This window comes from Canis lupus, chromosome 38 (assembly GCF_011100685.1).
Source record: "Canis lupus familiaris isolate Mischka breed German Shepherd chromosome 38, alternate assembly UU_Cfam_GSD_1.0, whole genome shotgun sequence".
NCBI lineage: Eukaryota > Metazoa > Chordata > Mammalia > Carnivora > Canidae > Canis > Canis lupus.
In genome coordinates this window covers 21,979,185-22,041,850 of record NC_049259.1, presented here as the reverse complement: position 1 = coordinate 22,041,850, position 62,666 = coordinate 21,979,185, and the positions used below count along the sequence as shown (strand labels likewise).

The 62,666-nt window shown below is 43.3% G+C and overlaps 3 protein-coding genes and 2 long non-coding RNA genes across 7 annotated transcripts in view; 3 read left to right on the top strand and 2 right to left on the bottom strand.

Annotated features, from left to right (window-relative positions):
- Positions 1–2,058: 2,058 nt before the first annotated feature.
- Positions 2,059–7,113, bottom strand: MPZ (myelin protein zero). Its single transcript, XM_038585926.1, has 6 exons — positions 6,957–7,113; positions 4,549–4,715; positions 3,931–4,144; positions 3,590–3,725; positions 3,393–3,453; positions 2,059–3,280 (listed from the first exon to the last, which is right to left on the bottom strand). The coding sequence occupies exons 1-6, from the start codon at positions 7,051–7,053 to the stop codon at positions 3,179–3,181; spliced, it is 777 nt and encodes a 258-aa protein (XP_038441854.1). The 5' UTR covers positions 7,054–7,113; the 3' UTR covers positions 2,059–3,178.
- Positions 7,114–12,100: 4,987 nt separating this feature from the next.
- SDHC (succinate dehydrogenase complex subunit C) lies at positions 12,101–50,282 on the top strand. The gene is made up of 6 exons (XM_038586280.1): positions 12,101–12,206; positions 19,389–19,445; positions 21,017–21,118; positions 29,955–30,016; positions 45,813–45,976; positions 49,440–50,282. The coding sequence occupies exons 1-6, from the start codon at positions 12,187–12,189 to the stop codon at positions 49,542–49,544; spliced, it is 510 nt and encodes a 169-aa protein (XP_038442208.1). The 5' UTR covers positions 12,101–12,186; the 3' UTR covers positions 49,545–50,282.
- LOC119868063 lies at positions 21,125–27,668 on the top strand. Its single transcript, XR_005385811.1, has 2 exons — positions 21,125–21,852; positions 27,314–27,668. It is a non-coding gene; the product is annotated as an uncharacterized LOC119868063 (long non-coding RNA).
- CFAP126 (cilia and flagella associated protein 126) lies at positions 36,272–54,932 on the bottom strand. 3 transcript variants are annotated; one of them, XM_038586278.1, is made up of 5 exons: positions 54,774–54,932; positions 53,260–53,601; positions 52,576–52,752; positions 37,816–37,879; positions 36,272–37,299 (listed from the first exon to the last, which is right to left on the bottom strand). In XM_038586278.1, exons 1-5 carry the CDS (start codon positions 54,798–54,800, stop codon positions 37,130–37,132), a joined length of 780 nt encoding a protein of 259 aa, XP_038442206.1. In that variant the 5' UTR covers positions 54,801–54,932; the 3' UTR covers positions 36,272–37,129. The 3 variants fall into 3 exon arrangements, with proteins under 3 accessions (XP_038442206.1, XP_038442207.1, XP_038442205.1); XM_038586279.1 differs by lacking the exons at positions 36,272–37,299; positions 37,816–37,879 and adding an exon at positions 51,850–52,264 and having other exon boundaries at positions 53,260–53,340; positions 53,539–53,601; positions 54,774–54,870; XM_038586277.1 differs by lacking the exons at positions 36,272–37,299; positions 37,816–37,879 and adding an exon at positions 51,850–52,264 and having other exon boundaries at positions 54,774–54,815.
- Positions 54,933–58,705: 3,773 nt separating this feature from the next.
- Positions 58,706–62,666, top strand: part of LOC119868062 — a 19,670-nt gene continuing 15,709 nt past the window's right edge. The window contains exon 1 of the long non-coding RNA XR_005385810.1: positions 58,706–62,183. This is a non-coding gene — a long non-coding RNA (uncharacterized LOC119868062). The remainder of the gene's footprint in view (positions 62,184–62,666) is intronic.

Below are 62,666 nucleotides of genomic sequence, written 5' to 3'. Positions count from 1 at the left end.
GAGGTTCTGGCTGAGGCAGGGGAAATATAGAATGAGTGGAGGAAGCAGTTCATAAATATCAGTTATGTCCTCCTGACCAATTATGGAAACGAGGACGATAGTGACTTGACTTATTTTTTATTTGCTTGTTTTAGATATTTACTTGTCTAAGTTAACCGTCTAATTCAACTCTTTCTTCTCGTTTTATGTTATCATATAAGTTGTTAGATGTTACCTTTACAATTTAGTCTTTAGGTAACAGAAGATTCAGTGGGACAATGGGTGACTTTGAGGAGTACCTCGCTGGAGGCAAGCACTGTGACTGGTGGCCTGTTTGAGGAATCGTGGAGAGCTCTGTGTGTGGAGGCTGCCTGCAGCCTCCCTACCCCAGCCTCACTCCCACACATAAATATTTGCCCAATTTCTTAGGTGTTTTGAAGCTGGGTAGCAAATTCACACATTAAGACTGGTCAGGCAGGTAAGGAAATGAATAGTGTGACTGTGGGCCTCACCCGGGAGGGGGAAACAACATTCAGCTTAAGATGGTTGTTGCCCTGTGACAATCAAATGCAGCTTTAATTTAAATAAATAGGGACGCGTGGGTGGCTCAGTGGTTGAGTGTCCCCGCATGGAGCTTCTCCCTCTGCTTCTCCCTCTGCCTATGTCTCTGCCTCTCTCTGTCTCTCATGAATAAATACAATCTAAAAAAATATATATATATTTTTTAATAAACAAATACAGGAGCATCTGGGTGGCTCAGTCAGTGAAGCATCCTCCCTAGGCTCAGGTCATGATTCCGGGGTCCAGGGATCAGCTCCCCGCTTAGTGCGGAGTCTGCTTCTCCCTCTCCCTCTGCCCCTCCCCCAACTTGTGAGTGCTCCCACTCTCTCTCTCTCTCAAATGAATGGATGAAATCTTAAAAAAAAAAAAAAAACTTCTGAATGATGTAATTTTGTATTTATTTTTTTCAGGAACCTCCTTACTGTTTTCTGCAAGAGCTGTAACATTTTACATTCCCACCAGCAGTGTACAAAGGTTCTAATTTTTCCACGTCTTCTCCAACACTTGTTTTGTTTTGTTTTTTCGAGAGTAGCCATCCTAATGGGTGTGAAGTGGTATCTCATTGTAGTTTTGACTTGCATTTACCCAGGGGAATCTATTAGCTTTTATATTAGAATGAATTTGGGCTAATTCTTCTTTTTAAAAAAGTGAAAGATACCCCTTGAAATAAATGACAGGACTCTGGTTTTTGGCAAAGCTGGTGTTTAAAATCTTATCTTTAACCTCTGAACAAGGCAAAGAAATGAGTTGTAGGACTCTTGGGGCTTTTTTTTGCCATCAATGACCCTCCCCACCACCCCAGGAAAATGATATGTGTGTACGTCCATCCACAATCACCTAAGTATTTCAAGGATATTAACAGTGTACCTAAATCCGCATACCAACAAACTAGATAATGAGGTATAACAGCACAGCTAAAATAGTGAACCAACTGAAGTTGTGTGTGTGTGTGTCTTTCTAGGGCCGAATGGAATTTATACTAGTTCGTAAAGTGTAATCCTTTCAGCAAGACATAGAAATATCTCTAAAGGACTGATCCTTAATATCTTAGTTGCACATCAATTTATCATTTACAAAGGCTTCCGTATACAGGATCTCATTTGGGTCTCATAAAAATCCTGGGGATTAAGCAGGACAAGTATCATCGGAGTTTATAAATACAGAAACAGGCTTAGCAAAGTCAAATAACTAGCCCTGGGTCACACAGCGAGTGAGTGGCTGACATATTTTCAAAATTCAGATCCTGGTAAAGAGGGAGTCTCTGTTTTAACTCACGTAAATGCGGAGCCTGACACACAGTTTAGCCCAGAGTATAAGCTCGCTGGATTTTTGTTCAATGACTCGTCAGCTATTTCAGAGTTCTTTCCACTACACCACGGAAGTCCATACCATAGAGCCAAAGTCTGAACTGAAACCAGTTGCTGAGGGAGAGGAGTGGGAGAAAGCAGGAGGTTGGGGATGGAAACTGGGGCAGGGATATTCCCAGGAGACTGAGGAAACTGGAGCTGGAGGCAGTACTTCTGGAAATGTCAGTGTTTATTAAACATTTAAGGACATTGGGGGTTTGAGAAGAAATATACAGAATGTAGAAAAATCCTAACAATCCCCTGTGGCTGGGAGTGCAGCCTCTCCCCTCCCCCCCCATTTCCCATTAGTTTTTCCTTTCTGTTTGGTTGCTTAAAAGCCATTTCTTAAGGCTTATTTGTCCCTTCCTTGATCCCCTGACCTGTGAGGATTCTTTGTCTCTCTCTGTCTGTCCTTCCCCATGACCTTGAGTCTCAGTACACTGCTCCAAAGTGGTCAGGGGCATCAATCCTATAGTTGAGGATTGAGGATCAGGGGCCCCTCTGCTTGGGCTGGCTCTCCATCAAGGATTAAATGGGGGGGGGGGATTGCAAAAACCACATGACGTCATTGGTACTCAGTCATGGGGGGAGGACACAGGTACACAAACAACAAAGGATGGATTAAAAAATAAAAAATAACTAACAACCTAAATAAACCCTGAAGGAGAGTCTGATGTGGATGATCTGGGTGTTAGCCGGGAGAACACAGTATGGGGCCGGGCCACCTGATGGAGGGGAGGGACAGGGCGGGTCAGAAAGAAAAGCAGGAGGGACGGGGGACAGGCTGGGCGGTGCAAGGGATGGCGTGGCCAGGTGGCCTGGGGCTGAGGCGCGGGGTATCAAGGTCCCTTTCTTCTCGGTGCCGGAGGGACAGGCACCAAACACACAGTCCTTGGGGCCGGGGAGGGTAGGTAGAGTCAGCCCTGGGCTCCCATAAGGCGGAGCCAAGGGGGGGGGCGAGCAGGAAGCGTCTGGCAATGAACCTTGGAATGAAACTTACATCTCAGGGCGCTGAGGGCAGGGCGGGGCTGGGGCTAAGAAGGGGAGCACCTGCCGGGTGACGGAGCCTAGGTCCCCGGCTCTGGCGGGCCTGGGGGTGGTCACTTGTCTGAGTCCAGACCCATCATGTTCTTGAGGGCGTTCTTGAGGCTGGTTCTGCTGGGGGACTTGACCGCAGGCCGGAGTTCCGAGCTCTGCTCGTCCTTTCGTAGCTCCATCTCAATGACCACCACCTGGGAGCCCTTGCTGGGCTCCGCCCCTGGCCCCCGACCCCCCGCCCGGCCCGCTAACCGCTATTTCTTATCCTTGCGAGACTCCCCCAGCCCCTTGGACTTCTTTTCGCTGGCAGCCTTGGTGCTTCTGCTGTGATCCAGCATGGCATACAGCACTGGCGTCTGCGGGCAGGGGTCACCCATCCGTTAGCCGGCCTGGTGGGCCTGTTCCCCTGCCCCCCCCGGGGGCTGTCCCGGGGCCCCACAGCTTGTCCAGGCCCCAAGTCCCGCTAACCTGGCGGCCGCGCTTGGACGTGTCCTTGCCGGCCTTGTGCAATTTCCCCTTCTCCATGGCACTGCGGGGGAGAAAAGGGGTGGCTGTCGCTATGCCCCTCCCCAGGGCAGAGCCCCCTCCCGAGCCGCTGCAGCGCCCTCTTCCCTTTGGCTCCGCGGGCAGGTGGGGGTGCAGAGAGGGAGCCAGACTCCCCTTACCTGAGCCTCCTCTGCAGGGCTGCCTGTCTGCGCAGCCAGCAGTACCGAATCAGATAGAACAGCAACAGCAGCAGGAGCACCACCCCGATGACACCCCCGATCACGGCTCCCAGTACCACCCCGTACCTAGTTGGCACTAGGAGGGGAGGGAAGAGAAGGACAGGAGTGAGCAGGGTCCTGCACCTTTGGTCCTTAGCCCCATGTTTGCTCCCTGCTGCTGGGGGTGAGCGGCTCCCCGCCTCCCAGAGCCTGAAGGGCAAGATCCAGGCCCACAGCTTCTTCCCCCAGCCCCCCAGGTCTCCCCAGTACCCCCCACCCCATATTCCCAGAGCCCCTCACACCTTTCTCAAAGACGTAGAGTGTGACCTGAGAAGTCTTGCCCACTATGTCTGGTGGGTTTTTGACGTCGCAGGTGAAAGTGCCGTTGTCACTGTAGTCCAGGTTGTGTATGACAATAGAGCCATCCTTCCAGCGAGGGTCCCCTACCCACTGGATGCGCTCTTTGAAGGTTCCCACCTCGTCAATGTAGGGTTGTCCCTTGGCATAGTGGAAGATCTATGAGGAATGAGGGGAAGCTTGTGGGTCTAGCCTCAGGGTAAGGGATCCTGGGCTGGAGAGGGTGGTCGGGGGTGGGGGAGACAGTGTAGACAGGCCCTGGTCAGATTGCCGCTTACCTTGCCCAAGTTAGGGTCATGGATTTCCCCTCCTTTGCCCAAGTTCTCTTTTCTATTGTTCTTCTTTTTTATTTAATTTTGTTTATTTATTCATGAGAGACAGAGAGAGAGAGGCAGAGACACAGGCAGAGGGAGAAGCAGGCTCCCTGCAGGGAGTCCGATGCGGAACTGAGCCCTAGCCAGATGCTCAACCACCAAGTCCCCCAGTGTCCCTCTATTGTTCTTCTAAGCCCTGCTTCGTTATCCAATGCCAGGACCCCCCCCCCCCCGCCCCCCCGTACTCACCGAGATGGCGTCGCGGCCTCCTTCGGGCTGGTAGCGCCAGGTAAAGGAGAGGTCATCCGAGACCCACTCGCTGGACCAGAAGGAGCAGTGCAGGGTCACCCGGGAGCCCACGGCACCGTGGACCTCCCTGTCCGTGTAAACCACGATGGCCTGGGCGGGGGGCAGCACTGCAAGCAGAAAGGGGCCTCAGATGCGCAGGTGTACCCAAGGGGGGCGAGGAGGAGGTGAGACCAGGGGTCAAGGCTGAGTGAAAGCTGGGGCAGCAACGATCGACCCTCAAGCCCAACTCTGTCCGGGCTAACTGAGGCGTTGGGGGGCGCCGCTGTGCTGGAGCAAGCTCTTCAGCACGTCCATTAAAGACAGTGAACAGCAGTAACAGCTCTCTCGAGGACTTCCAGAAGCTGGAGTCTGTCTCTCGGTCTCCCTTTCCCTTTGGGTCAATATTTAACTCTTAAGTTACCCCCTGGGATGCAGGCTTAACATTAAAATTTTTTTTAATTTTAAGTTAAAAAAATAAAAAATAAAATTTATTACAAGTCATATGGTAATACATATTGCATTCTGTTTATAAACCACTCAAACCATAGAGATAAAGCGAGCGTTCCTCTTGACATCTCCCCACCAAGTCCTTTCCTGCAGTCCCTCCCAGAGGTGGCCACTGTTACCAGTGCAGCGTGTAACCTTTTCCTATGTAACAAGTGCAATATGGACTCAACAAACTCAAGAGGTACCTGGGCTTCTGTGAAATAGCTTTGTTTTGTGGAGTTTTCTTTTCTTTTGACATACATTGCATCATATTCTCTGCGGGTTTTTTCACTTAAGGAGATATATACATAGCTCGGGGAGCTACCCATGTGGATTCAGAGAAATCAATCTGATTGTTAACAGCCATATAGTATTTCACAGCATCACAAACTCAAATTTCTTGCAGGAAAAAGAAAAATGAAAATACGAAATAATGTTTTTCGCCAGCTCAGCGGTCCTCACTGCTGAACCCCTGGTTGCCACAGGGCTTGCTATCGGCTGGGAGGCCAGGGTGGAAAGGACCTCGTACCCCTCTCATGGGAAGCTGGGTACAGAGGAAGACCCCCGGGCCCAGAGCTCTGATGAGTCTGCGGGTGAGCCTGCTGTGGTCTGACCCCCGTCACCCTCCTCTTGGCCATTCTGGCCCCGCGCCCCTCCCAAGACTCACCCACACAAGGAAGGCCATTCCAGGGAGATTATGTGTGTGGGCCGGCCCTGGGTGGGGGCAACTGGAGACCCTTTTGTTCTATGGGTGGAGGAGGAAGCAACCAAACAAACAGAGACCCATTGTCCGACCAGTGTTGGGGGCTTTTGCCACCCCTTCACCCCCCTCACCCCTAAACACCCTCCCCACTCCTGCTCCACAGTCTCAAATCTCCCACCTCAATATGCGATATGAGTGACTCGCTTCTCCCTAAAGCACCTAACTTCTCTTCCTTCTGTTCTAATATCAACCACTGCTCTTCAGTTCTGCTCGATGGTTCTATGGGTGGGACAGGTTCTGGGACAGAACTCTCTTCCTTATTCTCCAAGATTCCCTCCCACCATGTCCCTCACCATGACCTTCTTCAACTCCCTATCTTTAACATGTTCTCTGGGTGTCCCAGAATAGTCCAGTACAGCACCCAGAAGAGTATGGGTTCTGGGTTTAGGACTCAAAGAGCTGCCAGCAGAGAACCTTGGATGTTCTGAGCAGTTCTCCTTCTCACCCACAATTTGCCTACTGCTCATCTCTTGTACTAGTTTGCAGGCAGCTTGGAGAAGCAAAGAATCTGTTCAAATAATCATACTTTGACCTTGTCTTGCTCACCGAGCACCTACCATGGGGTAAGGAATGGGGTTAGTCAACTTATGAAGGAAGCCAGCTTTAGATGGACAGGATCTTAGAATGTCTTAGAATCTCCCTTCTACTCCGTTCACCCACATAACAGACAATGGATCCACAGAGAGAAACTGAGGCACAAAGAGACAAAGGATTTGAGGAGTTGGGATCACAAACCCTGGACTCCTTAGATCATGTTTCCTGACTTTTCTACTTAGGGAACTAAGGTTAAGCACCTCACACACTACTAGGGAACGAGTAGGGACCAGAACCCAGGAGTCTGATTCCGTTTCCTACCATGCGACAACACTGCTTCCCACCAGGCCCTCAGCCTGGCTCTGGAGGCATGTTACAGCTTTCCAACCTGGGCCCAGTCAGGCCCACCTCAGGGAAGTTCTCTGATTATTGCCTCCCTCTGAACGATATAGATTTTTTCCTCTGAATAGAGTATCCCCTTCGTGCTCGCTCTTTGGGTACAGCGGGGAGTAAACGAAGGCAGTGAGAAGGCTGCTGAGAGGTGTCTTGAGCCCCAGGGCGTCCAGGCTGGGGTGGCTCCACTTACCCAAAGAAGAGAAGAGCAGCACAGCCAGGACAGGACTGGAGCTGGACGAGGGAGCCCCAGGAGCCATAGCTGGGCCAGGGGCTGGGGCCCGGAGCATCTGCGGGGTTGGCAGAGTGGGGGACAAGGACTGAGCGGGGGTTCTGGAATCTGCTTAAAATCCCCTGGGGCCCCAGGATGAGGGGGCTGTCCTGAGCCAGTAACCAATTGCAGCCTGGCATGTGCCGTTGAGAGGTGGTGGGGAGGGGGGCAGAGCACAGGGAGCAGAAGGGGCATTGTGTCCTCTGGGTGGCGGGGTGGGGGGGACACATACCACCCCATACACAGAGGGCTTTGTGTCTGCTGGCCTCCTCCTGTCCTGGGCTGGAATGCTGGGTGGGGGGGGCGGTGAAGGAGAGGGACAGCAAAGGGCCATAAACACACTTCTCTAAGGGATAGATGGCCAGGGGAACCTGAATCCTAAGGCCACGAGAAGGGATTCCTTGGTAGTTTCCTTCCCAGAGAGTGGCTCCCCTGGAACACCTGGAAATGGGATATCCTTTATTTATTTATTTATTTATTTATTTATTTATTTATTTATTTTATTTATTTGTTTGTTTGTTTGTTTGTTTATATGACTATAGGCTGCATTACAGGCTTCTTCAGATGACCAGGTCACTTGGGAGTCCTTTTTGTTTTTTTTCCTCTCCCTACATCCTGGGTGATTCTTCCCTGATAGAGCTTTACTCCATTGGAAAATATCCAGGCCAAAAAAAAAAAAAAAGAAAGAAAGAAAAAGAAAAATATCCATGCAAGAATCCCAGGGCCTTTCCCTCATCATCAGAGAACGTTTCAATGCCTCATGCTGCAGTTTAAGCCCATTTCAATCTAGAACAAGGTGACAACATCGTATTGAGTGCCAGCCACATGCAAAGTATGGGTATGTGGATAACAGAAAGAGGAATAAAAAATAAGTTTCTCCTTGAAGGAGTTTACAATCTAGTCGGGGGTGTGTGCAGACAGGGGGAGGATCAGAGAACAAACCCACCAATAACCCAATATAATAAACCACGATGTTTGCCGTGGCAGAGAGATGAACGAAGTGCTGAGAGCACCGAGGTGGACACAACCAGATCTGCTTGAATAAGCCCGAGACTTCACAAACATCAGGTTTGCAACAGAGATTAAAAACAAAAATGAACTGGGGTGCCTGGGTGGCTCAGTCGGTTAGGCGTCCGATTCTCAATCTCAGCTCAGGTCTTGATCTCAGGGTTGCGAGTTCAAGCCCCACACTGGGCACCATGCTGGGTGTGGAGCCTACTTAATAAATAGCTAAATAAATAAAATAAATGAAGTTCAGAGGGAGGAAGGTGAAGTTGTGTCTAGAAGGAATGGGTAGTGAAGGTATCCAGGCAGATAGAGCAGCAAAAGCAAAAACAAAGAGGGTAGGAAGATACGTGTGTGTGCGTGTGTGTCCGTGTGTGTGTGTGCAAGTGTGTTGGGGAGGTCTGTGGAGTACTGAGCACATTCAAGGCAGATCTTGTGCTGTGCACTTTGACTTGACTTGGGGGAGCTTGAACGGGGTCATTAAAAACAAATCTGTACAGGAAAGTTGAAGCCAGTTGGAAAAGGGCAGTAAGTGGCAGACGAAGGAGGGAGGTTTAACTGTACATCATAGGGTTACAGGATTTTTGTTCCCTTAGCGGCCTTGGTTCTTGGTCGCCCCACTTCAAAGAATGAAGAGTGGGCCAGATGACGAGCGGGGGGCAGGAAAGCAGAGTTTATTGAGCAGTCGTATAAAGCTCCCGACCAGGGAGGGGGGCCCAAGAGGATTGCCCCCGGAGTTGTCTGGTCTAGGGGTCTTATGAGCTCTTGTGTGGAAGTCTCCCAAGCCATCAGGGTGTGCTGAGTCGGGTCATATGTGACCATATGAGTTGGTCACATATGTGTCTACGTAGTAGGTTAGTGTCTCTGTGCGGATGGTCTTTCTTGGCTGACACCCAGGGGCTTGTGTCTTAACAGCCCCTTGTCTGTGATGTGACCAATGCCTTGTGGTTAACTGCCTTATTTTAGGACATTTTACAGAAGTCAGTGCCTCAAAGGCTGCAAAGCAGAATGCTAGTGTGGTCCTGTCTCAGCTACAAAACAGGATGTCAGTGCTGTTCTATTTCAGCTGTCCTGACTCCATATTTTCTTGTTGGGGACCCTAGCCCTCACCATCTAACTGTCCAACTCAATCCTAATGATAAGAATTTCCTGAAGGTTTTGGGGTGATGTATGGATGGGGTTAGGAATGGGAGTGTCTACATGATCAGAGCTGAGTTTTAAGACAAATCCAGCCCCCCCCCCAAAAAAAAATCATTCAGACCAAGGCTCTCCTGATTGTTGCCTCCTTTGTTTTCCTCCCTGAGATTATCTGAAATGATTTTGTTTTTCACGGACCTCTCATACTCCATTTGAAATGCTTTCCCTTCTTTCTCCCCCTTTCTCTGTTGTCAGGCCTTGGCTAGCTCCTGCTTTTCCCCTCCTGCTTATTTTTTTAAATATTTTATTTATTTATTCATGAGAGAGAGAGAGAGAGAGAGGCAGAGACACAGGCAGAGGGAGAAGCAGGCTCCATGCACCGGGAGCCCGACGTGGGATTCGATCCCGGGTCTCCAGGATCGCGCCCTGGGCCAAAGGCAAGCGCTAAACCGCTGAGCCACTCAGGGATCCCCCCTCCTGCTTATTTTTGAGATAAACCCTGGTGATAAGGGGCTTGACTTAATGTCTTGTTTGAATTTCAGCATGACTAATTTCTATTAATTATGGACCCGAAAGGGTAATTTGAGGAGAGAGGCCACTGTTGTTCTGTCAGTGGGACCACTACAGGTTCATCTGTAAAGCCACAGGCTCCTGGTAACTACCTGTCTTCACCTTACACAGGAGATGGTGGCTTTCTGTGATTAGTATTGGGTTTGGATTGTGGGACTCTAAACACAGGACTTGATCCACCTCTCTAACCCCACCTCCCCAGCTGCAAATAATCATTTTCTGCTTTCACCCACCCACCCCTTTTACCTATACCTCTTTCATGGGATTGCTACTTTCGTTGCTGTGTTTATTTACTCACTAATCCTGCTAAGGCTATACGTTTCTTGAGGACAATTACATGTTTGTATCTTTGAATTCTCTGAAGTACTTTCACATACTCTGGCAAAAAGTTTATATATATATATGAAACAATTTAAAGAGCTAAGTGAAAGAGACATTGTTTAGACCTGTTAATGTGAAGTGCCAGAAGGCCAAAGTAGGATCAATGACTGAAGTTCAACAGCAGAGAACTATTATTTTAGGGATGCCCGGGTGCCTCAGTGGTTGAGCATCTGCCTTTGGCTCAGGTCATGATCCCGGGGTTCTGGGATCGAGTGCTGCGTTGGGCTCCCCACAGGGAGTCTGCTTCTCCCTCTGCCTGTGTAAATAAACTTTTTAAAAAACCTATTATTTTATTGAAGATTTTATTTGTAAATAATCTCTACATCCAATGTGGGCCTCCAACTCATAACACTAAGATCAAGGGTCATATGTTCCACAAAGTGAGTCAGCCAGGTGCCCCAAAACTGTATTCTTTTAAAAAAGATTTTATTTATTTGAGACAGAGTGAATGAGAGAGAGAGAAAGAGAGAGAGAGCACAAGTGGGGACTAGAGTCAGAGGGAGAGGAGGAAGCAGCCTCCATGCTGTGCAGGGAGCCCCATGCAGGTGCTAGATCCCAGCACCTTGAGATCGTAACCTGAGCAGAAGGCAGACGATTAACCCACTGAGCCACCCAAGAGCCCTGAAAACTGTATTTTACCAAAACAACTTTCTAATGATTAATGATTAAATGAAACTTGTGTTTTGAGGTAACCATTACCGAATGTGTTAGAGCAGAGTCTTGAAAACCAGTGGCCATCAATGCTGCAGAGGAGATACCTGCGCTGGATGGAAAACCAGAGCCTCTAATACGGTCTCTTCCAGGGAATCCCTGGGAGGCCCAGCGGTTTAGCGCTTGCGTTGTTCCAGGGCGTGATCTTAGAGTCCCAAAATCGAGACGCACATCGGGCTCCCTGCATGGAGCCTGCTTCTCCCTCTGCCTGCGTCTCTGCCTCTCTCTCTCCTCTGTGTCTTTCATGAATAAATAAATGAAATCTTAAAATAAAAAAAAATAAGGTCTCTTCCAGTCCCAGAGTCTATAAAAGCGCTTTCTTTGTCAAGTACTACAGAAATGCAAAACGTTATTTTCGTTTGATGAAGAAGTAAGTGAATTTGTGCTATTTAAAGCCTCAAAGAAGTGCAGGAGTGCTAAATATAAATGAGATCTGAATATTAACGTCGCGGAATGTTCTATTGCAGAATAGAAGTTGCCCTGGGCTCTGCCCGCAAGAGAGACCCAAGAACTTTTTCACTTTCCTATTCCTTCCGCACTCACTTTTTTTCTTTTTCTTTTTTTCTTTTTTTTTCGCACTCACTTTTAAGTCACAAGGGCTGTGCAATTGATTGCTGTTTGGGTCCCTCAAAAAAAAAAAAAAAGAAATAATATATATATAAAAAAAGAATATATATATATATAAGAGTATATATATTATATATATATATATATATATATAAACCCCCCCCCCCCCCGCGTGTGTGCATAGAAATCAAAGCGAGTTGTCCCCCGGCCCGGCTGCCTCTGGCCGTGGGTGTCACCCACACAGCTTGAGACAAGGCACAAAGGAGCGCTGTGCGCGGCTCGTGGGCGTCCAGCGCCGGCGGCGGCTCCAGCCCAGGGACCGAGGGGCACGGGGCTAGGGCAGGTGCCCCGTTCCCGGGACGGCGGTCTGCGTAGGCCTCGCGCTCCTTCCTCGCACAGCAGAAGCTTCTCATTAAAATGGGACGAAGCCCGTTTCCCCGGTGCCTTGGGCGCCCCCCCCCTCCCCGGGGACGAGCGGCGGCGGAGATGCTGGAGAAGAATCAGGGCGAGTCTGACGTTCAGCAGAGCGAAAACAGAATGAGTTAGGTTCGCAGGTACGCCGCCGACTGCGGAGTCTGGGTCAGCGCCGTTCGTCCCTAACCTCCCGCCGGGACACCGGGCGGGGAAGCCAGACGCACGGGGAACTCCACTCCGAAGAGCCCTGCAAGGCAACAGCTCCGGATCCTTTTAAAGAGCTGGCGCTGTCACGTGACAGAAACCCCGCCCCCCCCCCAGGCGGCGGAGACGTTGGACGTCACTTCCGTCCAGGCCGGAACTCAAGATGGCTGCGCTCTTGTCGAGGTGACTTTAGCCTGGGGCTGGGAGTCGGTGGCCGCGGCCCTCGGGAGGCCCGCAGCGCCCTGACGTCTGGCTGACGGCTGTCCGCCCGAGCCTGGGCAGGGAGAGGGCCCGTGGGCGTGCGTGCCGCGCGCGCCGTGGCACCCTAGGGCCCGTCGCATCCCCCAGGCGCTCCGGTGACGCGGGGTCACCGGCCCGTTACCCGGTCCCTACTCCCTACCGACGGGTCGCGCGGCTGTCGCCCCTTCCACTTCCCCCGCCTCCAGTACTTGATTCTCAGACTGCGCTTGGGCCGCACCCAGAGCCGGGCCCCGGGGCAGTAACAGTTAGGACCTCGAGGTCAGCGGATCATCCCCTACGACCTCGACGTCTTGTCTAGCGATTGGGCCTCGGGGGGAGGCATCTTGGTGCAAACTTCGCGTGTAACTCCTGCAAACACTAGTTGCTGGCAGGGGGTGGGCCCCGGGACCGGCCCCTGGAGGAGGGGGCGGGAGGCTTGGCCCCCTACTGCGCTGCCCCAAAGCAGCCTGGGGAATTCAGTTTTAATTCATCTTTTTATTTGGGGTGGGGCGAGGGGGGAGTGGGTGTCTCAGTTTTTCAGTACGAGGTACCCCAGATTTTCTTCCATTCCGAGCTGTCCTCTTTCTAGGCTTCATTCTGTACTCCGAGCCTTTCTGGACGCAGCGGCTGCAGTGACTTCAGACACTCCTGGTACAAGTGCCAGCACACTGTCGTGCCAGGCCTATTTTTGGAAACTATTTGTTATGGAAAGTTAGTCTTAATGTTGTTGAGATTTAATTCCTGATTTCCCCAAATATCCTCTCATTTCTCTTTCCACTTCAGTGACCCAGTATAAAAATAGAGGGACTTTATTTAGTTTTGCTCGGTGACAAAACAATTCCTCTTGGAGTGGAGATCAGGACTGAGTTACTTTTTTTTTTTTTTTTTTTTTTTAAGATTTTATTTATTTATTCGTGAAAGACACAGAGAGAAAGGCAGAGATACAGGCAGAGGGAGAAGCAGGCTCCATGCAGGGAGCCCGTCATGGGACCCAATTCCAGGACCCCAGAATGACAACCTGGGCTGAAGGCACAGCTAAACCGCTGAGCTGGGCTGCCCAGGACTGGGTTATCTTAATCCATCATTTTTCTCCCTGCCTATTTCCAAATGTATCTCCCCCCCCCCCACCCCACCCCAAGGTGTGCCAACTCCAATCTTACCAGAACTGCGTTCTTTATTCCAGGTAGTTTTACCATAATTGGATGATTTTTGAATTCTTTGGTATGTCATATTTTAGTAGATGTCAGGGACTTTTGGTAGAATTAGCATTCAGCTTGAAATGGTCATATTGGTTCTGAACAGTTCATTTTAAGAGTTTTAGGATTGTTGTTTGGAGGCTGATAATTATCACACTCATTAAGTATGTCCAGACAGTATCATTTTTGAAATGTGTAGGACTGTCACCACTAGTATTCAGATGCTAAGAAATAGACTTCTTTTTCATTAGTAGTAATCTGGAGCTCATGGGAAGGGCACCTCTCTCCTTTTCTCACAAGGGCTTTTTTTAAAATATTTTTTTAATCTTTTTTCTTTTTTTTAAAGATTATTTATTTACTTATGAGAGACACAGAGAGAGAGAGAGGCAGAGACACAGGCAGAGGGAGAAGCAGGCTCCATTGCAAGGAGCCTGACATGGGACTCTATCCTGGGTCTCCAGGATCATGCCCTGGGCTGAAGGCAGCACTAAACCACTAGGCCACTGGGGTTGCCCTCACAAGGGCTTTCTTAAAAGAGGACATAGAGAATTTAAAAAAAAAAAATTTTTTTTTTAAAGATTTATTTATTTATTTTAGAGAGAGCATATGCATGGGAGGGGGAGAGAATCTCAAGCAGACTCCTCACTGAGCAAGCACAGAGCCAGTTATAGTTCCAGGGCTCAGTCTCACAACACTGAGATCATGATCTAAGCTGAAATGAGGTTGGAGGCTCAACCCATTGAACCACCCATGCACCACCACCCCCCCTTTTTTTTTCTAATTGAAGTTCTGAGTCAAATTCCATTTCACTGCAGGGATTTGGAACTGTTTGATATAGTCTCAAAGAAAAATATCTTCTTTTTTTTTCTTAAATTATGAATTTTTAAAAAAGATTTTATTCATGAGAGGCAGAGGGAGAAGCAGGCCCCCTGTGGGGAGCCTGATGCGGGACTCAATCCCAGGACCCTTGGGATCACACCCTGAGCCAAAGGCAGATGCTCAACCACTGAGCCACCCAGGTGCCCCAGAGGAAAATACCTTCTAAGAAATTCTAGGAGCTGGTTTCTATTTCTAGTATTGTCACAAATTCCATTTATTTTGTGTAAGTCAAGGTGACTAGTTCCATGATTGCAGTTTCCTCATTTGTGAATGAAAATAGCAATAACTTGGGCCCACTTAAAAAGAACTATTGATTAAACATTTCTAATGCTTGGTTAAAGATTATTAGTTCTCAGAGTACCGTATGTCATGGCTTTTGAGTAGTGCTCTATATTTTGTATACTCCCTAAATGGTTCACAGACTAGCCAGGAATGAATAACCAGCTGAGTGATGTGTGCTCCTTTGGCACTCAGTCGAGGAATGACTTGCCAAAGCCAAGATGGAGATAGAGAACTAAGCTAAGAACAGCTAGGCTCCTGTCTAAAGTTCATGCTGCTTATGCACAAAGTCACCAGGAGTCACTGTCTGCACATCGCTCATTATATAAAATGCTACATGTGAAACACCTCTAAAAATAAGACTTAAATATATAAGATTGCTCTCTAAAATAAGCATATTCATTTCCAAACCATTGTTTTGCGCCTCTTCGGTGTGTCAGACATTATAGGTGTTCTGGACACCAAGCGTTCCAGTCCTTTCCTTAAAGAGTTCAGTTTAGCAGAGGAGATAAGTAAATAGATTAATTATTAAGCAACATAATATGTGTTGATATAGAGATGTGAAGAGATGGTGTAGAGGCACGACAGGTGCAGCGAGTAAGGCTAAAGAAACGGTGAAGTCGCCATCCAGGAGTTGTTGGGTTTTGAAGGATTAGTTTATCTGAGTGTGAGGGAGATTCCACTCAAAGAGCAGCATGAGCAAAAAGGCATGTGCTTCTAGACGGCTTGTTGTGTCTGGGTGTGGTGTAATATTCGGTGTGGTAGATGTATAAGGGACTGAAGGGCATCAGTGGGAGAATGGGTCCAGAGAGTTGGTTTGGCTATCATCTAGACCTTATACCATAAGCAACAGGGAACTGTTAAAAGACTTTGGGGCAGAAGAGCAATGAAATGAGCTTTTTCAGTAAGTTAGCTTTGGTAATATTGAATGATAGGGAATAGAATGATGCTAGGGAGAGCAGTTCAGGAGCTCCTCTTATCATCCTCTTTGCAAGCAATGAAAAGGATAAGGGCTAAAAGGACCAAAGTTTCCTGGATAATATCAGGTGATGCCTTGCACGTATGTGCAGCTGAGAGATAATAAGAGATGAAGGGTAACTTCTGTTGTAACTTGGGGCACTTTGAGTGCTAATAGCCATTAATGACAACTTTTGTATAGAATGATTGTTCTTCATCTTGTCATTCAAAGTTATCCATCTATACATCTATTTTAGTGTTGCTCTTACCCCAGATATTTCTGAAACTTTTTGGCATGCCATCAGATCATGTTTAGAGGTCATGTAAGAGAAATTCATTATATAATAGTCACATCTTATTTTAGACCAAAAATGATTTTATTTAGTTTGATCAAACAGAGTTGGCTTTGAGTAACTTTTGTTTTTTTTTTTTCCCAAAAGCCAAATCCATTTTCAGCAAATGAATATTTTTACCACCGCTGAAGGTTTTAAAAAGAATGTGATGTGAATTCTAAAGACCTTGCGGAGACCAATGAAATATTAGTAATATATATATATGGACAATGTTACAGTTTTGAGAATGCTTTTCTGTACATTTTCTTATATAATCCAACCAGCAACCAATAAGGTAGGTCTTAGTCTTACCAATCCCATTTCACAAATGAAAAAGCTGCAGCTCAGTGATTCCATAAAATTACACAACACGCAGAACTAGAACTCCAGTGTTTTTTTTTTTTTAATTTTTTATTTTATTTTACTTATTAATGATAGGCACACAGTGAGAGAGAGAAAGAGGCAGAGACACAGGCAGAGGGAGAAGCAGGCTCCATGCACCGGGAGCCCGATGTGGGATTCGATCCCGGGTCTCCAGGATCGTGCCCTGCGCCAAAGGCAGGCGCTAACCGCTGCGCCACCCAGGGATCCCCCTTTTTTTTTTTTTTTTTTTTTAATTTTTTATTTATTTATGATAGTCACAGAGAGAGAGAGGCAGAGACATAGGCAGAGGGAGAAGCAGGCTCCATGCACCGGGAGCCCGACGTGGGATTCGATCCCGGGTCTCCAGGATCGCGCCCTGGGCCAAAGGCAGGCGCTAAACCGCTGCGCCACCCAGGGATCCCCCGCCCTTTTTTTTTTAATATTCTTTCTGCATCACTGTTGTTACCCTAACCCAGAGAAGAGTTTCAAAAATGATGTGAGCAATGATTACATTTTTGGGTAGACATGTATAATGTATTTAGAAGGGAACAATACTAACCAGAAGGATACATTCTGGTTTGTTAATTAAAAATAAAGTACTATGTCTTTTTGGGTACCTGGGTGGCTCTGTCAGTCAAGCGTCTGCCTTCAACTTGTATTGTGATCCTTGGGTCCTGGGATTGAGTCCCGTGTCAGGCTCCCTGCTCAGTGGGGAGCCTGCTTCTCCTTCTCCCTCTGCCTACTGTTCTTGCTCATGCTCTCTCTCTCTCAAATAAATATATAGAATCTTAAAAAAAAAAAAATACTATTTTTAGCTATAACGTATAGTGCACAATTCTTGGTAGGACTTTTCAGAGTTCCTGATTTCACATGAAAGGCAAGGATAGATACCTACTTTTGTCATATTTCAAGTAAGGTTATTGAGTTTGTGTAGCTAGTTTCTGTGAGAGCCTTGTGGAAAGCTTATGTTGGTATTTGTCTGGGAAACAATAGCACTAGACAGAGAGTGCTGTAGATTCCAACCCACATCTGCAAACTCTTGCCGGGTAGCTGAGTGACAGGACCTAGCCTGGTGTAAGGAATGCATGCCCTGCAACTTCAGAGCCACAATTACTTCAATTGATTGAAGACATTTGTTCCCACTTCTTTCTGAGAGCCTTGGGTATACAATGTCTGTATTCACCTCTTGCCTCCAAAGCTGGAAAGAAGGAAGAGCTGAAGGAAGTGTTGATTGGATTATTTTGCCTTCAAGTAGTGGACCTTCTTCTGCCCTGGTGTAAAGCATAGGGAATATTTTTTTTTTTTTTTTTTTTTTTTAGCATAGGGATTTTGAACTCTTTATGCATCTAATACAATGGTGTCAGGGACACCATGAGCTTTTTTAGAAGATCATTGGATCTCAAGGAGATTTTTTTATCCCCACAATGCCTTATATAGAGTAGATATATGACAAACTTCTGAAAGATCAATGTATTTTTAATTTTAGTCCCAGAAATTCACTCCGATAACTTTCTTAAATACTTTTGGAAAGATTTGATATAATAATGTAAAAAAAGAGACATAGTGGCCATGTTTTTCATAATACCATGTGAACTCTGGATCAGTGAAGTTCACTTTACATAGACTGCCTGGGCACATCTTGGTTTTAGACTTGAAAAGCAGTTCTGGTACTGATATATACTTTTTAGTAGAAGTAGCAACTTTTTAGTAGAAAACTTGTGTACACTCCTCATGTAATTCTTCACGTGGTTAGAGAAATCTTTGCATTTCCACACTTTTTGCCCAATTAGAGACTTTTTGACTTGAAGTTCATCTAGCTTGTCTGGAACTTAATGGTAATTCCTAAAATGATAGCTTAATATTTAGGATCCTTCTGCCACAAACCTCTTATTCTTCAACCTTCTTCATTCATCCTTTGGCAACAGTGAATAAGATGTATTCTCATTCTCATTCTTACTTACCCTTAAGTCACTTCCTTTAAGACCTAACTTTAAAAAAATAATCGGGGATCCCTGGGTGGCTCAGCGGTTTCGCGCCTGCCTTTGGCCCAGGGCGTGATCCTAGAGTTCCGGGATCGAGGCCTGCATCGGGCTCCCGGCATGGAGCCTGCTTCTCCCTCTGCCTGTGTCTCTGCCTCTCTCTCTCCCTCTCTCTCTGTCTATCATAAATAAATAAATAAATCTTTTTAAAAAGTTTTTTTTTATGATAGTCACACAGAGAGAGAGAGAGAGAGAGAGGCAGAGACACAGGCAGAGGGAGAAGCAGGCTCCATTCACCGGGAGCCCGACGTGGGATTCGATCCCGGGTCTCCAGGATTGCGCCCTGGGCCAAAGGCAGGTGCCAAACCGCTGCGCCACCCAGGGATCCCTAAATAAATAAACCTTAAAAAAAAAAAAAAAATCACATGGGATGCCTGGGTGGCTCAGCGGTTGAGCATCTGCCTTCGGCTCAGAGCATGATCCCAGGGTCCCAGGATCGAGTCCCACATTGGGCTCCCCTCAAGGAGCCTGCTTCTCCCTCTGCCTGTGTCTCTCATGAATAAATAAAATCTAAAAAAAAAAAAAAAAAAAAATCTTTAAAAAAAAATTGCATTCTGCATTGCGCTGTTGAACATTACAAACCCTGATTATTCTTTTACCATGTATTATTTGTGTTCAGCTAAAACTTTATTTTGCCTTTGTAGATTATATATGTGATTGTTCTCCAGTTATTTAAAGTTGTAGCTTTCCAACTAAAAAATAATCTCAGGGACATTGATACTGCCCTTGTTATCGTGTTATTAATTTTTTCCTCTACTCCTAAATCTAATATGGTACAAAAATAGAGAAGTTGATAAACTGAAATTGATCTCTAAATGTGTGTTGATTCTTTATTCTCTCTTTTTCTAATTTTAATTTTAATTTTTAAAATTTAAATTCAATTAGCCAACATATAGTACATCATTGGTTTCAATTCTCTTTTTTTTTAAAAAGACCTTATTTTTAAGTAATCTCTACACCCAACGTGGGGCTTGAACTCACAACCCTGGAGATCCAGGATCTCGGGCTTCACCCACTCACCCACTAAGCCAGGCAGGTGTCCCCTCCCCCCCATTGACTCTTTATTCTCTTACCTTGCAGACATGTTGGCCGTCATTGCCTCCGTGCCCACCTTAGTCCTCAGCTCTGTATCAGAAAGTAAGTTTCTAAACTTGTGGAGTGTTATTAGGACTTAACTTTTATTTCCCTCAGGGAACAGCAGTGGGTTGTTGGTTTAGATTTTGGGGATATTTATGAAAGGAAATTGTAGATGGTTGGCTAGAAATTTAGTGATTGTGGTCACTATTTTTCTCATCTGGTAGTAGTAGAAGGAAGGATAAGAATAGTAAACTTTAAATTTGGGAAATATTTTATACTTTCAGAAAAGTTGAAAGAATAGTACAATGGAGTTCTATATACTTTTCACCTAAATTCATTGGTTGTTAATATTTTGCTGTGTTTACCTATAGTTCCATGTATTTTAGGTTGTGTTTGTATGTTAGATTATTTTAGACACCTGGTCTAATATTGACAGTTTAGTGTAGTCCAGGCTGATGTATATTTAATTATTGTTAGTATTTTCTCTGAATTCTTTGAGATTAAGTTGCAGACACCATGATGCTTTACTTCTAAATACTTGTTCTAAGAACATGAACATTATCTTATAACCATATAATTACACAAACACAGTTATCAAATTCAGGAAAATTAACATTGATATACTCTTATCCAGCATACATTTAGTTTCAGATTTTCCATTTGTCCCAAATAGTGTACTTTATAGAAATACAGTCCTTTATAGAAATACAGTTCCCCATCCAGGAGCTAATTAGGTTCACACATTGTTTTTACTTGTCATGTTTCTTCAGTATCATTTAAGCTGGAACTGCTTTGTAACTTCCCTTTGTCTTTTATGACACTGACATTTTTGAAGAATACAGGCCAGTTATTTTGTAGAATATCTCTCAACTTGGGTTTGTCTGACCATTCCCTATAATTAGAGTCAAGTTACCTCTTTTCAGCAGGAGTAATATGTGATGTTATATTCTCTGTTATAGTCATATCAGGGGGCATGTGATCATTTGAATAAAGGAATATCTGCTAGGTATTTTTCCCACTATGAAGTTACTGGTTTTTTTTTTCTTTCTGTAATTAATAAGTAAACTCTGAGTAGGTTATATTTTCTGGAGGGGGATGGAATCACATTTAATACATACAGCTAATGAATTGTTGAACAGCTATGTTCAACACTTGGCTTCAATCCAGGGAAACCAAGAAACTGTTCAGAAGTACTGAGCTGATCCGGTTCTTGGTTTTTGAGAACCTGAAAGGGAGTCTTGACAAAACAGATGAGAGCAGGTGGTGATGTATGAGACAGCACAGCACCTGTGGTCTGGGAAAGAGTGATCCATTTATGTAAATGATTCTGAAATATTGTAGTTGCTCTGCAGTGCAGTATGAAAGAAGTTGAGCTTCTGTTTCAGGCCTTGTATGTTGGGGGTTGGAAAGAAGAGTTCTCCTCTGGTATGACCTCACTGGGTGATTGAGGTTATTAATAACGAGTCAGACTTGGCATACAGACAAGGGGAGTAGATGAACATGTTTTCCTTATGCGGTGGGTTCATCCAGCCCAGCTTAGAGCTTAGCTTATTTTATTTAACTTTTTGTTATGTAAAAACTTCGGCCAAGTTTACTTTTAATCATTTTAAAGTCTTCTGGTTTTATTTTAGTGCTGTTCCTTTGGGAACCACAGCCAAGGAAGAGATGGAGAGGTTCTGGAATAAGAACACTGATTTAAACCGTCCTCTGTCTCCCCATATCACTATCTACAGGTAAGGTCTCTGGAACCAGGGAGTTTAGAAGTAATAGTTGAAGGTTCTGGAAGCTGGACCATTGCCTCCCTGATTATTTCCCTTAGGCCTTTTTTATAAGAAGACTTTTTTCTGTCTTCTGGCCTTAGAGGGTAATTCATCCTGCAGAAGTGCCATTTGGAAAATGCTGGTGGGTCAAAATGTACTTCCTATCAATTGAAAAAAATTATTTTGAAACAATTTCAAATGTACATAAATGTTATAAAAACAATACACAGAATTCTTATATGTCTTTATGCACATTCCCAATTTGTTAACATGTCCAAATGATTTAAGATCAAGTGCAGAGATGATATTCCATGACTCCTGTAATGCTGCTGTAAACAAGTTATCACAAACTTTGTGGCTTCGAACAACACATTTATTGTCTTACAGGTCCATAGTTCAGAAGTCTGACCCAAGTCTCACCGGGTTAAAATTAAGGTGTTGGTAGGGTTGCATTCCCGTCTGGAGGCTCAAGGGAAGAATCTTTTTCTTTGCCTCTTGCAGCTTCTAGAGGTTACTCTGAGTTCCTTGGATTGTGGCTTCTTTTCCCCATCAGCAATGTTGAGTGACATTCTCCCTCCCACCACTTCGACCCAGTTTGTCACATTTCTTCTCTGATTCCCTCTTTCTACCAGCCTCTCTCACTTTTAAGGACCTTTGTGATTATTTGGGACCATCCAGATAATCCAGGATAGTCTCCTTGGGTTAAGGTGAGCTTATTAGCAAACTTAATTTTGTCTGCAACTTTAAATTCCACTTTGCCATTTAAGGTAAAATACTCAAAGGTTCCACATTCCTGTGCACATCTTTAGGGAGGCTGTTACTCTGCCTACCACAAACTCTTTTTTTTTTTTTTTTTAATTTTTATTTATTTATGATAGTCACACAGAGAGAGAGAGAGAGAGGCAGAGACACAGGCAGAGGGAGAAGCAGGCTCCATGCACCAGGAGCCCGACGTGGGATTCGATCCTGGGACTCTAGGATCACGCCCTGGGCCAAAGGCCGGCGCCAAACCACTGTGCCACCCAGGGATCCCTACAAACTCTTAATACCTGAGTGCATGTTTCTTAAATTCAAGGACACTCTAGGGGCACCTGGGTGTTTTAGTTGTTTAAAAATCTGACTCCTGATTTTGGCTTAGGTCCTGATCTCAAGGTCATGAGATTGAACCCTGAATTGGGCTCTGTGCTGGATTTGGAGGCTACTTGGGATTTTTTCTCATCTTCTCCCTCTCCTCGCCCCTTCCCTCTATTAAAAAAAAAAAAAAAAAAAAAAAAATTCAAGGGCACTCTAGAGTACAGCCATCACTATCAGAGAATTAACTTTGGCCCATTGTTACCATCTAATCCTCAGATCCCATTCACATGTCATTTGTCCTCATAAATGTCTTTTCTAGGTCCAGGATCCGACCCAGGATCATGTATTGCATTTAGTTGTCTCTTTAACTCTTTGATCTCCTTCAGCGTGGAACAGTCTTTTTATCTTTCATGACCTTAACATTTTTAGAATGTTCCTGTTTGGGTTTGCCTGACATTTTCTTGTGATTCATGCATGTTGGGCAGTACTATCTCTGAAGCAGAGGTATGCTCTTTTCAGCGCATGGGTTGGGAGGAACTGCATATGGGAGTGATTTATCCCATTCCTGGCAACATTGACTTTTATCATTAGTTAAAATGTCTACTTAGGTTTCTCCATCTATAAAGTTAATGAACAAAGATAGTGTGTTTATTAATTGTTAATTATTTTGTGGTGAGATTTCTACTCCCCCATCTATTGATGATACTTACCATCAATGTTTATTAGTTGTTACTAGGAGTCAGTTATTACTATGTTGGTTGCCAGATTATAATTCTCCTAATCCCATCATACCTTCTAGATTTATTTATAAACAAACAAACAAATAAATAGGATAAAATTTGCTTTCTTTATCAGCATAGACTCAAAGATTCCTAAAAGGAAAAACTCATTTCTACTCTTATGACACCAACTAAAGGAAAAACAGGATTGTTTCCTCTCTGCTTTCAATACTTCTGACTTCAAATATGTGGAGGTTTTCTTCCCACACCAACCAGTTTTCCAACTCTCCAGACACTAGTTGAGTGTCTAGTAATCCATTTATGACACTTACTATCTGGAGTCCCTGCAGACCCCACAGGCCAGTCCTGCCAGACTGGCCCCCACTCTAGATGCCAGTTTGCAGGCCCTGTGCTTTTGACTGACCAGCTATAAATCAAGGGTTCTCTCTACCCCCTCCTCAGGTTCAATAATTTGTTGGAATTGCTCATAGAACTTGGAAACGTTTACTTATTTTTACTAGTTGATTATAAGGATATTATAGATGATACTGATAAACAACCAGGTACCTATTTAGGTGCCTCTGTGTCTGGAGTAGTTCCAAGCACAGGAGCTTCTATCCCCATGGAGTTGGGCTGTACCACCCTCTTGACATGTGGGTTTATCTACCAACTTGGAAACTCTGAATCCATTACTTTTGGGATTTTTATGGAGGCTTCATCAGGGAGGCAGGATTGATTATTAACTCAATCTCTAGCCCCTCTTCTCTCCCTGGACAAAGAGGGAGTGGATCTGAAATTTCCAAGTTTCTAATCGTGGCTCAGTCTTTCTGGTAACCAGCCTCCATCCACATTCACCTCAGTAGAACAAAGGACGCTCTTAATACCCAGGAAATTCAAAAGGATTTAGGAACTGTGTGTCAGGAATCAGGGTCAAAGACCAAATATTAGGACAAAAGATGTTCCTAGCACTCCCTATCACTCAGGAGATTATAAGGGTTTTAGGAGCTCTGTGTCAGGAACCAGGAACAGAGACAATGTATATACATACTTATTATTTCATAGTTCCTATTTGCCCAAGGAGTTACACTGTAACTCTCCTTTATTTTGATGTTCAATTTGTCCCACACTTAGCCAGTAGGAATTCTTCAAGAAGACTCCTGTGAAATCAAGATCTGGGCGCTAGGGATCCCTGGGTGGCGCAGCGGTTTGGCGCCTGCCTTTGGCCCAGGGCGCGATCCTGGAGACCTGGGATCAAATCCCATGTCGGGCTCCCGGTGCTTGGAGCCTGCTTCTCCCTCTGCCTATGTCTCTGCCTCTCTCTCTCTCTCTCTCTCTGTGACTATCATAAATAATAAATAAAAGAAAAAAAAAAGCCCAAATTAAAAAAAAAAAAAAAAAAAAAAAAGATCTGGGCGCTGGATGTGTTCATTGCTACCCTGGATGTCATTGCTTCCAGGCCTTTTCAGTAGATCTAAGATGTATGTGTATGCAAGTATATACAGGTGCATAGATGCATCTGTAGCTGCTTATCTGTTGTCCTCAGAAGTAGCATTGATAGCTGCTGTGCTGGTGTTTGCAAAGAAAAACCCCTCTTGAGCTGCTCCTTAAGCTCCACTACCCTCTTTCCTTGGGTTCTGGCCAGGGAGGCTGGCCATTTTTTAACCACCTCCACAAATACCACAACCCTTTAGATATTTTCCAAGCCAGATTCCAGAAATAATTCTGATTGCAGAAATTGGACATTCTACTAAAACAGGAGACTAATTAAGTGACCTTAATCCTTGCAACTTCATGATAAAACTTTCTTTAAGAGAGAAAAGATTTGGGGGAGTATGATAATGGTGAACTTACTATTATGTTATTCTGAATCTATATTTAAAGCCCGGTCCTTTTTTCTTGGGTCACATAATGAATGGTAATAAGATGGTGGGCTTGAGTCTTCCACACTACCTTCTTTGCTCTTGGAGTAATGAGACTCTAGACACACTTATAGCATCAGGGAACACAGAGCTGTTTCCAAGGTCATATATCCAGGAAAGATGTCTGATTAATGTTTTATGGAATCATATTTTCTATTACTAACTTTTAAAGTTGTTTGGAAGAGGCATGAAAATAAATGGGTAAGTTAGCACCTTCTGAAATACTCTTTTCTCTCAATAAATTGAGTCAGTTTATCAAAGCAAACATATAGTGCAGGGTTTAAGTTATCAGGAAAACAAGAGCCACTGAAAAGGATGTTAAAAAACTTTTTTAGGGAATCCCTGGGTGGCTTAGCAGTTTAGTGCCTGCCTTCGGCGCAGGTCATCATCCTGGAGACCCGGGATTGAGTCCCACGTCACGCTCCCTGCATGGAGCCTGCTTCTCCCTCTGCCTGTGTCTCTGTCTCTCTCTGTGTGTGTGTGTGTGTGTCTTTCATGAATAAATAAATAAAATCTTAAAAAAAATAAAAAAACTTTTTTAAACTTGGAGTTGGAAGGGTCCATAAAACTTAATTTCATCATCAATCTCATTGGTTTTGAGTGCTCCTTGGGGCTTTGCATAGTCCACTAAGCTTTTGTGGGTAGCTGTGTGGGGCTGGCTAACACGCAGATGGCACTGTAGGCACCCCTGCTTGGGTCACCAGAGTTTCTTTGATCTGTTTTATATATTGCGTTTTTGCATTTAAAGGTGCTGCTCACCAAAAAAAAAAAAAAAAAAAAAAAAAAAAGGTTAAAAGCCACTGTTGTGCCAAATAAGCGAATATCTTCTACAGTATTTTCATGTGGTTGTCTGCCGAGGCTTGTACACCTCCAGTGTACAAGAAACTCACTACCCCATCTCCAGTTTGGGAACTGCTCTTATCATCAGAAAGACTCTTCTTTTATTAAGTTGCTGCAACTTCCATCTTCTATCCAATGGCTCTAGTTTTACCTTGAATCATATAAAATAAATCTAAGCACACTGAATCTCTGACATGTATTGATTTTGAATATCGTTGCATGTACTTATTGGCCATTTGCATATCTTCTTTGGAGAAAGGAATATTCAAATCCTATGCTCATTTTTTTATTTTTAATTTTTTTTTAAGATTTTATTTATTCATAGAGACACAAAGAGAGAATGAGAGGTAGAGACACAGGCAGAGGGAGAAGCAGGCTCCATGCAGAGAGCCTGACATGGGACTCGATCCAGGGTCTCCAGGATCACGCTCCGGGCTGCAGGCGGCACTAAACCGCTGCACCACCGGGGCTGCCCTATTTTTAATTTTTTTAAATAATGCTTATTTTACTTTATTCATTTTTTTTTTGAAGATTTGATTTATTTATTTGATACAGAGATAGTGAGAGAAAGAGCACAGACCAGGAGCAAGAGAAGCAGACTCTCCGCTAAGGAGTGAGCCTGACATGGGGCTCCATGCCAGGACTCTGAGATCATGACCTGAGCCGAAGGCAGATGCTTAACCGAATGAGCCACCCAGGCACCCCCTATGCTCATTTTTTAAATTGGGCTGTCTTTTTACTTCTTTTTTTTTTTTTTTTAACATTTTTTATTAATGGTAAAACATGCATAATATAAAACTATAAAACTTGCCATTTTAACCATTTTTAAGTGCACACACAGTTCAGTAGCATTAAGTATATTCACCTATATAAACCATCACCACTATCCATCGCCAGATCCTTTTATATTCCTATTTATTTATTTATTTATTTATTTATTTATTTATTTATTTATTTATTTATGATAGTCACACACACACACACAGAGGCAGAGACACAGGCAGAGGGAGAAGCAGGTTCCATGCACCGGGAGCCCGACGCGGGATTCGATCCTGGGTCTCCAGGATCGCACCCTGGGCCAAAGGCAGGCACTAAACTGCTGCGCCACCCAGGGATCCCCCTTTTATATTCCTAAACTGAAACTCTGTACTCATTAAGCAATAATTCCCATTCTCCTCTGCCCCCAGATCCAGCCCCTAACCATTTGATTTTCTCTCTTAATAAATTTGACTACTCTGGGTACCTCATAAAATGAAACCATACAATGCTTGTCCTTTTGTGTCTGGCTTACTTCACTTGGCACAATGTCCTCAAAGATTCATCCATGTTGTAGAATGTGTTGGAATTCCATTCCTTTCTAAGGCTGAATAAATACCCTGTTGTATGTGTATACTACATTTTGCTTATCCATTCATGCGTCCGTGGACATTTGTGTTGCTTCCACCTTTCCACTATTGTGAATAATGCTGCAGTGAGCATCGGTGTACAAATACTTCTTTGAGTCCCTGCTTTCAGTTCTTTTGAGTATATACCTAGAAGTGGAACTGAACTGTGGGATCATATAGGAGTTTTCTTTATTTAATTTTTTGAGTAACCTGTCATCCTTTTTTCCATAGGAGCTGTGTTGTTTTATGTTCCAGCAGAGCACAAGGGTTCTAATTTCTCTACCTCCTCCTCAATATTTGTTATTATTATTATTTTTTTAAATAATAGCCATCCTAATGGATATGAAGAAGTATCTCATTGTAGTTTTGATTTGCACCTCTGTAATCATTAGTGATGATGAGCATCTTTTTGTCAACTAACTGGCCATTTGTATATCTTCCCTGGAGAAATGCTTTTTACTTTGTTGATGGTATCATTTGCAATATGGTTAAATCACTTGCTTAAATTCATATGTCGTATATCTCTAGCTTTTCTTTAACATTCTACTGACAATCAAAAAAGGGAATAAAATTAATATATTTCAAATCAGTGTATCTGTTGATTGCTCATAGTGTGTTTGATACTCTTTTAGGAGTTGGAAATACAGAGTTGAGTAAGATCTAATCTGTGTTCAAAGGGATCTCATTATGTCCTGAAAAATCTTTTTTCCTGAGGAAAGATTTTGGTGGCTCTTAGTGATTCTTTTCTGTAAGTGAATTAAAACAGTCTTGATTTTCTATACTAGACTCTTTTTTTTAAGATTTATTTATTTATTCATTCATTCATTCATAGAGAGAGAGAGAGAGAGAGAGGCAGAGACACAGGCAGAGGGGGAGAAGCAGGCTCCCTGCAGGAAGCCCCACGTGGGACTCAATCCCATGTCCCCAGGATCACACCCCGGGCTGCAGGCGGCTCTAAACCGCTGCGCCACCGGGGCTGCCCTCTATACTAGACTCTTACCTAATGTCGAACAAGAAATAGTGGGAATTATTTGTCTTTGCTTTGTAATGTCGAGGTCTCAGCTAGAAAACATGACGGCTGGGGCTGAATTTATGAAGATCCATTTACTCACATGACTTGGGTTTGAGCCTGGCTGTTAGGGGCACCATCCTTTTCTCTCCGCCTGAACCTTGCTACCTAAGTGCTCTTCATAGGGCTATTTGGGCTTCCTCACAGCCTGAGACAGTATGATTTGGAAGTCATGCGGTGTCAGTTCTGTTACATTCTTTCTTGAGGCAATCAATCATGAAGGCTAAATACTTACCTGCCTGATAAAGAGTGACAAGACTCTGGAAGGTCATGGAGGACTAGAAATAGTACTGTGGTTGTTTAGGAAATAAAATCTCCTTTACCTTACTCAGCACTCAGCTGACCCAAGGCTGTGGTTGTAACCATTTTTGAAAATTAGGGTCATGTTTGACTCCAGCGGTTTCTTGTCTCAACCCCATTTTCCACTTCAGTATTTCTAAATGCCAGAGCAGTGCACACGCTTCATCTGGTAGCTCTTCCAGTCATGGGATTTCATTCGCTGGCCACGAGCCCTAAGTCCATTTGGAATGCTAAGCAATGTCTTACGATTTCCCCACCTCTGTTTTTTTCAGTTCTCTCAAATCAATATTTGTTCTGTCTTTTTCAGTCTGATAATCATTCTCTTTGACAAATAAAATAGTTGAGCAATCTGCTTTGTACTCTGTCATCTATTAACATAAAATTGTCCATCCCGGTTAGGAGGCTTTCTTTCCCTGAATACAATTTTAAAAGCCCCTTTTTGTTGTCCTTGACATTTTTGCAAGCCTCAGCTCATTCTGGGTTTTAGTCTCCTGATTTATCTAACCAAATTATGTCATTGTTCTCTGCTTGTCCTTTGTTATCTGGGTCTTCTTCCGCCTTTTATATTTATCCTGTTAAGTCTGAGTTAAGCAGAGTGGTGTCTAGCCAGTTTTTTTTGGTTTCTTTGGACATTACTCCTTTCTTACTGTGACCATTTTCGTTTCATAGTTAGAATTTCTTTTTGAGATTTTTTTTCAACCTACTTGAGTAGCTTTGCTTTAGAGTGTTTGAAAATATGGTCTGATTATGCTCAGCATTTCCTATCTAAGCTGACTTTCCAGGATGAGTGTTAACTTTATCCAAAGACTCTCGTTCTTTCCATTTCACTAACCAATCCTCTCGAGCATGAGAACTAGGTCCAGAATATAGCAGTGTTAGTTGTCCTTCTATGGAAATGCTTTGGCAAATTAATGATTCAGAACATGATTTAGAAAGGGGTTTGATGACAAAGTATTTTGAAACTACCGTGGATTAAGAAACATTTACTAATAAACCCAGGAAAATTGGGTTTTAAAATTTGGTATAGGTAGTTTATTAGGGAATAAACGGTGTGCTCACTGTGAATATTTATGGGCACATAATAAGAAAGAATTCAAGGGTGACTATTTATTCTATGAAATTAGATTGACAAAACTCACTTCGTTTTCCTTTTACTTCAGTCATATGACAGGAGCAAGGAAGGACACAAGTGGTTGTATTCTATTATTTTCTAACTAGATGTAACTTTACTTGGTGTCTTTGACCCACCCATGTTAATTCTTGGCAAAGGAGGAGTTTTAGTTGTGATTGATTCCTTCTGGTTAAAGGGTGGGGTGCTTCTCTGGAAATAAATCAATTTTAATATATTCAGACTACAAAGTGGAAACACAAGAATGCAAAACCTATTTTTGTTTTTATGTGTAAATCGTGCCTATTTCCAAAGTGATTTATGTTCTTTTCGTGACTCTCTATTGTGGTGTCATATTTTCCTTTCTTTAATTGCCTTTGTGTATTTCTTTGCAGTTGGTCTCTTCCCATGGCAATGTCCATTTGCCACCGTGGTACTGGTGTGGCCTTGAGTGCAGGTATGTACATGTGTATTTATTTTTGTGCGTGTGCACACACACAGACATAAATGTCTATTTACTTAATGTATGAATTGTATGCTGGTCTTAGTACATCCATTTCAGTAGTAGAGTTTAAAACAGGTAGTAAGTATGCAGATTATAATCAGGTTTTGGGATCTGATGCATCTTTCCACAATGAGAGGATCGGCCATATTTAAATTTTTTTCTTGGCTTGTACTGGAAATGTGGACATATTTTTGTTTTGTATACTATTCTTCAGGGTCCCCCTGGGGTCCTGTAGACAGTGTTTTTACTGAAGTGGTCATCAGCAGGACTGGTGGCTCAAGTGTAGGGACCCTGTATTTAGGGAGCTGCTGCTGAGACATTGTCAGAAATTATCTAGACCATGTCTTCACCATTCAAAATCAGATTTGTTTTATTGATAAGATAATCTAGTAGGAGTAGGAACTCCTATCTAAGGTCTGATGTTATCATTCCTATATTATCATTCCTTTGGTTGGTAAAGAGATGATGGAATCCAGGTATAAGAATGATTGCTTTTGGGGATCCCTGGGTGGCGCAGCGGTTTTGCACCTGCCTTTGGCCCAGGGTGCGATCCTGGAGACCTGGGATCGAATCCCACATCAGGCTCCCGGTGCATGAAGCCTGCTTCTCCCTCTGCCTATGTCTCTGCCTCTCTCTCTCTCTCTCTCTCTCTGTGACTATCATAAATAAATAAAAAATTTTTTTTAAAAAAAAGAATGCTTTTGCCTGGGAATCTGTGTATAGTTTCTGGTTTGAAACCCACTTGGAATGAAATAATCTGATACATTTCTTTTTTTTTTTTTTTAAGATTTTATTTATTCATGAGAGACACAAGCAGAGGGAGAAGTAGGCTCCATACAGGGAGCCCAATGTGGGACTTGATCCCGGGTCTCCAGGATTATGCCCTGAGCCGAAGGCAGCGCTAAACCACTCACCCGGGCTGCCCATTTCTTTCTTTGTTTCTTTTTTTTTTTTTTTAAAGATTTTATTTATTTATTCATGAGAGACACAGAGAGGCAGAGACATAGGCAGAGTGAGAAGTAGGCTCCCCACAAGGAGCCCAGTGTGGGACTCAATTTCGGACCCTGGGATCACTCCCTGAGCAGAAGGCAGATGTTCAGCTGCTAAGCCACCCAGGCATCCCAATACAATACATTTCAAGATCAGGCTCTTCTAGCTGTAAATTCATTATTACTTTATTTATTTATTTATTTATTTATTTATTTATTTATTTATTTATTTATTTATTTATTTTTAAGATTATTTATTTATTTATCCATAGAGACACAGAGAGAGAGAGGCAGAGACACAGGCAGAGGGAGAAGCAGGCTCCATGCAGGGAACCTGACGTGGGTCTCGATCCAGGGTCTCCAGGATCACGCCCTAGGCTGCAGGCGTCGCTAAACTGCTGCGCCACCGGGGCTGCCCCTCATTATTACTTTATTTCTGCTTGCTTAGAATTTTATAATTGTTAGATGGATACTTTATGCTTATTTTGGTGGTATTGATGAGCAAATTTAATCCTAAAAACCATTGGAAGAACAGGAGCACTTTATTTATAAGTCCAATTGATTGATTCCCTTTTTATTTCCATGTATTTATCACCATTGAGTGATAAAAAAGATGTTGACTCTTAAATAGACTATAATGACAAAGTATTAGTTTGCCAAACATAGCTAAAGTTAATATATTTTCTTTTACAAGTGTACTTAATAATTATTTATTTTTTCTATCTGACCTGCTTGAATGACCTTGTATTCATCGATATTTATCCAGTTTTTCCCTAACCTTGTCCCCTAATTCTATGATGGAATGTAGTGTCTGTTGTTTACATATGGTAGTAGTTTTCATGTTTCCCTCAAATGCTGAAGGTCTGTTCATATATTTTTAAGATTCTTTTTTTATTTATTAAAGAAAGAATGAGAGAGAGAGGGCATGAGCTGTGGTGGGGTGAAGGGGAGGTAGAGGGAGAAGCAGGCTCCCCAGTTTGTGGAGCTCGATCCCTGGACTACAGGATCCTGACCTGAGCCGAAGGCAGGCAATTAACCAACCAAGCCACCCAGGCGCCCCCAAAGATCTATTCAAAACTGGAAGGGAACCGGTTTTTGCTAGATTGGATGATGTAGGCAACTTAGTCAACTCTTTAAACCTTGGTTTATTCCTTTTAATATAAGCATATTAATAATGCCTATATCAGAATTGATGGAATTTCAAGAAAGTATACTCTGAATGTTGACTTATGAAAATAGGGATAAGAAGCATGATAAATTGAATGGCAACAATCTCTTAGAAGATGATATGCACTGGACCAAATGGTGAGAAGAATTGGATCATTTGGCCTGAAATGAAGTCAATCCCAGCACCTGTGATCTTTGCATTCTTAGGGCTCTCCTCCAATCTCTTTTTCACATAACAGCAGGAGAAACAAAAACCTTTTGAAAATAAATTGAATCACCTCACACTTAGATTCATCCTATTACTGTATTTGCCTTGGCACTTAGATTAAAATTCACATCTCCACCATGGCCAAAAGTGTGCTGCATGATCTGGCCTTGCCAAGCTCATGTCTGCCTTGTCGCCTCTTGCTTACTGTGCTCTGGCTGCCCTGGTCTTTGAATTCCTTTGAACGAACAAAACTCTTTTTCACCTCAGAGCCATTGCATGTTTTGTTCCCTTAATCTGAAATGTCTGCCCCTACCCTTTTCTGCAATGGGCATGGTTAGTTCCTTTTTATCCTTTAGATTGGAACAGAATTGTCAACTTAAACAGTACTTTGCTTACCACCATCTCTGAAAAAGGAGCTTCTGCTTCTAGTTCTTTTTTTTTTTTTTTAAGATTTTATTTATTTATTCATGAGGGACACAGAGAGAGAGAGGGGCAGAGACACAGGCAGAGGGAGAAGCAGGCTCCATGCAGGGAGCCTGATGTGGGACTCTATCCAGGGTCTCCAGGATCAGGCCCTGGGTTGAAGGCAGCGCTAAACCACTGAGCTACCCGGGCTACCCTTTTATTACATATTTGTAATTATTTTGTCTGCTTACTTTTTATAAATCTGTCTTTTTTTAAAGATTTTATTTATTCATGAAAGAGAGAGCTAGAGAGACAGCACAAGCAGAAGGAGGAGCAGAGGGAGAGGGAGAAGCAGACTCCCCGCTGAGCAGGAAGTCCAATGTGGGGCTCGACCCTTAGATCATGGCCCGAGCCAAAGGCAGCCTCTTAACCAACTGAGCCACCTAAATCTGTCTCTTTTATGAGACTACAAACTCTTCACAGAGTGGGGACTGCATCTGTCTTCTTCCCCCTTTGTACCCTCTAGTGAGCACTCAATAGGTGCTTGGATCTCTGTTTACTAAATGAATATGCCCACGTAAATCATTTTGCTCATGGTGATCATTTCAGAACTGTTCATTCTTCCTGCCTTCTAATTAATCTCCTGCTATGCATTAGAAATTAGATAGTGATTGTAATAGCCTCTACCATCAAGGGCAGAAGAATCTAAGGAGTAAGAAAAACTATTTTTTTAATATTTATTTATTTATTTTAGGGGGAGGAGAGAATGAGAGAGAGCATGGTGGGGAGGGGCAGAGGGAGAGGGGGAGAGAGCAGACTCCACACTGAGCATGGAGCCCAATGACCCCAGCCCATGACACTGAGATCACAACCTGAGTTGAAACCAAGAATTGGACACTCAACCGACTGTACCACTCAGGTACCCCTGTGGTAACTTTTTAATAGAGTTATGGGATCCCTGAGGAGAGGTCATTTCTGGAGCAGTTGGAGAGCTTGAAAGGATGAGTTAAGAGCTCATGAAGAGGAGGTAGAGGAAGGCATTCAACAGAGAAACTACCTTATGCAGAGGCCTAGGCGTTGGGAAGGATCCAGAGTTACCAGATAGTGATGACTGGGTCTGATGTTGAGAATAGTGTCTATGGGAGAGGTAGCAGAAGGTTAGGCTGAGAGTGTGCCAGACAGTGAAGAACTTTGCCACATAGGGAGGTTGGAACTTGACTGTAGACTGTTGGAAGTCATAAAAGGTTCCTGTTCTCAGGGTGCCTGGCTGGCTAAGTCAGTAGAGCACATGACTCTTGATCTTGGGGTTGTGGGTTCAAGCCCACATTGGACATACAGCTTACATTAAAAAAAAAAAAAAGTTCCTGTTCTCATTTGTTCCAGTAATAAATTAAGCTGCCAGGACAAATCCATGATAAGGTATTTATTCCAACTATAGAGATTTTGTAGCCAGTATATAAATCCTAAAAAACATAATGAACCAAAAAGTTTGATGACACTAGTTTGACTTTAAAATAGAATTTATTGGGGATCTCTGGGTGGCTCAGCAGTTTAGCGCCTGCCTTCGGCCCAGGGCGTGATCCTGGAGACCTGGGGTTGAGTCCCACGTCAGGCTCCCTGCATGGAGCCTGCTTCTCCTTCTGCCTGTGTCTGCCTCTCTCTCTCTCTCTCTCTCTCTCTCTCTCTCTCTCTCTCTGTCTCTCATGAATAAATAAATCTTAAAAAAAAAAAGAATTTATTAATGAAGAACTTTATAGGGCTGCCTGGGTAGCTCAGTCAATTAAGTATCTGACTCTCAGTTTTGGCTCAGATCATGATCTCAGGGTTGTGAGATCCAGCCCCTGGTCAGGCTCCATTCTGGGTGTGGAGTCTGTTGGAGATTCTCTCTCACCCTCTGCCCCTCTCCCCACCTTAAAAAAGGGGAAAAACAGAAATAGAACTTTATAAACAATTCTTTAAAACTGAGCCTGGGTGGCTCAGTTGGTTTAGCATCTGCCTTTGGCTCAGGTCATGATCCCAGGGTCCTGGGATGGAGTTCTGCACTGGGCTTCCTGCTCAATGGGAAGCCTGCTTCCCCCTCTTCCCTTGCTTGTGCTCTCTTCTCTCTCTCAACTAAGTAAATAAATATTGTTTAAAAATAAAAAATAAATAAAACATAGAAAGGTAAGGCCAGTAACACTCGTCCATTGCTTGGATGCTGTAGGGATTAAAATACTCATGATTTTCTACAGTGACTAATATTGTAGCAATCTAGATGAAACCAGGTAAATACCTTGAGAATGGGAGGGGGCTAGGCTAAGCTGTAGCGTGAGTGAGGCTGGTGGGAAGGAGTGGGGAGGAGGGCAATGACCAAGGTGTAGGACATACAACAATAAAAATAAGGAGTTTAGAAGAAGAACAGATGGATGCTAAGTAGCAGACATTTTAGAGGAATGCAGCTATGAGTGAAGTATATAGTATCCTCTGGTGGGTATAAGAACGGTCCAGAATGCTTCTTCCTCTCTCTGTGTCTCTGCCTCTCTCTCTCTCTCTCTCTCTGTGTCTCTCATGAATAAATAAATAAAACCTTAAAAAAAAAGATCATGAGAAGTTAAATACTAGATCTAATTCTGGCTATAAATCAGAGTTTTCATGACCACTTCCTCAGGTTCCTCGATAATTTGCTAGAATAGCTCACCAGAGCAACTCAAATGGAACAAAACAACTCAAAACAGCCAAATGGAAGAGAAATGTAGGGCAAGGTATAAGGGAGGAGAGCGGGGAGTGTGCATGGAGCTTCCGTGCCCTTTCTGGTGTTAGATAACACCAAAATGCAGCTGAGTAAATATGAAGATCTAATTGGTTTTATTCATTGATTCATGAATTGGGCAGCATCCCATCTAGCAAGGAGATGCTCAGCTGAGCTAGACAAAGTTTTTAAAGGTAGAGAGAAGGCTTTATAAAACAAAAATGGGGGGATCCCTGGGTGACTGCGGTTTAGCGCCTGCCTTCGGCCAAGGGCATGATCCTGGAGTCCTGGGATCGGAGCCTGCTTCTCCTTCTGCCTGTGTCTCTGCCTGTCTCTCTCTCTCTGTGTCTCTTATGAATAAATAAATCTTTAAAAAAAACAAAAACAGGGACGCCTGGGTGGCTCAGTGGTTGAGCGTCTGTCTTCAGCTCAGGGTGTGATCCCAGGGTCCTAGAAGTGAATCCCACATCAGGCTCCCCTCAGGAAGCCTGCTTCTCCCTCTGCCTCTGCCTCTGTCTCTGCCTCTGTCTCTGTGTCTCTCATGAATAAATAAATAAAATCTTGAAAAACAAACAGGGACTCCCGGCTGGCTCAGTCAGTGGAGCAGGAGGCTCTTGATCTTGGGATTGTGAGTTTGAGCCTCATGTTGGGTATAGCAATTAATTAAAAATAAAATCTTTAGAAAGGGAGGGATTTATTTATTTATTTTTAATTTATTTATTAACAAGGAATGCATTGTTTAGGCAAGGTTACCCTCCTAAGGCGAGTGGAAGGTATATATCAGTAAATGTCCTAGTATTGACCAGGAATTTCCTTGTTGACTGGTTAAAGGTTACACTCCTGGAGAGTTGAAACTGCAGTTAAGTTAGACATTAAGTTAGGTTTGCTGATTTGGCCTAAGTGTCATGTTAGGCCTGTGGTTTTTTGGGGTTCTTTTTTTTGTTGTTTTTTTAACACCACCCTGTCAGTACCTCATGTGTTCAGCAGCCTGAATGCTGTCCAAGTTCAGGAGCTTTTATGGAGGTTTCATCACCTAGGCAAGATTGATTAAATTGTTGGCCATTAGCTCAATCACCAGCCACTCCTTTGCAGATATGTGAGGGGTGGGGATGGGGAGATAGGGATGAAAGTTCTAACCCTCAATCTTGCCTTGATCTTTCTGTCAACAGGCCCTCATCCTGAAGCTATCTAGAGGCCCCCCAGCCACCAGTCATTGTCATATGTCACCAGCATAGTAAAGATACTTAATCACTCTAGAGGTTCCAAAGCTTTCAGGATCTATGTGCCTGGAACTGGGGGAAAAAAACAAATATATATTTTCTTATCGAATCACATCTTTGAACAAGGAATACCAATCAGTTAATGTAATCAAAAGTGACTGGCCAAAGCTTTCCTCATTACAAGTGAAAAATTTATGAGAGGAAACCAAATTAATATCTAGGATACCGGGAAGCGGGCAATAGCCTCTCCTCCTAGAACCACAGAGCCTGAGGAAGGACCCTCTAACAGCTAAGCAGTATAATTCGGGAATATAAAGCCACTGAAGCTGTTCTATCTAATTGCTCAAATTAAATGGGGCTTTCTTCACTTGGCTGCCAGGACCAGCTCCGGCCTGCTCCACTGCAGTAAAGTGCTGTATACAGAACGGGGCAGGCGGTCAGGATATCCTGCAGCCACTTCCAGGAGCCATCATGAGCTCTTTCAGGCACTTCTTCCCAGCAAGCCCCTGCAGATGTCACTGCAAATGAAAATGAAAACATGTGAAAGAGCCTTGGTGGAGCTGTCCAAGTAATGATTCAAATTCTGGGTGACAATACCCAATTGCTCTTATATCTGAAGTGTCCTTGCAGTAATCTCATCATGTTAAGTCGAGTTAGTGGCTTCCCCGAAGCCTCTGGAGTGGGGCAGGGTTAGGAGCGTTCCTCCCTTGAGAAGAAGTAAAACGTTTCTGAGAAGCATTTTCTCTTCTGGCGACCGTGGGTTCTGGCAGCTTCATCTTAGTGTAGTGCAAGGGCAGAGGTGTAGCAGTGCGAAGTAGGACAGGCTGAGAATGAGATTTCCAACTACAAATGATATTTTTCTAAATGGCATGGAATTAAATATCCAAGCATTAAATAATAATCACCACCAGGCCTGTATTAGGAACTTCATATCTAGTACTTAATTCTCATAATCTAAAAGGGGTAGTAATATAAGCAGAAGAGGAAGTGAGGCTATAGTAGCTGGTTAGTGTCAGAGTGGGGACTGAACTCACATTGCCTGGCCCCAGAGGTTGTATTCTTGCTACTTCCTCTATCCTCCCTCAGTGACCACGATTCCTAAGGGATACATAACACATCACATTTTGAGAATTAGTGACTAATGGCCCATCTCACGAAAAGCCCAGGAGGAAAAAAAAACAGCCACTTCAGCGTTCTAGTAATTACTTAATAAGTCTGTATGTAAGGCTTTGGCTTTTCCAGGAAAGAAGCTGACTGCCTGAGCGGTAGGTTTGCCTATGCATTCAAACAGGCTCACACTGAAGGGCTGATTCTTCAGCCTGGAGGTCAGTGTGGAACAGGAAATGATGATGCTCCTGTCCAGTCTGATACCCAAGGTTGGATATGTTGTTCTGTACCCAGCACGGCATACATCTGAGTTGCTTGAATCGATTACTTAAGAAACAAAACTGTTAGGTATATCTTTTAGCTTAGGGGCACCCTGAAATACATTACTGAGAACACTGAGATACTATGAACTAAGATAGTTTGAGAAGATTTGGGAAGAAGATATGACCTGAGAGGATTCAAGGATCTTTGACAATTGGACAGATAGAAAGTTAGAAGATCCCAGGAGCCCCTCTACTGTTCTTTGAATTTCAGGGCAAAACCTCCAGCTCTGAAACTTCAAGCAGCCACACACGTGCCTTAGATGTGCACACAGAGTCAGCCTTGATCTGGGCACCCAATGTGACTGCAGTGTGACCACTGAGACCCAGGAATAGACCCTCAGAGCAACCCTAACCTCTGGAAGGCCAGGCTGATAGGACTGCCTCATCTTAGAATAATACCACCTACTGTCAGATAACCTCCCAGAGTCAGAACTAATGGAAATCCCAGGATGTGAACAGCAGTGTCTTCAGCCTTTGCTTCAATGAATGTTACAGAATTTTGTCAATTAGTTAAATCCATTCAAAAGCAAAAGAATGTCTCAAAATAAATCAGATGTTCTCAACACTGGGGGCCTGGGTGGCTCAGTGGTTGAGCAGCTGCCTTTGGCTCAGATCATGATCCCTGGGTCCTGGGATCAAGTCCCATATCAGGCTCCTCGCAGCAAGCCTGCTTCTCCCTCTGCCTGTGTCTCTGCCTCTCTCTGTGTGTCTCTCATGAATAAATAAATAAAATGTTTAAAAAAAAAAAAAAAAAAAAGCTGTTCTCAACACCATTCTACTGTATAATCCCAAGCCAGTTTTTTCAAGATCAGTATTTTTTTGATGGAAGCACCAGCAAGTCTAAAAGAACAGTTATGAGTCAGGAGTTTATATGCGCTTAAGAAAAAAGTGTTAGTGGAAAGAATCTGGGTTTTGTGTTCGAATCCTTGCCCCTTCACTTAATGCTCAGTACACTTGGATACACTTCTTAATGTTTCTGAACTTCATTTTTTTTCAGCTGTTAGTGAAACGAAGGTGGTACTAATTTTTCAGATTGTTATGAAGATTAATTACTTAAATTTTAAGTAAACGATGGCTGTAGCAATAACTACATTTGAAAGAGGTGTATTTTTCTGATGAGTTGGGTACTAAAATAAATAAAATGACAGTGTCTCTGGATATACACAAAATGGTTATTTCTGAGCGGTGAGATTATGGGGAACTTTTCTAAACCATATGTTTCTGTATGTTTAGTTCTTTGCAATGTTTTTGTAGTCAGGAAAAAATAAATGAATGATGTCTCTGGGGGGTCAAGGAGATCTGGGGATCATTACACAAATTCTAATCCAGACGTAATTACAAGAGAGACCTTATTGGCTGGCTGCCTCTCTGTTCTTTCAAAAAAGGCTCTTTCCTGAACTGATTTTATTCACAACACTTCTGACACCAAATGCATGTTTTTCCTTTTTTTAAAAAATTTTATTTATTTATTCACGAGAGACACAGAGAGAGGCAGAGACCTAAATCAGAGGGAGAAGCAGCTCCCTGCGGGGGGCCTGATGCAGAACTCAATCCCAGGACCCCAGGATCACGACCTGAGCCAAAGATGTTCAACCACTGAGCCACTGAGCATCTCTTAAATGCATGTTTCTCAACATTTGTTTAACAACAGATTTTCCAGTTCTCCAGACAGCAGCTGGATGTCTCCAATTCCATGTGGTGCTGATACTCACTACTCAGAGTTAGCACAGACACCACAGGTGGCCCCCACTTCAGTCTCAAGTCGCAAGTCCCACGTTGCCAGCTGTACTCCTCGACCCAGTAGACTTGAGAATTGGCTTTGTGCTGCTCACTGTGTGAAATGCTGTGGTTATTGGTTACAGAAATGAGTGAGTCATGGCCCTTGCCCTTGAGGACTTCATAGTCAAGTGGATTTGCCTCCCTGGTTGCCCCATCCATGCTTTAAACCTCACTCATTGCTCACATGCAGGAGCCAGAGCCCAGCTAGCTTTACATCTTTAGCCAGCTGCGTATTGCATATCCTCACGTGATGTTCCTTGGGTCCCTCCAGCCTAGCGATACTGTACAGTGATCAACATCAGTCCTCAGACAAATCTAAACTGAATGAAACTAAAAACAGCCTGCATTTCCTTCATTCCCTGTATAGGTGAAGGGCATTATCTCGTTAGTAGCCCATGCAAAACCACAGTCTTTGACTTAGTTCATTTACCCCATATCCTCAAATTGTACTGAATTTTCCATTCTCTATTCTCCCTGTTACTATCTTCAGTCAAGCCATCACCTTCATCCGCTGGAGACTTGGAATTATTACAGCATCCTATTCAGACTTTCTGCCTCCACTGACTCCTCTCACCTATTCCCCTGTTGCTGCCAGGCTGACCTTTACAAAGGGCATATCTGACCATATGACTGTCCAGTTGTTTTTTTTTTTTTTTTAAGATTTTGTTTATTTCATTAATTTTTTTAATTTAGTCCCTCATCAGGAGTGTTACACTGGGGCAGCCCCGGTGGCGCAGCGGTTTAGCGCCGCCTGCAGCCCAGGGCGTGATCCTGGAAACCCGGGATCGAGTCCCACGTCAGGCTCTCTGCATGGAGCCTGCTTCTCCCTCTGCCTGTGTCTCTGCCTCTCTCTCTCTCTCTCTGCATCTCTATGAATAAATAAATAAAATCTTAAAAAAAAAAGTGTTACACTGGACGTGAGGAACACCTGGGTGGCTCAGTGGTTGAGTAGAGTCTGCCTTTGGCTCAGGTCGTGACCCCGGGGTCCTGGGATCAAGTCCCACATCGGGCTCTCTGCAGGGAGCCTGCTTCTCCCTCTCCCTGTGTCTCTGCTTCTCTCTCTGTCTCTCATGAATAAATAAATAAAATCTTAATAAGTAAATAAATAAAACTCTTGATGACTTACCAGTCCCATTAGGAATGCCACTTTTGACCCAAGTAACCATCCCCTCCTGAGGCCAGGGCAGGCCATTGTTTCTATGTATGATGCAGTCTAAGAATCCTTCCCACTGTAACACTTTTTTTTTTTTTAATTTCAGGTGTACAGTATTGATTTAACAACTCTATATATTAGTCAGTGTTTAGGATAAGTGAAGTCACTACCTGTCACCATGTAGTGTCATTGCAGTATTACCAACTGTATTCCCTGTACTATACTTTTCATCTCTGTGATTTATTTATTTTATAACTGGAAGTTTGTATCTCTTAATCCCCTTTATCTGTTTCACCTGTTCCCCCTACCACCTTCACTCCCACATATTCTTTGTCCATTCATCCACTGATGGACACTTGGCCATTATAAATAATGTTTCCATAAATATAAGGGATTAGTGGGATTTTTAAAGTTCATTTATTTTTTTTTAGCAATCTCTACAACCAACATGGGGCTTAACTCACGATCCTGATATCAAGAGTCCTCCAACTGAGCCAGCCTGGCATCCCAAATTAGTGTTTTTGTTTTCTTTGGGTAAATATCCAGTAGTTGAATTTTCAGATCATATGGTGTTTCTGTTTTTAATTTTTTTTTTATAGGTTAGGCTGGATTCCAGTCTCAAATTTATTCCTTTTTTTTTCTTTTTAAAGATTTATTTATTTATTTATGATAGAGAGAGAGAGGCAGAGACACAGGGAGAGGGAGAAGCAGGCTCCATGCCGGGAGCCCAACGTGGGACTCGATCCCGGGACCCCAGGATCGCGTCCTGGGCCAAAGGCAGGCACTAAACCGGGGAGCCACCCAGGAATCCCCTATTTTTAATTTTTTTGAGGAACCTCCATACTACATACATTCCCATTCTTAGTGTGCAAGGTTTCTTTTTTCTCCACATCCTTGTCAACACTTGGTCTTTCTTCTCTTTTTGATACTAGCCATTCTGACTAATGTGATATGATATGTCATGGTGGTTTTGATTTGCATTTCCCTGATGATTAGTGATATTGTGCATCTTTCCATGTATCCGTTGGCTATCTGGATGTCTCAGAATACTTTAGATAGCTATTATTAATTGATATGGGTTGGTACTGAGATGAGCTGTTTGGCACCAGGATGAAATCTGTCATCCTTGACTGGTAGGATCAAGTTTAAACTCTGTAGTTTAGCATATAAGGCCCTCTTTGATGTGTCCTGCCACTCCCCATTTCCTTACCCCATAATCCCTTTTCTCAAAACTTAGCTAAAGTACACCCCTGAGAAAAAGCTTTTCAGAATACTCTCCCCTCCTACCATATGGATTTTGCTTGTTCTACTACTTTCTGTTCTCCAGCACCCTGTGCACACATATGCCTTTGTTACAGGGCTTTGTTATGGTGCTAGTACCCTCTAGCACCTTACCTTGGACTGTAATTGATTTACTTAAGTGTCTCTCCTACTAAACTGTAAGCTCCTCAAGGGCAAAGACCAGGTCTTCATTTTCCCTTCCACAGATTCCGTACAGATTTAGTACAAAGAATGCTTTCAGTAAATCCCTGTGAAAGAAATACAGGAGTGCATGGTTGCCTCACTGGACGGCAGTAGAACTGAACGGACCTCTAGAAGTTATACTCTGTGCATGCTGTTTTCCACCCTCTACTACTACTATAAATAGTTCATGTTCTTTAGGATCTTGGAAAGAGTTTGCATAGCCATCTCAATAACCTGACTTTCAACAAATTCCTTGGAGTGTTGAGCTGTCACAATTTGATCACTCTGCTGCCTTGAGAGGAAATGGAAAATTAGATACTTGTTAAAATAATCCTGTATATTTCAAAAGCCATGCTCTTCACCCTGCTGTTCAGAATTGCTCTGTAATGAGCCACACTTACTGGTAGAAATGTGTAGAGGTGGAAACTAGGTAGCAGTCATTGTGGTAAAGATTGTTTCTTTAACAGTTCTTTGTGACATGATTCACCTACCATGCAATTCACTTATTTAAAGTATATAATTCAGGGTGTCTGGGTCGCTCAGTCAGTTAAGCATCTGACTCTTGATTTTGGCTCAGGTTATGATCTCACGGTGGTGAGATCGAGCTACGTGTGGGACTCTGCACTGGGCATGGAGCCTGCTTGAGATTCTCTCCCTCTGCCCCTCCCCCATTCATGTTTCCCTCTCTTTCTCTCTCAAAAAAAAAAAAAAAATTTCTTGAGTGAAGTGTATAATTCAGTGGTTTTTTAGTATATTCACAGAGTTGCACAACAGTTACCACAATAAGATTTGGAACATTCTAATCATTGCAAAGGGAAACCCCATATCCATTAGCATTCACTCCCCATTTTCCTCCCAATCCTCTTGCCCAAGGCAACCACTTACCTACTTTGTCTCTGAGACTTGTCTGGGCTGAACATTTCATGTAAGCAGATTCTGCAGTATGTGGTTTTCTGTGACTGGTGTGTTTTACTTAGCATCATGTTTTGTTTTGTTTTTTTTTTTGTTTTTTTTGTTTGTTTGTTTTTTTAATTTTTATTTATTTATGATAGTCGCACAGAGAGAGAGAGAGAGAGGCAGAGACACAGGCAGAGGGAGAAGCAGGCACCCCGCAGGGAGCCTGATGTGGGACTTGATACCAGGACCCCGGGGTCACCACCTGAGCTGAAGGCAGACGCTCAACTGCTGAGCCACCCAGGCATCCCATTAGCATTATGTTTTTGAAGTTCATCCATGTTGTATGTAGCATGTGTTAGTATTCATTTCTTTTTACTGCTGAATAATATTCCATTGGACAGCTGTCCCACAGTTAATTAACCACTCATAAATTGATGGGTATTTGAGTTGTTTCCATTTTTGGCTATTGTGAATAATGCTGTTATTAATATTTGTGTACAGGTTTTGTGTAGACTTATGTTTCATTTCTTTTGCATATATACCTAGAAGTCCATTTGCTAGGTCATATGTCAATTCTATTAAATTTTTCTTTTTTTTACGTTATTCATTTATTTGAGAGAGCAAGAGAGTAAACGCCATGCAGAAAGGGATAGAGGTGAGGGAGAAGCAGGCTCCCCACTGAGCAGGGAGCCCATGGATCATGACCCTGGGATCATGACCTGAGCTGAAGGCAGACGCTTCACCGACTGAGCCACCCAGGCACCCTAATTCTATTAATGTTTTGAGAAACTGCCAGATTGCTTTCCAGAATGGCTTGGTCTCTCTCTCTCTCTTTCTCTCTCTGTCTAAAAAAAATATTAAACACATTTGATATTTATATAAATGTATGTATCTCATATAAGTACACATAATTTTATGTTTAGATATAACATCCTAGTAGGTGTGAAGTAACTTTTCATCATGGTTTTGATTTGATTTCCCTAATAGCTAATGATGTTGAGCATCTTTTCATATACTTATTGGCCATTTATTTATTTATTTATTTATCTTTGGAGAGATACCTATTTAAGATCCTTGCCCATTTTTAAATTGGGTTGTCTTTTTATCTTTGTTTTTTTAATTTTATTTATTTATTTTAAAAAATATTTATTCATGAGAGACACACAGAGAGAGAGGCAGAGACCCAGGCAGAGGGAGAAGCAGGCTCCATGCAGGGAGCCCGATGCGGGACTCGATCCTGGGTCTCCAGGATCACACCCTGGGCCGAAGGCAACGCTAAACCGCTGAGCCACTCGGGCTGCCGTCTTTTTATCTTTGAATTGAAAAAGTCTTTAGTATATTCTGGATGCACATCCCTTTACAGACATATGATCTGCAATATTTTCTCTCACTTTGTGTTGTCTTTTTACCACACAGTCTGAGTATAGTTGATACACAATGTTACGTTGGTTTCAGGTGTAGGACATACTGATTTAGCTTCTCTGTAAGTTATGCTGTGCCCAGCACAGTTGCAACCACCATCTGTCACCATGCCTACTGTTACACTACCATCGACTGTGGTCCCTCTGCTGCCTTTTATTCATTTTTTACATTCTTAATGACATTGTTTGCGGCACGAAAAATTTTGACTTTGTTAAAGTCCAATTTATTCTATTGTCACGATGGTTTTGGCAACATATCCAAGAAGCCAGTGTCTAATCTAGGGTCCTGAAGATTTTACTCCTGTAGTTTCTTCTCAGAGTTCTATTGTTTTAGCTCTTGCGTTTAGGTCTTTGATCCATTTTGAGTTACATTTTTTGTGTATGTGGTAGAGATTTGAATGATTTAAAATTTTTTCTCAGTCTTTACCTTGGACTGAATATACTGTTTTTACTTTTTCTTACTGAGATGATAATGTAGGTACAGTCAGAAGGTGGCTTCTAAAGTGGCAGGTGAAGTCTTTGTAGAGAGGAATTGATGAAAGGAAGAATATTCTGCTAATATGTATGGCAAATGTAAGATACATGGGTCAGAATCCTATGAGGTGCCAGGGCACGTCATAGAACCCAGTTTTTTCTATTTTTTAATGATTTTATTTACTTATTCATAGACAAAGAGAGAGAGGGGCAGAGACACAGACAGAGGGAGAAGCAGGCTCCACGCAGGGAGCCCGATGTGGGACTCGATCCCCGTCTCCAGGATCACACCTCAGGCTGCAGGCGGCGCCAAACCGCTGCGCCACCAGGGCTGCCCTATAAAACCCAGTTTTGTGTCCTAGTAGTAGTAGCTGGTGGACAGCTATAATGGGCTTACTTGGTTTTCTCCTCAGGGGTCTCTCTTTTTGGCTTGTCTGCCCTGTTGGTCCCTGGAAACTTTGAGTCTCATTTGGAACTTGTGAAGTCCCTGTGCCTGGGACCATCTCTGATCTACACAGCCAAGTTTGCACTTGTCTTCCCTCTCATGTATCACACCTGGAATGGGATCCGACATTTGGTAAGTTAATTGTGGATATACATTTTCTGGGCGAAGGGGGTATAGGGGGGTGTAGGATTCTCTCCTTCATTGCCTGGGTTTATGCTGCCCCTATTGTTGTCTGGACCTTTGCTCAGGGGCCTGTTGGGGAAAGCTAAACTAGACCCATGTGCGCTTCTTGACAGCCCTGCTGGTGTCCAGCTGAGCTCTGGGTGTAGGTCTGGTCATTACCTGCAAGGTCTCAGTTTGAACTGTCCCGTTTTTAAGAGACTAAAAGAGACCCCTGAAGCCAGGTCATCCCACTGACATAGAAGGCATATTGACTAGATAATTAATTTGTACCTACTATGTGTCAGGCTCTATGCTAGCCCCTGGGCTTCTGAGCTAGGTGGTCACTGCTTTCAGTATAACATTCCTGTCAACCCAGAGTGACAAGTGCAGCTGGAGCCATATATATTAGCTTTTGTCATCTTGACATTGGATTGTGTTAACTGCTTTTGGGTTTTGTTGAACTCTTGGAGAGAATAGGGCCAATTTTATCAGCAACTGGGTACCTAGGATCCCAGACTTTAATATTGGGGGTAAGGAGTATTTGGATAAAGGATAAAGTAAAAACACTGGCCTGAAAACTGTCCGTGCTGCCTCCTATGTGACTTTTGGGTCAATTCAAAACTAGTGTCTCCTTTTCTCTCTCTTTTAAAAAAATTGTTATTATTTGTTTTAAATTTTATTTATTAGAGAGAGAGATTGAGAGTGTGTACATGTGTATGTGGAGCCTGTGCACGTGGGGAGGAACAGAGAGATGGGGACAGGCAGATGAGTGTCCTGAGTGCAGAGCCTAGACAGGGCTGGACCCCAGGACCCTGAGATCCTGATCACCAAGAGTCAGAGTCAGGGGCCCTTCCTTCTCTTTAAAAAGGAATTAAAGCTCAATCATGCCTACCCCAGGTTAGAGATCAGTCCCTCCTCCAGCATTTTAAGATTTCATGTTTTGTGGTCTCCCTACCCTTAGTCTTGCTTTCTTTCCCAAGAACAGAGTTATGATTCCATTCTGTCTTGTCTTCAGTCCCTTCCTAACATGAGCCATCTGGGAGGTGGATACTGTTGCCTTAATCTGACCTTTATAACTTCCACATCAGAATCCAGAGACAAGCACTTTCGGAATTTCAGTCTGGTCCAATAAACAGTTTAATGGAATCAGAAAAGTGAGAGATGAAATGACCTATTTAATTAAGTGTATCTATAGCTGTTCCCTGGGGCAGTGTTCAGTTTGATTCACAATGACTTCACTTCCCTCCGGGAGGGGATGGAGAGGGAGGGCATTTCCATTAATGACATCTTATTCCACAGAACAAATCCTCTAATGAAAATCAGCTGATCAGCTTCCTCTGTTCACATCCTGGCTCTAGTGGGGCTGGCCATATATTTGCTTTTGTCTCGGTATGAAGGGAGGGGGCGGGGAGGGGAAGAGGTTTTGCAAAATCTCAGAACTCACTCAAGGTTTTCTGCCTGGGTTCCTGCCTGTCATGGCAATCTCTTTGTTGAGAAGAGTGAGGAGCCTAAAGGCTTTTCTTAAGCCCTTGAATCTGCTTTTATTTTTTCTTGTAGCAAGTACTGGCTCTGAGTGTGGGACAGGATTTGATCTGTTCTCCATGATAGACAGTCCTAGCTTTTGCCCCTCTGAACTTGGTCAGAATTGATATAGAGGAGTGGGAAGTGACAGGGTCCCTGGCATTCTAGACAGTACCTCCCCATCACCACCAGGCAGTAGGACTTGATTTTTTTTGGTAAAACACTGTGCCTGTATAAGCCAAATAGCTCTATAGTGGAATCTCCTAGACTCCTAATCTAAACTTAAATAGAGGCTTATTCCTTACTCCCCCATCCTCGTTCCCTCTAGCTCTTAACTTTTCTCTTTTTTTTTAAAAAAAAAAGATTTTATTTATTCATGAGAGAAAGAGACAGAGACATAGGCAGAGGGAGAAGCAGGCTCCACGCAGGGAGCCTGATGTAGGATTTGATCCCGGGACTCCAGGATCACGCCCTGGGCTGAAGGTGGCGCTAAACCGCTGAGCCACCCGGGTTGCCCTCTTAACTTTTCTCTTAATTACTCCTTTAGTTTAATGTTCAAAGTGTGCTGGGGTGGGATCCTGGGGTCCTAGGATCCAGTCTCACATTGGGCTACCCCGGGGAGCCTGTTTCTCCCTCTGCCTGTCTCTTACTTCTTTCTGTGACTCATGAATAAATAAATAAAATCTTTAAAAAAAAAACAAAAACACGAAGTGTGGGCATTTGTGTTGTATTGGGGACAGTCAAGTGTGGAAAGCATAGAACCTAAAAATTCTACTTTTGCCTTAGGGGATCTTTTAATGACTTAGAGTATAATACATTAGTATCCGTGGAGCACAAGAGAAGCTAGATCAGTGTTTTTAAAACCCTGGTTTTGATGTAGTGGGTAGAAAAAAAAATCAATTTTTAGTGGGTTGTTATCAACAAAACCAGGAATTTAGGGGCCCCTGGCTGGCTCAGTTGGTAGAGATATGACTCTTGATCTTGAGGTCATGAGTTTAAGCCCCACATTTGGCGTAGAGCTTACTTTAAAACACACACACACCCCGGAAGTTTAATAGCATATAATATGTAGAATGCAGCACACATACTAATGGCAAATATTGCTTATTCTTTCATGAACTTTTGCTATAAATACACTGTCAAACAAAATTGGGAATTAGTGTTATAGATCCCAGAGGGGTTTTTGTTGTTGTTGTTGTTGTTGTTGTTTTTGTTTTTAGAATATTAGTTCTCTGATAGCTCTTACTTCTCAAGTGGTGGGAGGGGAGGTCTGTGCCTGACTGTATCTGAGAAATCATCATGTATCTTATATTCCTGTCTTGCAGCTAAATGTTTTTTTTTTAATTTTTTATTTATTTATGATAGTCACACACAGAGAGAGAGAGAGGCAGAGACACAGGCAGAGGGAGAAGCAGGCTCCATGCAGGGAGCCTGACGTGGGACTCGATCCCGGGTCTCCAGGATCGCGCCCTGGGCCAAAGGCAGGCGCTAAACCGCTGTGCCACCCAGGGATCCCAGCTAAATGTTTACTAAATCTATTTGACCTTGAAGCTTTTCTCCCCCATATAACACCTTTAGCATTCTGAGGAACTAGTTTGTGGAGGAATACACTTAGGGAAGCATTGATTTGGTTGTGTTATCATGAGGGAATTTTATCTCTTAGGTCTGGAAGCTTTTATATGTATGGGCTATATTTTGTATGTATACCTTTTCCTGTCACTGTGAGGGTGGTGGGTACCGTGTTGTGGGTTTTGGGAAAGGTGAAGGTGGGTGCTGAAGTGCTGTTCCCTAGAACCACGCAGGGAGGAGTGGCCCGTTCCGTGAGGTGGAGCTCCTTTCTTAGAAAGGAGAGTACCCTGGATGCTGATTGCTGAAATTCTTCCTTTTTTTTTTTCTTTTCTTTTTTCTGCAGATATGGGACCTAGGGAAAGGCCTGAAGATTCCCCAGCTGTACCAGTCTGGAGTGGCTGTCTTGGTTCTTACTGTGTTGTCCTCTGTAGGGCTGGCAGCCATGTAAAGAGCTGGAGTTCCCAGCATTGTCTTCCCATAAATGATTCACTGACCTATCTTCCTGTTTGTCACTCTCTTCTCCAGCCAAGGCAAAATTCTCCTGATTTATTTAGACCCTTTTGTGCTTGCATATTCCCTTGGAGCTTAGGGAAACAGTACCTAATAGAACTATAGCAGCGGGAAAGGGTCCAGTTTTGCTCCCTTGTTTCTGAAGATGGAATGACTCAAAACTTCCCTTTTCCTGCCCCTAGCTTGCAGCCTACTCTGGGCCTCGAAGCCCTCATTTTCTCTCCATATTGGGCCTTGATTTGTGCTGACAGTCAGCTTTTGGCTCCTTCTTCCTGTGACAGTGGAAACAATGCCAGCTCTGTGGCCTCTGCCGTGGGGACTGGGAGTGGGGCTGTGGGTGCCACTGCCTGTGGGTTGCTAGCTTAAAGGACAGTTCTGTTCATTGGTCAGGGTCTTCAGCACCCACACAGTGTGGCTGAAAGAAGAGGGATGGGGGTGGAGGGGAATGACCCTGTCCCAGCTAGAGGGAGATCAGGAGGGTCAGTTGACTCTTAAAGCAGGTTTGGGGAGAAGATATATAGCTTTTAGAGCAAAGGGAAGATCCAGAAAATTACATTGAATCTATTAAGGGTTATTTTTTCCCCCTGCATTTCTGGAAAAACAAGGCTCTTTTCTAATCCAAATTCATGTGACATCTGTTTCTGAAACTGAATTAAAATACTCATTTTGTCTTTGACTCTCCTTGAAATCTAGAGAAACCAAGAGAATCATGGTTGGGGAGGAGCCAGTTTCCTCCCTTTTTCCTCTGGTCCTAAGCATTTTCATCTCCCACTCTGACCTTTCTCAGGAGGGAAACAGCTTGTCCTGCAGCTGACCACTGGAACAATTTTTAGGGAATCAAATGCAAGTAACCAGAGATTGAATATTGTGCAGAAGCCTCAGAGAAGGAAGGAGCAAGAGAAAGGAGGTTAAGCATGTGGAAAGCTTTGCATTATCACAGGGTCCTGAATCCCAGTGAGAACAGCTCATAGACCTCAGGGTAGAGTCCAGCAAATGATGATCCAGTAAGGGAGCCAGAGGACCAGTGGAGGTAGCAGCTAAGGGATGATGAGCTAAGTATATAGACTGGAAGAGAAAGGAGAGCCGAGATAAGAGAGGAGGGATGTTGAAGACCTGGCAAAAATCTGTAATTTGATGGAGAAACTTGCTGCTTTTAAAACCCCCGTGGGCCAGCCTCTTAAATCCCTAACTACCTTGGCAGGAGTGCTGCTTTGATAGTCTTTGGAATCTCAAGGGTAACAGATGGATCTTGTCTGGAGTTGTTGGGAAACCAGTTAGAGCTGTGGGTTAGAGAGGAGGAATGATGACTGTAATTAGTGGCAGTTGGACAAGAAGACCTCCTGAAAGCTAAGGCCATGGGGACCTGCTACCTCAGCCGTCTTCCTCAACGGCCCCCAAGTGGTCTTTGGCTTTACATGATGATCACTTCTCCCTTTCTGCTAGACTAGCCCTGGGAAGCCTTTGTAGCCTTCTTCCAGCTTAAACCCTAAGTCCTCTGTGCCTCTCCTTGGAGTAGGGGACAAGTGTTCGCAAGGGAACACTTTGGCATTGGAGCTGGGAAAAGCTTGGCAAGGGCATGCAGTTGAACAGCCAGCGCGAGGAAGACACAGAATAGGAGAATGATAAGCAGATGTTGGAAGCTGGGAAGTGGTTGGGGAACTTCTTACCTTTTTGGCGGCTTCTTACCATTTGGGTGATTGGGGTTGGGGTAGAGTGGTCCTCATAGTTGTTATTCTGCCCTGAATAACTACTTACTATCTCTCTCTGGTTTTCTTCTAATCCCTTCTGTATCTTCAGTTTTCAAACTACATACATAGGTACTTTTGCTTGAGTTTTACTTTCATAACTCTAGTTGGTCTGCCCTCTGTTCTGTCATCAGCTGTGAAGTCAGAGATGAGGGTAGTGTCTTCTGTGCTGACTTTCCATACCTCCTCTTCCCGCATCTTTTCCAGACATGCATACTCTAATAAGCAATTGTATTTCTGACTTGGAAGTTGTAGTTGTGCATGCTCAGGATGAAAAATGAGGGGTTGAGAGTAAGAAACTGGTTCTTTGGGAGGTTTCTTTTGCTATAGTTTTAGTCTTGGTCACTTTTGGAGCAAAACTGACTCAGTCCTTGTAAAAACATGTTCCACCTTGAGCCCCCATCATGATCTTTTTCCTACTTTATTTACCCCAACCCACCTCCTAGTCATGGGTTGTAAGAGGCAGCCGTAACAGGAGGAGAACATTCCAATCAGTAATAGATTCAACAAATGATGTTTATTTTCCAAGTTTGCCTTTATTCCCACCCTATACTTTCCCTGTTCTACATTCCTCACGGGGAGGTCTGGCCGACTTCACTCAGTCTCTAGACAGCTTTTTCTCAGTGTGGTCCTGCGGTGCTTCTGGAGCTCCAAGTTTGTATCTCTGGACCTCAGCTGAACTAGGGTTTGCCCAGTGTTCTGGCGTACACGGGCATCCAGGTGGGGTTTTAAGAGAGCTAACTGGGCTTTGGGGACCTGGAGTGTGACCTGCAGAGGGGTGTGAGCTTTGGGGTTGGTCTGGGGAGTTGAGGTTTGCAGCTGGAGAGCTTGGAATTATGATTGGACTTGGTGCTTGTTGTACCGTCTTTGTAAGAGACTTCCCAAGTTTCCTCTGACCGTCTGGATCATGAGGCTGTTGGGTAGAGTGGAAGAGACTATCATGTTTCTGGTCCTGGCCTAGATCATTTCCAGTCCATCTTAGAATTCCAATTCCCTATCTCCCTGTACCATGGACAAAAGGACAGATCCAGTCATTTTTGTGCTGTGAGGGAAATAGGTCCTTAGCTCATCTCTTTGGGTCAGCGGATGGGGACTAGGCAAGGTGAGACAGAGCTGGGTAGAGGTTCCCCCTGCTGGAATAGTGGTGGCATAACCAGAGGCATTTCTGAGGTTGAAAAGAAATGCAGATAATAGGATTTGAGGTTAGGTGGGAGGAATACTTACCTTGCCGAAGATTTCAGGACGCAGCCCATTGGAGGCCTTGAGCAAATCTGGATTTTTCTGTATCCATTTGGTGAGGGAGGCAGCACCAGCAACTGAACGGGAGGTCAGGGTCACCCGAGCAGGGGGTACCTTCAGAGGCATTTGCCAGGTGCCCATGAAAGATCCCCAGGGACTCTCCTAAAAGGAAGACGACGAGGTTCTTCACCCAGCATCTCACTCCCAGTGCTGACCTATTGGCAGATGTGTTCTCTTCCTCCCACCCTTCGACCTTGTGATGCGTGGTGCTGAAATCAGACTGAAAACGGGCTCCCAGTCTCCCCACTCATCCTTTACCCCCTTCCTCATTTAGATCACTCTAATTTCTGCATCACATTAGCTCTGCTGGCTTCACTTAAATTCTGTGTCCCTAGGCCTAAGTCTGGCAGCGTGCCCCCTGCAGAAGTCTTATCATCATGTGAAGGTGTTCATTCATCAGTTTGAGGAATTCTGGGTGCTAAGCGCAACTTTATTATATTGGATAAACTGGCTGGAAGTTTAGGAGCAGTCACGTTGTAATGGGAATGAGACTGAACTTTAATTTCCGGATAGTGGCTGCGCTAAATTGCAGACCTCCCATCTCAATTACTCCCATTCTGTGCCCTAGTTCTTTACCTTCCCCAGTAGGAATGGGGATCAGTATCTCACCTTGGACCGGGGCACTGAAGGCAACAGATGACCACGATCATTGGCGATAATCTGAGTGTAGCCTTCTTGGGAAGAAATTCTCTGAGGAGGAGGTGAGGAGAGAAGTGCTTGTGAAAAATGGAATAGAAAGGAGAGAATAGGTGTCCAAGGGATTTGAGCTAAGTGCTGAGGGAGAGAAGGATATGGGAATTTAGAGGAGGCTAAAGAAATTAGGTGCCAGTGAGTTACAGATATGGTGGGAAGAATCAGATACTGGCTCCGCAGGAGCACATGCAATACCTCTTTTGTTGGCTTGGCCGGAGACCAGTTCTGCAGATACTTGGGAGAGAAAGCTTTTTCATACTGTGGAGAGAAAGATGTGACGTTCAAAGGCCTCATACCCAGGAAATGATGACGAGGCACAGTTCTTTAGAGTTGAGGACCAAAAGGCCTATAGAGCCAAGCTAGACTTTAACTCACTATAGAAGGGATGTAATTTTTTGGCCTAAATGTATGCTGTTCAACATGGCACTACTTGTCACGTGTGGCTGTTGGACATTTGAAATGTGACTAGTCCCAATGGAGGTGCTTTGTAATTTTGGAGAGTTAGTACAAAAAAAATGTAAACATCTTTTTTATAACTTTTTAAATATTGATTAAAGATTGAAGTAATATTTTAGACTTACTGGGTTAAATATATTATTAGAATTAATTTTTTTTATGTAGCTACTAGAAAATTTTAAATTACATTTATGACTCTCATTATCTTTTTGTTGGGCAGCCCTGGTGTAGACTTCGGGTCTGCAGACTGTGGCCCATGGGCCACATCCATCCTCCTGTCTGTCTTGGGATGACTTGAGAAAGCAAAGAATGGTTTTTATAGATGAATATTTGCAACTGATTTGATAAAAAGGAACAGTAGCTTTGTTGTTTTTTTTTTAAGATTTTATTTATTTATTCATAGAGACAGAGAGAGAGAGAGAGAGAGAGGCAGAGAGAGAAGCAGGCATCATACAGAGAGCCTGACAGACTTGATCCGGGGTCTCCAGGATCACTCCCTGGGCTGCAGGCGGCACTAAACCACTGCGCCACTGGGGCTGCCCAGAACAGTAGCTTTGTATCCCAATAAAGTGAAGTGTTTTCTCATCCCAAAAGAATTCTTTTTTTTTCATTAGTATTACAAAAAATTACAATTATGCTATTTTGAATTTTGTCAATTTTATGGAAAAATATTTTCTCTTGCTGTACCTACATCTCTAATTTTGTCACTTGGCCCTAAAAATAAAATACTTATCCTTTGGCCCTTTACGGAAAAAACTCTGCTGGTCTCTCGTATCCATCCTACAAACTTAACCTGTGAGATACCTTTCATTTGTCCATGGGCCCTCTCTACCCTGAGGAGCTAAGGACGTGAAAAATACTATCTCACCCCACTTTCAGCTATTCATTCAATAATCAGAATCTTCTGGGAAGGGAAGTCCAAAGGTAAAATCTAAAAGGCAAAACTGAACGTTAGAGATGGAAAAAGGACTTACCTGGTTGGCACTGTAGTTCGTGGCCATGATCCTGCCACTTTTTGCTGTTTTCCTCTGTTGCCTGGCAACCGCAGAAGGCGGGCCTTCCGGGGCTGCCCGGCCCTTTACTTGTCTCACTTTCCTGGATGGCACTGCCCCAACCTTTCCCTTGAAATTTAGGTTTGTTTTCATTTCAGAGATGTGAAAGACAAAGTAAATCAACAGGAGAAAATTAGCTGAAGAGCAGCCTTGTCTTTTTAATAGCATAACTTACCCTACTTAGGAACTTACAGATTGTCTTTGACTGTGGTCTTTAACCATCTCAACAAACTATGGAACACTAAGAGCTGTTTCTGGGGCAGTGTGCTTTCATGTATAGCGGACTTTAGAGCCAGACGCTGGGGTTTGAGTCCTCACTCGGCATAGTAACATAGGAGCTGTGTGACATTAAACAATTGGCTCCCCTTCTAACTTCTGTGGACACATTTAGATTGTGAAGATAATAGAGCCTGTCTTTACAGGGTAAAGGAGATAAAGTGTGAGCTGTCTAGTCCATACCATTGCATAGTGGGTACTTAGTATAGTGAGACTCAATTTATAGGCTTTACTGCTTTGGTGTTGGCAGGGATGAGGTAGTAGTAGGATCTAGTGGCGAGAGATCGGGCAGGGATGGAGAAGCCATGGTATGGAAAGCTCCTGATTTGGAGAGTCAAGTGGTGGTGCCAGGACACAAACCTAGTATTCATGGGACTGGGCCACCCCTCCAAGACTCCTCTAAAATGGCATTATTGTATCCATATCCTGGATTGTCAGAATTAATGAGAAAGTGAAACTACTTTATGAGTTGCAAATCTATTTATACATGAGATGTTAAGGTGAAAGGAAAAAACAAATAAGTTGTTCAAAGAAATAATTGAGAACCAAGAGACCGTCACAAGGGATAGTTAGTCCCTCTACCTTCCTTTCCCCTCAAAGTCATCATCCCAACACACACCAAGTATAAGAACACTCCTACACTTCAGCGCTCAGACACTCCATACACCTGCATACGCTTGTTCTGGAGGCCCTGGTAGTTAACATCGGGATAACAGATGCGAGATCTGGAAACAGGACTTGTGTGCTTCCTCCTTGTGGTTCTCGGCACTCTACAGTGATAGCCTGCAGACCCGAGGACTCTGCTCTAGGGTATTCATTGTGGTCCTCAAAGCTACAGGGATAGTCAGGCAACCAGCATTTCTCTCGGAACTTCTGTCTTCAGCTGGTGTGCTTTTCTGATAGAGTTGTAACATTACCTGGTGACTGCATTTTTATTTTTTAAAATCACCTAGTTTTGGGATCCCTTGGTGGCTCAGCGGTTTGGCGCCTGCCTTTGGCCCAGGGTGTGGTCCTGGAGTCCCAGGATTGAGTCCCAGGATCGAGTCCCACATCAGGCTCCCTGCATGGAGCCTGCTTCTCCCTCCGCCTGTATCTCTGCCCCCCCCCCCCGTCTCTCATGAATAAATAAATAAATCTTTTTTTTTTAATATTTTATTTATTTATTCATGACAGACACACAGAGGAGAGAGGGAGAGGCAGAGACACAGGCAGAGGGAGAAGCAGGCTCCATGCAGGGAGCCTGATGTGGGACTCGATCCTGGGACTCCAGGATCACACCCTGGGCCGAAGGTGGCGCTAAACCACTGAGCCACCAGGGCTGCCCTAAAAATAAATAAGATCACCTAGTTTTTGTTTAGTGGAAAAAGTAATGTACATCGGGTGGGGAGGGGATAGTTGCACTTTTATGGAAGGATGTTTAATGAAAAGCAAATCTCTGACTTCAGCTCCCAGTCTTGCCCCTCAGGGGCGATTGCTAATTGCTGTTCCTATAGTAACTACTTTTACTATGTTCTTATGTCGCTTTCCAGAAGTATTCCATGCATTCTAACACTAACACTGGCAGGATATCCACATTGTTTTATGACTGCTTTTTTGACTGTCTTGGGAAATTTTTTCATGGTAGTATATTATTCCATTTCCATTTTAGGATGCACTATCGTGTATTTATTTGTATTATAAATAATGGCCATTTGGATGGCCATTTAGGGTATCTCCAGTCTTTTGCTGTTATAGACATTCTCTCTCTCTTTATTTTTAAGATTTATTTATCTGAGAGAGAGTGTGTGCATGAGCTGCGGTGGGGGAAGGCAGAACAAGAGAGAGGGGAGACAGATTCTGCTGAGTGGGGAGCTCATCACTGGGCTTGATCTCCTGAAACTGAGATCATGACCTAAGCCAAAATTGAGTAGGACACTTAATGGACTGAGCCACCCAGGCACCTCTGTTACAGACATTCTTGCAGTGAAAAACTATATATGCATGTATATCTTTATTAATAGATATAGATATATAATTTTTTTTAAGATTTTATTGATTTATTCATGAAAGACAGAGAGAGGCAGAGCACAGGCAGAGGGAGAAGCAGGCTCCATACAGGGAGCCCAACATGGAACTCAATCCCGGGTCCCCAGGATCACGCCCTGGGCTGAAGGTGGCACTAAACCGCTGAGCCACCCAGGCTGCCTGATATGTATATAATTTTAGGAACATATGTGATCGATAGGATACATTTCTAAAAGGGAATTTAGAATGCAAGTAGACAGTGTCAAGTTGCCAAAGACACTGTGCCAGGCTATACATCTTCTGACAGTATATGAGAAGGCCTGGTCCTCTATTCTGTTTCCACCACTACTCCTGTTTTTACTATTTCTGTCAATCTGAATAAGAATGAACATAGTTACTATATGCCTGCCACGGTTCTAATTGGTTTTTATTACATTTTCTCATTTGGCTCTCATGACCACTCTAGGCAAGGAAACTTTAGAACATACACAGGAGTAGAGTGAGGATTTAATCCTAAGTATTCTGACTCTAGAGCCTTCGGTTTTAAGCATTACACTATATTGTCTGTTATGTTGGAGGTAAAATATGGTGTAGCATTGTTTTAAACTTGCATTTCTTGGGGACGCCTGGGTGGCTCAGTGGTTGAGCATCTACCTTTGGCTCAGGGCATGATCCTAGAGTCCTGGGATCGAGTCCCACATCAGGCTCCGTGCATGGAGCCTGCTTCTCCCTCTGCTTCTGTCTCTGTCTCTCTCTCTCTCTGTCTCTCATAAATAAATAAATAAAATCTTTAAAAAAATAAAAAAATAAACGTGCATTTTTTAAGTTCTGTGGGTTTTTTATTATTTTGCATATGTTTATGAGCTTTTTTATTTCTTTTTTTTTTTCCCCTAAAAATAACCTTCTCTGTCTATTGCCATTTGCTTTTGGGCTGTTGATTGTTTTTGCTAATCTGTTCATTGAACTCTTTGTATATTCAGGAAATTAGTACTTTTGTCAAACATGTTGCAAACATTTCCTGCCAGTGTATCTGTCATTTAATTTTTTTGTTTGTTTGTGGCCTTTTTTTTTTCTTTTCCACCATGGACATGTCTTTAATATTTATGTAGTCAAATTTATTGCTCTTTCTTTCTTTGCTTCAGGATCTTATCCTTTGAATGGCTTTTTGGGTTTTGTTTTTGTTTTAAGATTTTATTTAGATAAAATTTATTTATTTATTTATTCATGAGAGATACAATGAGAGAGGCAGACACACAGGCAGGGCGAGAAACCGGCTCTATGCAGAGAGCCTGATGCAGGACTTGATCCCAGGATCCCGGGATCATGACCTGAGCCAAAGACAGACGCCCAATCGCTGAGCCACCCAGGTGTCCCTGAATGGCTTTTTGTAAATTCCAATGTTTAAAAAAATAATTCATGGGCAGCCCCGGTGGCTCAGAGGTTTAGGGCCACCTTCAGCCAGGGGCGTGATCCTGGAGACCCGGGATCGAGTCCCATGTCGGGCTCCCTGCATGGAGCCTGCTTCTCCCTCTGCCTGTGTCTCTGCCTCTTTCTCTCTCTCTGTGTCTCTCATCAATCAATAAATAAAATCTTAAAAAAAAAGAAAAAACACAAGTTTAAAAATAATAATAATAATAATGCATGCAGTTTGTTTTTATATTTATATTTTTGTTCCCCCTAGAATTTATTTTGGTGACTAGACTGAGATCAGGCTCCAGATGCCTAACTAGTTGTCTGAGCATCATTCATGGAATAAACCATCTACTCCCCTCTGACTTGAAATGCCACCTTTAATGTAATTATTCCTTAGTTTATCTGGATCTGGGGGATCCCTGGGTGGTTCAGTGGTTTAGCGCAGCCTTCAGCCCAGGGCCTGATCCTGGAGTCCCGGGATCGAATCCCACGTCAGGTTCCCTGCATGGAGCCTGCTTCTCCCTCTGCCTGTGTCTCTGCCTCTCTTTCTCTCTATGTCTCATGAATAAATAAGTAAAAATCTTTAAAACAAAATTTATTTGGATCTGTTTCTGGATCCTCTAACCCATTGTTCTTGGGAGAGAGGTGCTTATTTTAGGTTGTCTCTTTAAAATCCAATCCTGGCTTGGTCCTGTGTGAATTCTTTAGTTAGAATTTCATAAACACTAGGAAATTGTAGATCATAATAACAGACGATTTCAAGCTTCTAATAAAACTGTATTCAAGTTTAGTCTTTCTTTAGATTGGTTGCCTTCAGGCACCAGTGATGATGGTGATGATGGTCTTTCATTAGACCAGATTCAACCTTTTCAAAGTTGGAAAGCCTCATAAAGGTCCCATTCACAAAACATGCCTCAAGATATTCTCATCTTTGGCTTCAGTTCTCTGATGCCTGAAATTAGACCTCAGGAAATCTTGTTTTTGGATTATGATCATCTGCATTGAATTACAAGTGTACTTTGTTACCTATAGGTAGTGTATAAATTGTACCTCATCGAGGGCAACCACCTGCATGAACTTAGGAGTCACACTGCCTGGTTTAAATTCTAGCTCTGCTGAAATGTGTGACCTTGGACAAGTGACTTAATGTCTCTCGTCTCAATTCCCTTAGGGTGTGAAATGGGGATAGTCTTAGTTGTCTGTGAGCCTTAAACATTTGTGACATGCCCCAGAGGATACCGAGGCATAGTGAGTGCTCAGTACTTTTGGCATCACTCAAGACCACCCAGTAAAAAGGGGTACTTACTCAGGTTATCTTAAACAGAAAAGGGGGAATTTATTATAAAGATATAGGAGATTTATAACAGATCCCAAAAGTAAGTATAGTTTGGGCCTTACAGGTTCCTACAATGTGGAAGGTAGAATGTGGTCAGAAATAGAGATTTTTTTTTTTCCATCTGTTTTTCACTGGAGTGTTTTATTCTCTGCAAGCCAGCCAGCATGATTTGTTTCCTAGCTGGCAACCATCACCCTTGGATATCTAAGTTGGGCTTGTACCTTTTTTTGCAAACTAGTCAGTCTTACTAATGTCATAGAGAATGAGAAGGAGGAAAAGAATATTGGTCAGTTTGAGTGGAGAAAGACCATAGAAGATAAAGGTTTCCTGCTTTTGCTTTGAACCAGTGGATCTTTAAAAAAAAAAAAAAAAAAGTAATAACTTTCCAACAACCAGTTACCAGTTTTTGTGTATTTTTTCAAAGGTTGTATGCCTATACAAGAAATAGAAATAATAAATAGAAACATATATTTTATTCATCCCTGTTACCTTTTACACAAATTATAACATACCATGCTACTTACATTAAGATTAAGAGATATATTTTGGGAGCACCTGACTGGCTTGGTCAGAGCATGTGACTCTGAATTTCAGGGCTGTAAGTTTGAGCTCCACATTGTGTGTAGAGATTACTTAAAATCTTAAAAAATATATATATATATATATATATACACACACACACACATATATATATTGAATAGCATTACATATTAGTGAGTAAAGAGCCTTCTTATAGCTGGGTAGTATTATGCAGATGATATGTTAGACTTTTTTGTTTTGTTTTGTTTTTTAGTGTGTTACACTTTAATCAGTATCCTGTTGTTGAACATTTAGTTGTTGAAACCATGCAGAGATGAATAACTTTGTACATGTGTTGTTTTGCATCTTTGTGAGCATACTTGTGGGATAAATTTGTAGAAATGAAATTATACAAAGGGTATTACATTTTTAAGTTACCTCTACACCCAACATGGGGGTTGAACTTACAACCCTGAAGTCTAGAGTTGTGCACTCCATCCTCTGAGCCAGCCAGGCACCCAAAGGATGCTGCATTTTTTTTTTTTTTTTAGATTTTATTTATTTATTCATGAGAGACACAGGGAGAGAGAGAGAGGCAGAGACACAGGCAGAGGGAGAAGCAGGCTCCACACAGGGAGCCTGAAGTGGGATTCAATCCCCAGGATCATGCACTGGGCTGAAGGTGGTGCTAAACCGCTGAGCCACGCGGGCTGCCCAGGTGCTGCATTTTCATAGACATTTCCCAGTTGTCGTCCAAAGAGGTTACAACCCCTCCAGCCACGTGTCAAATTCTCTGGCAAGTTTCGGAGTCTTGATAGAGTCAATTAGATCTCTAAGTTGTTTGCTTTCAGCCCATACTCCTTCCCAGATATTAAAGGGTTCTAGAACAACTTCTCCCTCAAAATTTGCATTGTTAAAAAAAACACATTATTTGGTGCTTTCTAATTTGTAACAGCCAAAAGTCAGCAACATGTACTTCTGACCAAGTTACTAGCCCAACTCTGAACAATCCCTGTTCCGTGGCTTCTGTATATTCCCTTAGAGTTCTACACACAGTACAGTTCTGTACCCAGCAAGCAGGAAAGAGATGGATGGCTGCAAGTACAGAAACTACTTCAAAACTTCTCTATAGATTACGAATTTCCTTTTTTTTTTATTGTGAATTTCTGATTCTATTTTCTTCCCCTCTATTGGGAACTGCTATTATATCTCCCACACACACAGCTTAAAAGAAGAATATTCTAGGGATCCCTGCGTGGTGCAGCGGTTTGGCGCCTGCCTTTGGCCCAGGGCGCGGTCCTGGAGACCCGGGATCGAATCCCACGTCGGGCTCCCGGTGCATGGAGCCTGCTTCTCCCTCTGCCTGTGTCTCTGCCTCTCTCTCTCACTGTGTGCCTATCATAAATAAATAAAAGTTTAAAAAAAAAATTTTTTAAAAAAAGAAGAATATTCTAGATCAGAACCCTTCCTGCAGAACCTAGAATGAGTTGTATACAACCAAAATGACTAGAGAGACTTCAGTATCTCACTAGTGGTGATAATTAAATTTATATTTATTTGCATAACTAAGAATAAGCGAGGGCTGTCATGGAAACTGTAACATGATACCTGGGTGCTTGGACAACATGGAGGGTGGCCATAAAGTCTGAAAAACGATACTATTATTTTATCGTGTATTGAAATAGAATCTCCAGAAACCATTAATAATGTATTCTTTTATGTTCCCAGGTTTCTTGGCAACCCTGAAATCTAGTACAGCGGTGAGGAGAGTTCAGGGAGAGTATGTGAGTAGACTAAGACTTCATTGTCAGGTACAGATGTTAACTAAGACTAGAAGGGATTTGCTCGGGAGGAGAGCAAGAAGAGGAGGATTAAGAGACTCCTAGATTGGGGTGCCTGGCTGCTAGACCATGTGACTCTTGTCCTGGGGTTGTGAGTTCAAGCCCCAAGTTGAAGATAGAGCCCACTTTAAAGGTTATAAAAAGTATTCAGCAAGACATTAAAAAAAAAAGAGAGGGACGCCTGGGTGGCTCAGTGGTTGAGCGGCTGCCTTCTGCCCAGGGTGTGATCCTGGAGTCCCAAGATCCAGTCCCACATCGGGCTCCCTGCATGGAGCCTGCTTCTCCCTCTGCCTGTGTCTGCCTCTCTGTGTGTGTGTGTGTGTCTCTCATGAATAAATAAATAAAATATTTTAAAAAGAGAGAGAGAGATTCCTAGATTGGTCTGCTGTTTCTCCATATTAGGAGTTTTGCAAACACACTGCTACC

Coding starts and splice junctions, on each gene's coding strand:
- MPZ (XM_038585926.1), bottom strand. CDS start 7,053: ATGCTCCGGGCCCCAGCCCCTGGCCCAGCTATGGCTCCTGGGGCTCCC. Junction 4,716..6,956: donor GCTGCTCTTCTCTTCTTTGG/GTAAGTGGAGCC, acceptor TTCTGCTTGCAG/TGCTGCCCCCCGCCCAGGCC. Junction 3,454..3,589: donor GCCCTGCAGAGGAGGCTCAG/GTAAGGGGAGTC, acceptor TCTCCCCCGCAG/TGCCATGGAGAAGGGGAAAT.
- SDHC (XM_038586280.1), top strand. CDS start 12,187: ATGGCTGCGCTCTTGTCGAG. Junction 19,446..21,016: donor CCTCAGCTCTGTATCAGAAA/GTAAGTTTCTAA, acceptor GTTTTATTTTAG/TGCTGTTCCTTTGGGAACCA. Junction 30,017..45,812: donor TGGTGTGGCCTTGAGTGCAG/GTATGTACATGT, acceptor TTTTCTCCTCAG/GGGTCTCTCTTTTTGGCTTG.
- CFAP126 (XM_038586277.1), bottom strand. CDS start 54,800: ATGGCCACGAACTACAGTGCCAACCAG. Junction 52,753..53,259: donor CTTCAGTGCCCCGGTCCAAG/GTGAGATACTGA, acceptor TCTTCCTTTTAG/GAGAGTCCCTGGGGATCTTT. Junction 52,265..52,575: donor GTCCTGAAATCTTCGGCAAG/GTAAGTATTCCT, acceptor TCTACCCAACAG/CCTCATGATCCAGACGGTCA.